The sequence below is a fragment of the Chenopodium album genome, chromosome 3, assembly GCF_948465745.1.
Source record: "Chenopodium album chromosome 3, dcCheAlbu1.1, whole genome shotgun sequence".
Classification (NCBI taxonomy): domain Eukaryota; kingdom Viridiplantae; phylum Streptophyta; class Magnoliopsida; order Caryophyllales; family Amaranthaceae; genus Chenopodium; species Chenopodium album.
This window is the reverse complement of record NC_137836.1, coordinates 84,167,669-84,220,416: the sequence shown is the minus strand read 5'-3', so window position 1 is coordinate 84,220,416 and position 52,748 is coordinate 84,167,669. Positions and strand designations below refer to the sequence as shown.

The following is a 52,748-nucleotide window of genomic DNA, read 5'->3' as shown; positions in this document are numbered from 1 at the left end:
TCTCCCACTGTTTTGTTTGTTACGTTTTGACCATTTTCACTCGAAAAAATTTCAAATTTATAAAAACAAAAAGGAACGGAAGAAGTGAGGCGTGGAGGGAATGTGAATAGTGCGTCCGCATACTGTTGTATCATCCACCACCACCAGCAGAAGCAGTATCAGCATGTCTCACACTCTGATGGCAGCATAAAATGCACACAACACAGTGCACGCACCTCCGCCTAGGTGCACATATGTTTAGGTTAATGATAGGCAGAACTGCACCACGAAGCAGCCAGGCACAAGTAATATACACCACATAACAAAGTACAGAAGATGATTGACAGTAATCAATAGATTTAGAATGTATTATCATTAACCAAATAAATTTGTACAGCAATTACAAAAGCTGGATAGCTGGAAAATAAATCCCTTGAATGTCTGAAGTGTTGCATGATATTGCTCTAATTTCCTGCCATCCCATATGATAAATACATGTTCTATCTCACGTCTTAGCATTTGCCAGGTGAGTTCATCCTCTATAGATTCTAGCAACAAGCTACAGTTAATTTATACAAACCTGCTCTAGTAATCTAATCAGACTCACTGTCACTCCCAGAATCCAGAAAACTGAACTCTCTTGGTCCATCAAGTCTAATAAGCACTGTACCGTGGTTCTCTTCCTTCCACTCAATTCCTTCGTTCTTGAGAAGGTTAACCACCTGCATTCATATCAATTTCCAATTGAAGCATTACAAAGGGAAAAATTTTGCAAACAAAAAATGATATAGTATCACTTGAAAATTCAACACCTAAAAAAGTTCACATTGCTTCTGTAAGAGAAAACAAAACATCCTACATGAGCTTGAGAGACTCCCATACATGAATTTTCACTAGCCCAAACTTCAGGCAAGAGCACATGACAGATACAATAGCTTGATCTTTCAAAACCAAGAGAACGAAAAGCAAATGATTGATGTCTGACAAGGGGGTATAACAGTTTCATAAGGACCAGCACTGGTACCAAAAGGCCACTAGATTGTCACCCCACATTCTACAAGCAGCAAGTCAAGTACCTAAACTTAATAACTAATTCCGTAACTTCAAAAAAATCCAGTGAATACAAGCATACAACTACAGCAAAATCAATAGAAAGCTCATCAATTATTCTAAGAGTGGTCAGCAATAGCTCGGGCCATATAAGCAACCAATCAGCAACAACTCACACTATCTACAACCCTTCACTTCAAAAAAAAAAAAAAAAAAAAAAAAAAAAAAAAAAAAAAAAAAAAAAAAAAAAAAAAAAAAAAAAAAAAGCTCCAGAACAGACACTGAAGAATGTAATGGAAAAGTACTTCCTAATTCTAGTCACTAATAGAGCAATATATATTTCTTTATTTATCTATCTGAGGATAATAGAGCATTATATCTTCTAATATCTTACCTATCTTTCTAACACCTACCCCTAAAGACGTAAAACTTCATTATGTAATATGTTTACAAGGAGCTGATGCATGGATTGAGCTTATAAACAATAGCTAAGAAGCTCTGAGTGCATACCGATTGTTTCAGCATTGACTTTCCAAAACCACTTGACCCACATCCTGTAATTATCCGGATATATTGCACAGCTAAAGCAGAAATTGTATAAACAAAAGTAAGAGAATTATTAAGGCAAATGTAGTAACCCCAAAAACAAAAAAAAAAAGTAAATGTTGAAAAAAACTGCTCACAAGATATGTATGTTCCAAATAGAAGATGAAGCTTTACAAGCCTCATAGCTGGCTTAACATGTTGCCCATGCAAATCAATTGTCAAAACATTTTCTATTCCCTTATTCCTGCAAAAATAACATTGCCTCAACTCTCAAAATGTGAAAAGAAGCAAACAAAAAATATCATAACTCCTATATTGCATGGCCATTAATGAAGCAACCTGGCCTTAAAAATTTGCATGCTTGCTTTTTCATCTGCTTCTCGAGCCATTTTACTGCACAATTTACCCTAACAAAAATAAAAAGTAGTGTCAAGATCGAAGGAAAAATATATATATCATAAAACGGAAATTTACTAGCTTAGACAGAGATAAGAAGCTCCACTCCTACACAAAGGTATAGTTACTAGCTTAGAATGTAATAGGGGATTGCAAAGAAGATGAAAAAAATAAATAAATAGAATAAGATGCACCCACACCCCAGGGACCTCAAAACGCAAAATGAGGAGAGAGAAGTAAACATTAAGGCAAGCAAAGCTCAGATTTCTTAGATAAAAGGGCAGTCAGTCATTCATAGAGTACAATACACAAATTCAAATAGTATTTTTTTTAAAAAGCAATTGAAAGACTTAAAACTCCAAAATTATCCCCAAGTAAAGTAACATTATATCAAGTTTATTACTTCCTCTGTTCGTTATTAGTTGCAACAGTTCAACCAAAAAGCTCAAACACTTTTGATCAAACTATTGCAACTAAATGTGAACGGAAGAAGTATTTTATTTTTTAATTAAATGGGCAGTACATGATCCCAGACCACCTGGGCAATATGACATAATCTAAAGCTTACATTTAGGAGGATTTTAGCCGCCACAGAATTATCATTTGCTCATATATCATAAACTGAGACCAAAAATAAACTTTTCTATTTTTTTTTTTTTTTTTTTTTTTTTGGGTGGGGTGGGGGGGGGGGGGGGCAATAGAGAGGGGTGGGGGCGCTGAGAGTTAAGCGGTAAGAAGGTACCTGCTCTGACATGTAAGAAGCATAGTTCTTTTCACCATTGGAATATGCTGCAGCAGCCTGCACATAATGCCTCATTATTAAGTGATTCGGTGAAAACACCTCAACAAAAGGTGGATCTAACAATATATATTTCTTTTAAAAGGGTTTCTTATAAATTAAAAGGTAAATTTGTCAAGTATAAAACGATTACAGAAAAACTACCGCAACTACTGTACCCTACTTGCAAACAACTTTTGAGAATATGTCAAGACAACCTAAAAGTATTATATTTAAAGAATGACATAGCTTGGCCCACCACTGATCATCCTATGAGTTTTATTTGCCCACAAAGGCCAGTAATCATCATTATATTTTAAGTTAAGCATATAGAAAAATGCATGAATTTTTTTACTTTGGTTGGTCCTACAAGGTTTAGGCACCAGGTTAGCAGCCCACGATAAGGCAAAGATTTGTCTCTATTTGTAAGGAGGGAAAAAAAAAAAAAAAAAAAATGATTTTCAAGTGCTTTATTTTTATCAACAATTTTCAAACAGCTATTGAATCCTCGTTGTTAACATACGAATACATGATCAACTAAAAAAATTAATCTACAAATCATTTTATCCTTCCCAAAGTCCCAATACAATAAAAGATTAAGCAAAAGAAGGATAGTTCATTAAGAATAAAAACCTTTTGGTAACAGGTTTTCATTTTATCCCATTCCTGTCGTGCTGTTTCCCTAAACACCAGATATTCAGCTCCTTTAGCTGAGCAGATAAATTAGACACAAGCCAAAAGTAAAATCAGTTAATACAAAATTCAAAGCAGTGATCAATACATTAAGGTAAAAGAATAGACAATATACTGTAAATGAATCAAGCAGCACACATCAAACTCCAGCCATTCTAGAAAAGGTAAACCAATTAACAATGATGCAAAAACTATTGGATTGATCATGCAACACACACCAACCAAAGGAAAATGTAAGTATGCAAAAACTATTAAAAAAACTGAAAATGTCACAAAATAGGGTAAATAATTGACTTTCAGGAAATAGGCAAATATACATAGATCATTATAAAATTAAGAATAATTGGATTGATCTATCACAGAAAAAATAACGTACGGAGGCTAATACAAGAGAGAGATATTTCTTAGAAAATAAATAATGAAATATGAAGACAACAGAGGGTCTAAATTACTTCACAAAGGACACAAACTAAGATGATATCCATTGCATAGAATCAAACCACTGTTTTAAGAATACAATGCTGCATTCACAAGTATACAAAAACCAAGGTTTATATGAAAGAACATTAAGAGAGAATTATAGTTACAAAATTACAATCCTATTATAAATTATAAGGGTGTCACCAAGTATTATAAAGTCATACACCAAGATGGTTGACAAACATATGTAGGTCGAGCTCCATTTACATCAAAATGTCTACCTTTCTATCTAATGAAGTTTAGGACTGATTCAAGAATCACGAGGAAACAAGATGCGAAGAAATACCAAGAAACCCTTTGCTTGAACAATACTTAGAATGAACATACTCACTCATGCCAGGCAGAGGAACAGAAGAAGATATAGCACCCAAAGAGCATAAACAATTGTAAAAAATGAACAGCAAAATCAGTAACGAGAAGATTTGACCATAAGGTCCACCACAGTCCACCACAACCGCATCGCCCCCCCCCCCCCCCCCCCCCCCAAACCAAAAGGATAACTGCTAACTTGCTAAGTATTCCAGTCTTCATAAAATGAAATGCCAGATAGGTAGCAATTTATATACCTTGGGTGTTCAATTCTCGTGCAATAAAGCTAGAAGGACCAAGTTGAACTCGCTTCTGTGCAAAAGACTCCATTTGTTTCGCAACATTCCTCCAGTTCATGGTAGATGGATCTTGCTCTGAATTCTTAGGAATATGAAACAATGATTCTAAAACTTGTCGTGGTAGCTCAGGTCCATCAGATCTCAAACTTGATGCAGCTGGATTACTAGAATGATCAGAGCAGGCAAGAGCTTCTGCATAACTCCTGAGGTCATAAAAGATCATTTTAATCAGATAACCTTGCAAATAAAGAATAGTTCAGACACGAAGACAAATAGAAAAGAATAAACCAGCATATACAGAATAATTAGGAATATAGAATGATGAAAAGTACATAAATTTAAACAAGATAGCATTCATATCAAATCACAAACTTATATACAACTTTGTCATACTGAACATTTCAATAGATAAGGAGAAAAGGGACCACCAGCCCTGCCATCTAAGTATCTAACAGAGCCAATACATCACAAAGGAGCCACTACCCCATCATTATTTGGTGGCCTTTTAGGTGGTAATCAACAAGGAGAGAAATATATACCTGCCATTAAAATCAAGGAGCCGTAAATTATCCTGGAAGTCACCTTCAGAGGAATAAGAATTTGAATCAGATCCCCGATCAGTCAGTTGCCAAAACTATTTCAGACGAGCAAACAAAACATATAAGTATTTATCAGAGTGCACTTACTGAGTTAAAGAAAAAATGAATAGCCAAATAGGGCTTATAGCTTATCACAATTCACAAACATGGAGTTTGCAAACATAAAAAATTACAAACATAGAATTCGTAAACAAGGCAACATGTATAGGTCTATAGGATATTAGTTGAACACTAAACCTGACTGGCTCATGCCAAAATACAGGTAATAAAGTACTTGGAAAAGTATGAATATCAACTCATTTATTCCAGCTTTACTTGAAAGCACACACACACAAACTATATTCAACTCTAAAGACCAATTGAGGCATTTCAATATTGCTGTCTCTATTAGTTTGTGACAGGTAAAAGAAGGCAAAGCTGCATTTATGTCTAGAACTCCCCAGATCCTGCTCAAGCAGAAAATATGATGAGCTGTTCTTACAAATTTTGACAAAAAGGAAAAAATAAGACCACCTTGTATATGGAATACCTAAAACCTTAATTGGGCTCTGCAAAGGTCAATAAAATTAATCTTTACCACTCAACACTTGCAGGATATTGTTTCCCAAAGGCGGAAAATAACATCATTTTGCAAGAGATATAGAGAAGGGAGTAAACAGCAAAAGAGACAGCACACCGTTCTTTGTAGAAAGATCCCACATGCAAGCAAATAGACGAATATCAGAATTCGTTTTGAATGTAGAGATGCTTCAGTACCCAATAATCATTCAATACAAAGAAGAAAAAAAAAAGAAGAAGAAGAAAGAAAGAAAGCAATTTATCAGACAAGCAGGCATGATGCTTCAACCACAAAATGAAGATATAAGGTAAAATCACTCACACCATCAATACAATCTAAATTTCTTGAATATTCGGCACTGCTTGAACTAGAGCTAGAATATTTATCACTGCCAGATGATTCACAAAAAGGTGCAGATAGATCAAGCAACACCTCCAGTGCCTGCAAAAGATTCAAAATTTTATTGAACAAGCTGCAAACCAACATGTTATAAAGCTAAAATGATACTCCCTCTCTTTGTCTAGAAACAAATTTCAGTTTAGATTATTGGTTGAACTTGGAGAAAAACACATAACCAGGAAATCAAATCTCAGTTGCTATCAAAATTTTGATAACAGTTAAAATAAACTTAGAATCTATTCATGTTCACATGATTCTATCTACTCTGTATAATGCTATTTCATCACAGGTCAGAAGTATATTAGATTTATTAATATTACATCAGAAAGGTATAAAATAGATATCAACAAGAGGTCAATCGATTGATGTGTGTTGGTATATATGTATTTTGCTACTATGAATAAAAGCAGTTAACAAAAAATCTGACACGATCCATGTTCTTTTCTAACTAAATAGAGATATGTTGAGTTTTTTTTTTTATTATTTCAGAACTTAGTTCTCAAGGTAGTACCAACTTGTTTCCATCATATTAGTAAAGGGTGGGAGAGGGAGGGGGGGAGAAGGGGTTGATCAACAACAAATATGGGTACATTTCTCCAGTAAATTAGATAATCAAACTGAATACGAGCAAAAACTAGATACATATGTTCAGAAGGTAGTACAAAAAGTCAGCAGGATATAGGCTGTGTTCACTGTTAGTTACATCAAATGCATTAAATCCTCAAAAGTATTGAGTTGGAACGTACCTCTATATAAAGTGTTTATTTATCCTAGAAGGTGGAAAATATAACTTCCATTAATATATGGCATAATAAATGCTAGGGAATGAAAACCTTACGAAACCCTTATAGGACCTGTTAGATTTCAAGACTTTAACTGATCAGTTGCTTCCCTCCTCAAAGTCCACACCCACCACCACAATGTGCAAGACCTTATGGGGAATTGGGGTTCCAAATTCATGAAAACCTCAGGAACAGGAAGAATATGTAAAATAAATTCGAGAGTATAGGTTACTATCAGAGTAAATTTAGGAACAATTTTAAATTCTCAGACTACAGCCTTAACACTTACTTGACCAGCTAAATCATAAAAATGGCACTATTTGGGATAAGATAGGGAATCCCCAAGTCACTCTAACATTAGGTTCTTCCTTTGAAAGTTATTGTTTAATAGGAAACCAAGGCTCAAATATAACCCAATCTAAATCATACACTTTCTGACCTCAGAAAAGAAATTAAATCAATCACTCATGTATTCAGACTTGCCTAGGCCAATTGACATCTAAAAGTTATAGACAAATCCCTACATCCACCCAAGACTTTAAATCTTGGTTTAGAATCAACCTCACCAACACCAGATCTGTCATGGGCGTTTTCCCTTGGAATGACATCTTCATGTTAACCATCTGGCATATCTGAACTCTGGAAAAGATGAAACCCCAAGACACTAACTGCCAAAAGCATCTCTTCTATAAGGATTGGTACTTTACTCCCCACCAAACCCAGTCCTAAAAACAATGTTGATGCTACATTTTCAGGTGAACCACTTTAACATGAACTGATTGCAACAACGGAAACTTTACAGTGGACAGTTCAGCAGAAGTGGACCAGCTGTTTCACATTCTCAGACTGCAAACAGGCACTGGAACTCATAAAGGGACCAGGAAATTTAGTCAATACTAGAAATATTGTTACTGCAATAGTGCAATGCAGGGAGTGTGCTGGACAAACCCCAGGACAGAGTTAGATTTGAGTAGGTCAACATGTAAAATGTGGTTTTAAATGGGGTCATAAAAAATGCCAGATTGATAGGTTTAAACTTCAAGTTTAATCAACAAAATAGCGAAGAACAAAATTTTGTTCATGTTTCTAATTGATTGAATCAACACAAACTACAAAGGCAATTATAAGGCACTCAGCATGCAAACAAATGCAATTAAAAAACAGCTGGAAAAAGAAAGCCAAAGACAACTAAAAGTATTCTAAATTCAGATGCTAAGGATACCTTCTCAACATCAAACCCACAATTACCTGCAATAACAAAATACACAACTCTTTTAGTATAAGGTGGCTACTATCCACAAGGATATTTATTTAAGATGCCCAAAAGGGGGAGGCATGAGGATAAGCAATCAAGCTTGACATCACACAAATGCCATGCCCCATATTCATAACAATTGATGAAGAGAGAATAAAGTGAAAACAAAACGGAATAGAATAGATAGTCATCAAAAAGTAAGGTTAATTTTAAAATGATGGAGGCTACCTTTCATATTTTCATTATTTAGGCATGCAATATAACAAAATATATAAATAATATATAAATCAAAATTAAAAAATTTGTTTTACAAAAAAAAAAAAAAAATCTACCCAATTTTGACCCCGTGCCCAACAATTAGTTAACTCACATCCTTTCCCAAAGAACCAAAATAAACAATACAGAACAAAGAAACGTGATCCAAAAAGACTTATTTTGAGAGCCTTGATGACCTACACGGACAAGAAAATCTGTAACATAATTACATAAGTGAATATTATGTCCCTTCAAAATCCAACTTTAGGAAAGGTAAAAGAGTGACATGATGAACAAAGCATATGTTGTTAATATTGTTGAGTGATCCCCACAATTGTTGTAAACCATCAAGCAGGGAGATGCCCTAACAAATATTTGGCAAAGAAAACCCTCTTTAATCTGCTCCTTGTGGCCTTGTTCAATTCACATGTACATACAGATTTTCTTCCATTATTTACAGATTCCCAACAAGTTCAATTAATAGTTCATAACAGGAATACACATGTATGTAACACAACATCCCAGGCAAGGAGGAAAACTGCAAAAAGCAATCATCTAAAATCCCCCCTCAATCCCTACTAGATGATCATGGTCTGTAAGTCTGTAGCTCATGATAGACAATTCACTTATAAGAGCTAATGTCCACTTTTGTAATCTAACAGTAATTTTACTCACAATCAGACCCAACAAATCCAGCAAATAGCATAGAGTAAGCATAAAAGAACGGACAATCAGACCAACAATTCCGAAAAACATGTTTTAACAGTTGAGCAAACAACATCAGCATATATAGCTTAAATTATGCACAACAAAGTACAGAAGACTCACATAGCACATCTCTAACAACACCCATGTTGAGTTCACAATCGTCTCCGAGCATAGAACAGAGAAATTGCTCTGCCTCCTCCATATTAGCCTTGGCACCACCCAATCCTTTTTCCTTGACAAGATCCTTTCTCGAGCTCGAGGATACATAATCCTTCCCGAGAACCGCCGAAACCGTTCCTGTAGTAGCCACCATCTTTTTTCCTCTACTCCCCCTAGAACTCCTAGTCCTAGAGCTATCAGAAAAACTGCTTGGTTCCGGTAGACCCTCAGACGAATTCGAATTCGAATCTAATCCAAAACTTAGAGATGAACTAGAACAACTAGCTTGAAAAGCCTCAGAACTTTCTGATAAACTACATAGAATTTCAGCAGCTTTGTTTGGATCACCATTAGCTTCCTTATAAGCTGCTTCAGCTTCTTCAACAGAAATCAATGAAAATGCTTCCATCAAACTAAATATGATCTTCTCTTCCTCACTCTCATCATTCGTTTTTTTGGTATTTCCAGAAATACTGCTACTTTGCTGCTTTGAAGGTTGCGCTCTTCTCTTCTTCCTCTTTGATTGCTTCATCTCTATTCAACACGAAGATTAATTTAACTGTACTGAACTTAGGGTTTAGGATTCGTCGACAAAATCAAAACAATTGGAAAAAAACAAAATCAAACTCGAATTCAACAACAGAATTTTAAAAAAAAATTAGGGTTCTGCCCCCGATGAAAAACTATCAATTGGGGGAAAAATCGAAAACCCAGAAAAATTGAAACAAAAATTGCAAGGCTAACGAGGAAGCAATTCAGCAGAGGAAAGCGGAATGGAAAATGAGGGAACCCTAATTGAGAAATCGATTTGGGGGAAATTAGAAAGAACAGAAAGATATTTGATGGATTCCAAAAATTGTTGGTGACGGTTGGCTGCCATTATTGAAGGGGGGTTAATATGCTTTTGGAGGAGAAGATGAGAATGTCAATTAAAAAGTAGATTTTTGATCAAAATCCTACTTTATGCTAATTGTGGCTTAAACGGTGTTATTTAAACTCAAAAATAAACACGACCAAATACATTGGATTAAGGACTCTTAACAATAATTAATCGTTTTTTTTCACCCTTATGAATAATTAGATAAAATATCTTTTTTGCCCTTATTGATTGATGTATATTAATGACCATAAACTAGTTTTTAGGCCTAGGCAATGCTCCGATTATTACTTTATGAATACAAAATAAAAGAGTGACATGATGAACAAAGCATATGTTGTTATGTTGTAAATGAATAACAAATTAATTTTTTATATGATCTTTTGAGTACAAAATATTTAATATATAACATATGACATTATGAACAAAAAATTTAATTAGAAGAAAATTAAATCATAAATTACAACATAATATGCTTTGTTCATATGACATTATGAACAAAGCTCAATTGTTTAACAATATAATTGTTTAAGCTTGAAAGAAGCCGCCAGTGAAAGCTAAAGTAGAGGTTCTATACATAGAATCTCTTATGGTATTGGCGGTTCCCAATGGTAATAGCGGTTCTATATATAGAACCTCTATTGGTATTAGCGGTTCTATATTGTCAAATTCCAAACCTAGAAACCGATCCTACATGGATGGTATTGTGGAAAATAGTTTTAAAACCGACTTATATATGAAATTAATTTGTATTTTAGCATTATTTAGGGAAATTACTCATAAAATTAGCCATAGTTATGGAAAGATTGACAAAATCCCTTTTTAATAGCAGCATCAAAAACTAATACAAGTAATTCTTATGGCACAATACCATTTTCATTTATCTTGCCTTTGAAGGTCATGATTTATTAAGATAGAATAATGGTGAAATTTGAGCATTGATTACTCACTTGATACATTAGACGGGCAATTTATCTTTGTAAGAACATGTATCTTAGATTCTTAGTAGATGTATCCTTGTAAGTTTCCGTATTTGAAGGAAAGAGTGCAATCAAAGAAATAATTGGTGAGTACAAGAGTGCTTTGATCAAATTGAACCTTGCTTTCTATAGAACTTTATTACATTAACATAACAATTAGAGAAAGCAAAATGTAGAGTATCTCCTTTATAAGACAACCCAAGTACACAATCTTGTTTGGTATCGTAGAATATACACCGCATTACGTATCGAAGGCTGTAAACTTGTAATGACTGAAACAAAGAAGAATTTAAGTACTTGATCAAAGGTTTCGTGTAGAGAGCAGAATTCATGTTGCGTTCTCTAAGCAGAGCCTTCACTTGTTCCTCCAAAAAGATGCTTCGTCTAACATTGCACATGTTATCTATGCAGCTCTAGTAAGACTTCTCCATGGAGTTCGACAACAGAAATAACCAGCATCCAGTATGAATCTCAACATCAGGAGGATTAGGTCCGATCAACTCTACCATCATCTAGTCTAGAGGACTAACCGATGAAGTCAAGCCTGTGTATCAACAGTAGTTTTGATGATCTTAACCACCACAAAATCTCTAAATATCACCAAAACCATACATGTGATATGAGATTGGGGCGTTTTGTTGATTCCTGTAAATGACGTTGTGCCTGCCTGCCTGGCAATAGCAATCATAGCGCAGATTTCCACAATATTTTGATCCTTGTTCATATACAGTATTTGCTATAATCTGTCTGCTAATTACTCAGTTTGCATTCAGTAAACATAGGAAACAGGAAATGCATCAGTGGCAAGGCATCATAACACCTCATTGAGATTAGGCATTTACAAATTACAACAAAGAAACGGGATTCCATTTCAATTACAAAATTTTCTAATTATGAACTAAAGTGACCTATTTCAGACTTTCAGTGAGTATGATCTAGTGCCCCAAATTATTCTAAACAGGATTGCTGCATTACAAAAAGATGACCAGCAAATTACCTAAAAGAGGAAAAGAAAGCATATGCTTTGGTGTCTATCATTGTGTACCTTTGAGGGGTTCAGCTGCTTCATCATATACAGGATCATGCAGGAGACTTTGCCCATTACACTGATGCTTTACACTGTGATTTACAGATGTAGTCGTAAGATTTTGCATATCTGGTAGATCCCTTCTACATTCTTGTACGGGCAAAGAAAATGTGTGTCTGATAGCATTAAGGGACTCGTGGAACTGCTCGTGACCAAGTGGTTTTGAAAACCAAAGCTCATTTACATCACCAGCTCGGTGTTGAGCACACTGCAATGATCTTCTTTGAACCTCATCTTTGACTCTCTGAGAATGAAAATAAGGAAAAAAATTGTAAATAATCATATTGCCTTTCTTTTTCTTTCTGGCAGACAAAGGAGAAAGGAACAATATGCTAAATATAGAGTATCAGCAAGTGTCCATAAGTGCTGATGCAAAGCAAAAGATGCTCCTAATGGTCCAACTTTTAAGGTGCATGCTTTATATACTAACAGAAAAGCTAATGAAGCATTAGGATACAGTAATTATAAACAAATCAAAAAGCAGTATGTATCCTATACTCATGTTGATAAGAGGCAATATACTTCTGCAGCACTTTCAATGGGTGTGACTGAACTGTGACATAGGAACACAAAACAGTTAAGAAAAATATGTGATTGGGTGATTACATTGTCAAATTGTCTACATCATTGGATCATTCAAAGAAGCACAATTTGCCACCAAGTTAAGAGGAGGTGATAAAATAATTGCCAAAAAATTCTGTGCTTTTGGTCCAAAATATATTCCTATGACAAAGTGTCTAGTTACCAACACAAGTACTTCCAGTGGAATGTATAATTCCAGAAACATAGTTTACAACAATTACATTAAGTATAAAGAATAAATAGCCAGGCTCTACAGATAGCACCAGAGCTCATTAGAACCAGCTTGATCGAAATGCCCCTAATGTACGATGACCATATGAGTTGTGAGCAATTTGATTTGATAAACAGGCATCAAAATAACACAGAGATCGGTTTCAGCAGTCAGTGTCACATAACTTATCAGGAACATAGATGCAACTATAACATATGCCATCATCTCTGAAATCCAAAACCCATCGATTATACTTGCCAACACATCTAATCATAAAACCCCTAACGGCACAACCAGCCCAAAATGACATTGTATAAGCAATTAAGCAGACTCTGAGAGAGAAATTCACCATAACTTCTTTTCTCAAACACAAATTAATCCTAAACCTCATTTTCGTAGCATTAATCAAGCTGCCATTAGTGCAAAGCCTATTCAGTATTCAACTGTTCACCTAAACACCTAGCAGAACATCTCTGGAACAAGGTAGCACTTAAAGAAATACCCTACAAACTTTTCATATTCCCCGGCTTCTCTCTCCATTCTTTTTATCACTGGCCAATTCGAAGTCTTACAAATCCCATTACACAGCTCCATTTCAATAAACATGTAAAATAACTCGGAAATGAGTCAAGGTCACTAATGGCATGCTACCATTAGTCATTCAACATATAACAACAAAACATTATATTAAACACAATACAAGAACACAAATACGAAGAAGAAGCGTACAAATATTAATGCAACAACACAAACAATTCAGAATCAAAATCACAAAGACATACTACTAAACATGTTACAGAATCAAATTACACACCTGCAACAACTTGGAATCAAACTTAGGCAACCCAATTTGAGAAACAGTCAAAGACCCAAAAAAGTTGCCTAACAAAGCAGCATCAGGAACAGCTAAACCAAGAGAAAGCCCAGCAACAAACCCACCTAACAAACTATCCCCAGCACCAGTAGGATCAATCTGAATCGTCGAAAACGGCGAAATCTCAACCTCCCCATCTTTCCAGAACACTTTACAACCCTTCTCACCATAAGTCACAACCACACAACACATCTTCCTGACCTCCTCAACATCCATAAACTCAGCTTCTTCAGCAGAAGCCTTTAAAACCCCAATTTTAGATAATAAAGGGTAAAATTTAGTCTCATTCAAATTAATCAATCTAACAGTACCATCAATTTCATCAAATTCTCTAATCAACCCTTGAACATCAACAAACACAACATCACAAATCTCAACCAAACCCTCCAAAGTTTCAGGTAAAATCTCCCCTCCCACACCAACAGCCATCCCAAAATCAAACCTTTTCCCCAATTCAGAGGTAGGCAACTCAGTGGGTCGAATCGGGTCACATGCAATGACCCGTTTAAGGGTCCGATCTGAAACGGGTTGCCCATCATTTTCAGGGCAATTAGAGTAAAAATGAGCATGAAATACGGTGGTCTTTGAAGTATTAGAAACAATTGGAGAGCAGAAAACAGAGTGATTGTAACTAAAATCAGAACCAACAATTGAAATACAATCACAAGGAATTGAGAGGAGAGAGAAAATGTTAGAGATGAAGGAAGCAGCACCACCTAAGGATTCTGCAACTACGACGTCGTCTTTGAGGAGGACATCATGGCAGTAGTTGCCTACTACCAAACTACGGCGGGAGAATCCCATTAAAATGGGTTTGATTTGGTTTGGTTTTTCTGGGAATAATTAGAGAAGATGATCCAAAGAAATTGATTTTAAAAATGGATTGGAGTATTTATATATTTGCGTCTGAGTTTCGTTATTGCCGTCTGTCGATATGTTCTGAAATTCTGCGCGTACACGGATTCTGGTAAAGTGGTAAAGAGTATCAAAATCGATTAAGGAGCATAATAAAACTTGTTTTTTAAGCACCGATTAATAATGTTTAGTTTAGTCTTAAGTTGCTAAATGAGGTGAATCCACAAAGAAAGAGACACATAAGATGATTAGTTATTCTTAGTAACAACTTATAAGATGTGTTCTCATAAAAATGGTTTTTATATAATAGAACTATATAAGACTTTTTAGTGTGACTAGTTACATCGTATGAGAAGCTAATACACATCAAAACACTGACTAGGTAACCCCTGATCAATGGATAACCCCTAACCAATCGAGTAAGTCCTAACCAACCAAGTAACCCATAATCGATCGAGTATTCCCTAACTGATTGAGTAACCTCTAAGGCCCTAACCACATAACCCCGTCCACATCATGTGGCTTTTTAAAAATTTTGCTCATTGATTTGTGCCAATTTTAATGGGGTCAAAATTATCTAATTTGTAAATTACCATCCAAAAGGGGGTGCTGTTTTGAAATTACCACCCATTAAAAAATTTATTTTAAATTACCACCCATTAAAAACAAAATTCTTTCAGATTACCACCTTTTTTTGTTTTCCGGTGGAAAATCTGTTTGAGGGCCCCACATAACGGCTATAAACGACTACTTTGACTTTCTCTCCCCGATTTCTGTTGTATATAAATTGTCAAACTTCAATTGAAAAAATTTTGCCCCAAATTTCAACTTCTACTGTTAGAATAAGGTATCTACTGAATTTCATACTCTAATTTTGCAGCTAAGGTATGATTCCAGTACTTCGTAATTTAGGGTTTTTTTTCCCTAATTTAGGAAATAGGGTTCCTGAGGTAATAAAATTTGGGGCTTTTTGCAATTAGGGTATTTGTTTGCAATTAATTGTGCGATTTAGTTTGAATTCTGCTAATTGAAGGTGATGTTGTCCAAATTCGTTCTTCAATTGTTTATTATTCTGAATAATTGTATCTTATGTGCTGTGTTTTGCGATTGAATGATTTGAATGATTCATTGATGCATGAAGTTGTCACCATTGAATTGTAAAGGGTCCCAATTACAGAAGCTTGACCAATGCGCTTTTGGTCCCAAGAAAACACACGAAGATGGCGATTTGAACAGCAAAACCAAGTACAAAAAGGGTCCCAATTTGCAGAAGAAAAAAAATAGGGTTCTGATTCAGGGCAGTTGTAATGTTGACTGAGAATTAATGGAAGAAAGAGGGGAAAGATTGATGTTTTAAGCTGAATTAATTGAAAAAATTGGTGAGGGAAGATGTTTTTTTGGAGTAATTTTGAGTCAAAAGGTTAGGTCGAAGGAAATGAAAAAAAAGGAGGGAAATTAATAAGGTGGGGCCCTCAACCGGATTTTCCACCGGAAAACAAAAAAAGGTGGTAATCTGAGTGGTAATTTACAAATTTTCCTTGTTTTTATTACCTTTTTTCCTCTCTAATTGGAATATTGGAAAATAATAATGAAAATATATAAACCAAGTGAAGTAGTTTTTCAAGAAAAAAGAAATGTTTTTCACTTCCTAGTTTAAAGTATATAAATAGCGCTAGCAAAAAGAAAATTATACCGAGGCAATGAGAGCAAGGAGCTTAGGTCTTGAATCGGGGGCATAATTTGAAATAATTCCACATAGGAAGAAACCTTTGAAGATTCCATTAGTACAACAAGGAAGAACACATAGAATTGAAAGGTGTGATTTGCTCTAATAGTTGTATCAGTTGTACATCATTAGATGAAAAATTCTCTCTCCTGCATCATACATTCAAATTTCACGTGAAACTAGAGAAATTACTTGATCATGTAAGAAAAAGGTGTAAAAATAGTAGAGTACATCCTATCATTAACTAATACGTATTATAATAACTACAAATTTTAACCATCTTTGTGTCATTTAACTATATCACCAAAGTCAAACCTCTAATTTTACCAGATTAGTTTAGCTTATCAACTTTAGACTTTGACTGATTGGCAGCATTTATTCAACGAACCAGCTATCTTTTCGATTAGTTTCGTGACTAGATTCTGTCAAACCAAGCGAGTGAGGAAACTGAGGAAAACAATGGAAGTGTTAACGAGTATACTACGTGATACAAATACAAGGACACAACTCAAAGACATAAAGGCGCAACTGCCACTTGTTAGACAGAGTCTATATGCGATGCAAACAAAAAAAAAAAAAAAGGGCAAAGTATGATACTCTGTATTCATTATTGATGGAGAATTCCTTCACGCAATTTGTTCGACATTCGATGCCCTTCACCGTTTTTCTAGATTGCATAGCATGCACCCAAAACTACCCAAAACAGTGCCCTGTTCTGGTGCACAAGCGAGGGGGTGCTTGTCCACTACATGCTGGGGCATTACTCAGTGCAAGACCAATCCCCCAGCGCAACCCCCCAAACCCCCCCCCCCCCCCCAAAAAAAAAAAAAAAAAAAAAAAAAAAAAAAAAACCCAATTAGCCCTATGCAAATCATACTCCTGGTCTTCTGGGCACCAATTTCCCCGCCTCCCCAAAAACCAATCATCCCCGTGCAAATCATACTCCTGAACACCACAGCATACTATCGCATATTTAGTATATTGTGGATTACATTCCCTTCACAAAACAACAATAGCCATTTAACACCAAAGAGGCTCTCTCAGTTTTCTCTTTGCCAAAACACCTGCATCTGATACATCCTATACAACCTTACTATTCTGGATGACATAAATAATAGGCCAACAATACAAGTCTACAACTGTCAGATCAAAGAAAAGGTTAGTTTTGCACATTAACATGATCAGGTAGAGCAATGTCAAAGGAACAGAAAGACCAAGCAAGCCAACAACAATAATGAACCTTGAGAAACTGCTACTGATGATGAATAACATAAGTTAGCATTACTTAAATTAGTTGCTATCTGGAATCAAGCCTGCCCAATTGATGATTACAGTTAACATGAAGAATAAGAGTCATTTATTACTGACATTTATAGGGCTTCACAGATTATGCAGGTAAGAAACGCTCGCCATGCAAGATAACCACCTAGTGGATTCCACCCATGAATGTTCTAGGATCCGGACAATTCCCGCTAAAGTCTGCTTGCGAGAAGTCAAAACCTGGGTTCTGCCAAAAAAAAAAAAAAACGGAATTAAGACAGCTGAGTAGTGAAATGTACCATGGACCACACCTCACAATTTTGTTTTATTGATTTGAAAGATATGGACAAAATGAACAATTGCATCAGATAGGGTTTACATGCAAAAAACATTTGAAAGTCCTACAACAAAACAAAACATTCAAGAAACTTGAAAGTCACACTATCTAACCAGATGAAAAAAATCAAGTCTTTTCATCACAGATACAAAAAATATCCTATTCTAACAAGGGGAATATAGGAGTACATGCTGCATAAGGCAAGTAATAAAAAGCCAAACAAATGACATGACACAATAACCAAACGCAATTATATCCTTACAATTCACAGAAGGGTAGAGTGCAAGGCTTTCTACTTAAAGGTAGAGAAGTAGGGAATTGAAGCAAATAGGCATAATTACATCCAATGATTCTATATAGCCCTTACATCCAATGGGGGATTGTACTGTTAATAAGAAAATATAAACATTCATGTATCACCGACCTCACCCAGCCAGGCCTCGCGTTGAGAATCATGACCAGGTACAAGAACGGTAAGACAACAAAATTAATCCCCCACCCACATCAAAGACATATTTACTTTGATAGGTCCTCAAACCAGCAAATTGATCAGGAGAGCCACTAATATAGAAAGACAAGCCAAGATCAATATATCATCAATCATAATGCCCTTTCATTCAAAAGGTCACTCTGTTCAACAGATTAAGACATGCAATGGAGCATGATAAAAAGATGTACCAATATTGAATCCAACTACTGAAAAATATTATAAGCAAATATGAGAAAATTTTCACCCCTAATGATGGACAGAACAATAAATTGATTGTCAATGATCTTAGTCATAAGTCATAAAAACAGCCTTAGGCCAATACATTATAGCTTAAGTATTTAATTTAACTTCTATATAAATTAAATCTATTAGTGATTAAAGTAATTCCATTGTAGTTTACTTTGTAATCCCTCCCCCCAACCCAAAGGGCCTAACCCCACCCCCAACCTCCCCCAAATAAAAATAAAAAAACAATTATTTCACATGTTCCGTGCCCCCCTCCCCCCCAAACAACCTCCCCCAAATAAAATAAAAAATAATTATTTAACATGATCCCTAAATAACAGTAAATTTTTTTTAAAGATTTAAACAAGCAATGAAGCAAATGGTCACCCAAATAACAGCAGAGCAAGTTAGTTTTAGAAGACTTCAACAAAAACCAAAGCACAACGAACTCTATAAGCTTAAGCTGAATAAGTGAGATTTATTGTTCTTACATTTTTTAGCCTCATATTCATTTTCAAAAAAAATAAATAATAATAAAAAAATAAAAAAATCCAAGTTCACATTATTGCAAGAATTCCACTTGATACGGCTTTACTTGATAAGCTCCATGGTGACACACAAAACTGTAGCTAGCAGATATACAAATCTACAACTTGAAAAAACTTAAAACAGGATTAAAGTAAATGACCTCTTCTTGAAATCGCTGAAGCATCAAGCGCTTTTGCTCTTGATCTGCAGCGTAAGGATCCAGCTGACCTTGACCCACAATTGGTGAAGACCATGTCTGTCCTTTGTCCCTCTTTTGCAAGGTTATATGTAGAGTATCATCCTCTAGCATTCATAAAGAAATATCAGCAACTATGTACAAAGTGCAAATCTAGCACTCAGACAATTAAACAAAATACTTGCATTAACTCAACCAAATATATTGTACACATTCCTAAAGAAAGCTAAACACAGCTGTATACACATTACTACATGTCTCCAGAGACTTATATACATATTAGATAATTCAGCAAGAAGGATCCTCTGAATATAAGCATGCTTCACAGCAGCACATATATCAACTTATGCACCTAGTAGCAAGATACCGATACAGCTGAAGTTATAAGAAAGAAGCTTTATACCAAGCTGCTAGGCTGTTATTTACTAACATAAAGCGATACACTGACCAAATGAGCATGCACCGGCCAAGCCCAAACATCATTAGGCACACATAAACTTATACACAAGTATTACAGCCTTTTCATATGTTTCATTTAACATGTCAAGTGTTTGGACTTTTCAGGGAACTTATACAATCTAGAAGGATTAACAATTCAATAGTTCGCTAAGTATAAGATAAGGATTACAAATTCACTTGGCATAATAATTCTCAATTCAATTCATATCAGCATCTCTTCAACACAACACACTACAACTAATTCTCAGTAAAGATCATATGTAATTCACTAAATTATCATAATCAAAGCAATAAAATTACTGCTCACAAATATTATATACATACCCAAAGTCCAAAAAGAGGAATCAGTCTTCACAGGATGCTGCAAATCATGCTGAAAAAAAAAAAAAACACAACAAATTCACACCATCAACAATCAAACAAGAATTTCCATTTGAAATTTTAAAAAATAATTAATCAACTAAAAATTCATCAAATTAATGCAAAAATACTAACATTAAGATAAGGAGGATTGCCTTTGATCCCAACTTCAACATGCTTAGACTGAATTTTGCTATAAAATAGCTTTGTCGGCACATTAGGAGGTAGTGCAATGTACATATTAACCTCATCTAGGGTTTGATCCCATTCAAAAACCTTCTGACCTAAAAATTTGTGATTAATTGAAAATTTGAAATTCCAGCCAGTCAAAATTAATCAATCAATTCATAAAATCAACAAGAATTGAAGAGAGTGAAAATGATTACCGTTGTGAACGAAGGCGTGGCGCTTATCGGGGGCCAATTTTTCAGCCATGATTCTGTCGGAAATTAGGGTTCCGGCGAAGAGGTGAGGTGAAAATTGGGCGTTCCCGGGAAATAATATGAAATTCTTGATTAATGACGATAGATAAGTTGGGGAACCAAGTGAGAATTATTCTCTCGAATTTTCCGTATTCTTCCTTTATGAATGGTCTTCTAATTGCCAAAGAAAAAAATAAAATTGATTTGATGTTTGGTCTAGTGGTAAGAATTGTATTTTGTACTCCGTATTTAATTAAGAACAATTTGAATTTTTGAAAGTTCAAATTCTTTTTAACTTAGAGTCAAAGTAATCTGAGAGGTTTTGATTTACTGCAAATTCTGAAAATTTGTTAATTTTATCTCTATATAATTGTAATTTATGCAATTTTCACGATTGCTCCAATTTGAATTTTTTTATAATTCGACCCAACTCATAGGCTAGGCACAACGAAAAGAGAATGTTAAAGGGTCATCATCATCAAATGTTTCTAATAAGAATTGAAAAGGTTGAAAATTTCATTCGTACCACTACGTGACTAATAGTACCAAGGCATCCTCTATGAATACAAATTTTATGCAGGCATATTGATTCCTGATTATACATATTGTCAATAATATTGCATGACATCAATGTTATAAATATTATTCCATTGTTCTATGTGCATAGACACAATTTCAATTTCAATCATACAGAAGTTACTTGTCTCTTTGTTGGTTAGTATAAGGGTGTAATTCAAAACATAAAATCAAATCTTGTCTAAATCACTTCCCTCTGTAACTCACTTTACACATTTAAAAAAAAAATCAATTTGAATGTCTATTGTTTTAGTAGGCCAACATATTACAGGTATTACCTTAAATCTTATAGAGTAACTATAGCCTACTACCAGGTATGAGCTATTGAGCTCATAGTTGTCCATACCACAATATAAAATTATGTTTTTTTTTTAATCCCTTTCCTCTTCATTTTCTTCCTCCCGTAAACCCTTTCCCCGCCTCTGGGTAGCTTACATTGCCGGCCAAACCTCCGCCCACCACACCTCCACCCACGACAGCAAGGAATCCACCCCACCGGCCACCACCTTGGTCGAAACCCAGAAACACGCAACCACCTCCATTAGAAATCACCGGAAACGAACCACCCAAAAAAACATAACCCAAAAACAGAAGATTGTGCAATGCTATGGAGTTCTGCTGATTTTCATGGTTTCAAACATAGACAAGTTCCTTGTCGACTTACGACTCTAGTCATTAAAAAGGGTGAATTCGATGCTTGAAATTGTATGAGTTCGGTCGAAATTGACGACGTTAATTGTTTGTCGGTGCTTAGTTATTATTAATTTGTATAATGTTATTATTGGTTTGTATAATGTTATTCTTGATTTATATATTGTTATTATAGTGCTGAATATTGTTATTAAGAGAAGAGAGACTACTTTTTTACAACATGGTAAGTAATACGCGAAATTACATTTTTGCCCCCGGCATGGGCCCAATAAGCCCATACCTAATAGGCTGATAGTGGTCTATCACTCCAATGTTACATCTAAAGTTTAACCGTCCGAGATCAAATCTTATCGACACCATATTAAGTTGGCGCACGGTAAGCCAGGCCCAATTCATAAGCGGGCTATTAAATTTTTTTGACTTGAGATCCCAACAATTTTTTACTCCAACAATTATCTTCACTCCCACAAAATGAAGCTTTCTGCACAGAGTCATTATCAACTTCAACTTCTTGCTACCTGAAAAATGGAAGCATACACGAGGTTCAGCATCAGCTATATTACCCCATATTTATCAGGTTTTTCATTTTCAACTGTATACTGTAAGTTGCTATCTTTTAATTTGATTATTTTGCACCATAATTTATTTTGTATTTTTGTAAATTTTGTTGCTAATTAGTATTATTTTTGCTCATAATTGCATTGTTGCCTGTACTGTATAAGATTCTTCAATTGTGATGGAAGTTTTAAGTTTGAAGTCGTAAACTATACTACTCATATGTTTTGCTGGATTTTACAGAATTTCATAATACTAACAAAAATTGAAAAGGGTTGTTATACTTTTTAATTTATTGTTTTTTTCCCAGAAAATTCTTGGAAATTTCTTATTCTATAACTGTTAGTGGTAATGTATGTGAGAAGAATACTAAGGAGTATATATTAGAAACAAGAAAGGGTTTAATAAGATAGAGATAAGCCTTTTCCCTATTTTAGGATTGAAACAGGTTAATAGTGATAGTTGTGTGTCTTTGTAATACTAGTTGTCTAATTTAAGGATGCACCACATCGTTGGCGGAACTCACTCACAACCCCTAAACATGAATCGAGGGATTGGGCAATCGTGAAAAAATGACAAATGAGCATAAAAATAGCCTTGGAAGTATAACGGGGATATGGTGAAAACTATTGTACCATGGAAGGCATGGATGTTGTAAAAAAACAATAAGTGTTGCTTTCTTAAGATCTTTTTAAGCTGATATATACTTGGTTGGACACTTGTACCACATTAATTTTTGTATGGTTATGGTTTAGGATGATTTACTAGTTGTTTGGATAAATGTAGATGCCTTTAAGCTGATAATTAAGTGCAATGTAATGTAAAGTAACTTAATTTCTCCCAAGGGGATAATCATCAGATTGTTCGAACCCAATGCTTCTGTTATGAGTATGGCCGATTATAAAATGATGTGAGAGTGTTAATCTGTTATGTTATACTCTTATTTTGGCATAACTAGTGAAACTCATTGCACATTTTTCATTAACTTAGCTAGCTTATTCATATTGTGATTAATGCTAATTTCCAAAACATAGCCAGATAATCCAAAATTGCAATAAATACATAAGTTAAACAAGCTAGTGGTTCTAGAAATTAGTAGAGGTTCATTACAATTACGGTGTAGTGTATAAGTATATTAGTATTGTTAACTAGTGAAAAAAGAGATCGATGCTACAAAATGTAAAAGAGAAGATGTTTTTGGTTCATAGTTCATTTTATATAAAGTTATATCCTATTCATTGCAGCATTGCTCTACCTGGACAGAATACATTTTGTTTGTATTTTAGACTACATAATGTAACAACAACAACAACCAAAAATAAAAAAAATAAAATAATCTGGATGAAACTTACAAGCACATATTTAGCTTTAAATCACTTAACAGTGGATTAGAGAAACATATGCCTTCAATAGCAAATTTTAGTAACTATGATATAAAGAGTTGAAATCCGATGGCAAGAAATGATTTTTAGACTGTGAAAAGCCAATTGCAATCGCCTTGAGATTTTTTACCCAAATTCATCCCAGGAAAGTTCCAGGAAACTGCAAGTTTGTCTCTACTTGTCTTCTCTTCAATCACATTAGCTTAAGCCTAGTAATTTGTAACAATTGTAACAGCCCAAGAAGTTATACTGCTTGCCTCATTGTCAAAAAAACAAAAAATACTGCTAGTCTAATATTTACGTAGCGTAAGTGTGTAGGGATAGTCAAGGATATGGACTCCAATGAGGCATGGGATGCAGAAAATGGAATCATCAGTGACTCAAGCAACGAGCCTAAAATTATCAGGACGGCACATAGTTTGTCATCTTCATTGCTTAGGAAAAAGTCTGACTTGGCCCTGGGGTTGAACATCAAGTCGTTGTTGGTTAGGAGAATTCTGAAAAATCTTCAAGATGTTATCCTTGGAACCAAGATTTGTGCTCTCTTTGTGGCCATCCCCTTCGCTATAGTGGCCAAATATCACAATTTTGGAAGAGTAAGTGCACTTTCTTTGATAAAACTATAAAAGTTTGGATGACTTATAAAAGCCAATCCGATTTTAGGGTATTAGGGATTGATTTTATTTATTGATCGATTTTGTCATTCCATAAACTTATTTTAAAATTAGTTCATTGCGATCTTGCATCTTAACAGCCCTGGGTCTTTGCTTTGAGTTTAATCGGACTTGCCCCTTTAGCGGAACGAGTTAGCTTTCTTACTGAGTATGTTACTACTTAATCGTAATGAATTTATGCTTTAATATGCTAAGAGTATAGATATTCAAAAAATTAATGTGATTGTCATTTTCTCTCCGTGTCTCCTTTTGCATGTCAAATCCAAGGCAAATTGCATATTATACTGGCTCAACAGGTACTAGCTGCTCTGAATGGCAATTGGCATTTATATCTTTCATTTTGCTATCATGAACAAATCAATTAATAAGTGCAAATTGGCAGTTGGGGGGCTGCTAAATGCAACTTGCGGCAATGCAACAGAACTCATAATAGCTATATTCGCACTCCACCAAGGGAAGATAGCTGTGCTGAAGTACTCTCTTCTGGGATCAATTCTTTCAAACCTTCTTCTAGTTCTTGGTTCTTCTCTATTTTGTGGTGGCTTGGCCAACATGAGCCAGGAGCAAAAATTTGACAGAGTAATACATTGAAATCCATTTTCGCTATTTTTTTTAAATGATTTGGCATGATGCGTGAGGCTGGCATATCATAATAACTTAAATTCATGCGCTTTCTTATCTTCTTACCCCGAAACAGCCTATGATTATCCTTTTCTCTTTCTCATGACAGAATCAAGCCGATGTAAATATACTTCTCCTCTTTCTTGGAGTTCTTTGTCATGCATTGCCTTTGTTTACTCAACATTCTGAGGATGCTGCAGGGACGGCATTCTCTGCTAGCTCCATACTCCTGCTGTCAAGAGTGAACAGCATTGTCCTGCTCGTGGCTTATATTGCATATCTGTTTTTTCAGCTGAAGACCCACCGACAATTGTTTGATTCTGAAGAGGTGACTTTATTATATGTATTTGGTATGTAGCTTTTTGTACAGAACTCCTGGTTTGTAGCTTGTGTTATCTGGACTATCTGCCCCTAAAAGAGTACAACAGACGTAAAAGGAGTCTAAGAAAACTGAATACTCAGCTGACTGATGATCGCAACAATATGCAGGAACCTGATGATAATTGTGAGGATGAGAGAGCAATAATTGGTTTTTGGAGTGCATTTAGCTGGTTGGTAGGCATGACAGTAGTGATAGCTTTGCTCTCTGAATATATTGTTGGCACAATTGAGGTACGAAACTACTCTGAAGCTTTCTCTTGCACTCATCTTCTGTACTCAAGTTTATTATGCCCAATCAAAAACTTAACCCCAATTACATTGAAACAGGCTGCTTCGATCTCCTGGGGCATTCCCATTAGCTTCCTCAGCATAATAATGCTTCCTATAGTTGGGAATGCAGCAGAACATGCAGGTGCAATCATATTTGCTTACAAGAACAAGCTGGTATGATCCTGACTGATTTATATTTCTCTTGAAATTCATGATATATATAGTACTTGCATTATAATTTTGTGTTAACTATGTGCTGTTAATTAATCTGACAGGATATATCTCTGGCAGTTGCCCTGGGCTCTGCCACCCAAATTTCAATATTTGTGGTAACACTTAAAACTTCTACATAAATAATGACCACATTCAATTCCTTTATACATCATATCTCAATTTTTAGAATGAAGTCCTAATACAAGAGCCTGCTACTATAGGTCCCCTTATGTGTGATTGTCGCATGGATCATGCATATCAAGATGGATCTCACCCTTAGCGTCCTGGAAACCGGTTCTTTTGCTGTTTCAGTACTCATTATAGCCTTCACTTTGCAGGTTTATTATCTACTTTGATTATTCATTTTTTTAGTCACATTGCATCTCTCTTTCGCTTCAAAAATTTTGGCTTAAACTCAGACACTGCTAGCTGCTACTATTAAACAGGATGGATCATCACATTACATGAAAGGGGGTGTTCTCCTCTTTTTTTACACGGTTATTGCTACAAGCCTTTTGGTCCTTCCATATAAAACCGATAACGATGGTAAGTACACTACAACATCCACAATTTTTTAAGCAAGGCAAGTGAGAAGCAAACCATATGTAAATTAGAAAATTGCAAAAAAAATCTTGGCAATGGCAGTCATCTATATAATCCTTGATTCCTCTCATTTAATTTTAGTTGCTGTTTCTAGAAAAGTTAATCATAAACCATTACTATTATAGGAAATGTAATTATCTTTCCAAACATTCAATAAAATATAGTATGCGACTCTATTAATTCTAGATGGGACGAGAAGTATATTAAGGGTTAATACTTTGTACTTCGTATGTTGTAAAGTAGTAGTCCATAAGATTTAGTACTGATATGCACTCTAAAAAATGCATGCTAGATCAAGCGAATCTGATTGGATCAGGACTTATATCGTCAGTTGGATTTGCTGGTGCCTGATAATTTGAGATGTCAACTCTGGTGTCTCAAATAAAAGATTGTCCATTGTAAATTTTTTAATTCTTGGAAAACAGATATCGAATCTGAAAATTTTCTCCTTGTAGATTTTAATGTATGCCAACTACATTGGAGTTGCAACTTGTAATCTATCTGATGATATAAATGTGATTCTGTGGGTATAGCTTGAAGATTTAGAGGGTATCAAATAAGTAATGATTCTCTTGGTATTAAACTATACTCTAGTGGCTATTGTCCCAAAAAAAAACCTCTAGTGGTACTATTCCAAAATATGCAAAGGACTTGTTTGGTAATTAGTTGTTAGCCAACTTTGGAACAATTTAAATATGAAGGGAGTGTACGGCAAAATATAGCTATGAAGGTAGATGTTAGATGTCAACAAACTGTACTTGTGAAGATAGATAATTTAGGTATGAGTGTTAGTTAAAGTAGCAGTTGCTTAGTTGTTACATATAAAATTCAATATTTTATATTTAAGGGCGTGTTCGGCGTTAGCTTTTGAGTAGCTTTTAGGTAGCTTTTAGTGGTTTGACCAAACCACTACTCAACAAAAAATGTGAGTGTTTGGCAAAGTAGTGGTTAGGGTAGCTTTTAGTGGTGGAGGTAGCTTTTGTGAAAAGTTAGAAATATTAGCTTTTGAAATTAGAGGTAGCTTTTCAAGTAGCTGTTGAAAATTTAATCTATAGTTTTAAAAATAAAATATTGATTTTTATATGTAACAGCTAGTCAACCACTACTTTACCGAACACTCATATCTAAATTATTTATCTTCACAGCTAACAGCTTGTTGACAGCTAACAGCTACCTACACAGCTAACAGCTTCAGCTACCTTCACAGCTATATTTTGCCGAACACGCCCTAAAACTATAGATTAAATTTCCAACAGCTACCTCTAAATTCAAAAGCTAATTTTTATAATTTTTCATAAAAGCTACCTCTACTACTAAAAGCTATCATAACCACTATTTTGTCAAACAGTCACTTTTTTTTTTTTTTTTTTTTGTTAAGTAGTGGTTTGACTTGGTCAAACCATGAAAAGCTACTCAAACACTAGCGCCGAACACACCCGAAAAAGTGTTTTTTTTTTCCTTTCAATTGCAATAAGTTTAAAACAAATTCCTACGGAACATCTTTGAAAATAATGAAACAAATCAAGCAAATAATTAATAATACTCTCTCCGTTCCATAATGATATTCCTATTTAGAATTTATTTTTAATTTTTTTTATTAAATTTACAAAAGTTTTATAATAAGGCAAAAGCTAATGAGCGCCCCCGGGGCGTTAGATAAGAGAATTAAAAGTGGGAATATTAGAGTAAAATTAACATTAATTATACCGAACGACGCGTGATTTTGTCATGCATTCCTAACTAAATACCATTTCAACCAATATAATTATTCCTTATCTAACGCCCCGGGACGCTCGTTAGCAAGATCCTTATAATATTGTGGATAAATAATTGAATGTTAATTATTAAATGTGTTAGCAGTCCATGGGAAAGAGTGCATGTAAGTGCAGCTCCATAACACCAACTAATCTTATATTATAAACTAATAAATCTACTCGTTTTTGACTTGATTGCCAGGAGGATTTAAGCTTGAGCTACATATATATATATATATATATATATATATATATATATATATATATATATATATATATTTTTAAATGCAAACATTATTATTTTTTGGTCATATAATTTTGTGGATGAACATTGAATAAGCCAAATCCCATCTTATAGTATTATTATTCGTGAAGTAGGAGCAGTTATTGCTCATGCAATACATTGTTGCAACTTTTATGTCTCAAAAATTAGTGTCTACCATGCATATTTCCAGCTATAACAACAATTAAATTAGTATAAACTTCAAAGTTGGGTTAAGATTAATTAAAAGAAGTTAAATTCTTGCCTCCTTATTGTCTGCCTTTCAAATGACAGTTCAAATTAAAAGGTCATCAAAGAGTAACAAAGGTACTAAACTACTCGTTAATTAGTAGGTAGACCTTGGTCAACATACTCAACGAGTGTTGCTCCATTAAAACTACGTAAGTTAACTGATACAACGGATAGCTTAGTTGTCTTAAAACCTCTATAAAATGTCACCTCATATGGCTATATTTTATAGAGCGTCATCCTTTTTACTAAAGATCTCTAAGAAAATTTACCTTAATAGCATATTTAAAGTCGCCCCGTTTGTAAATAATACACTTGTTTTATTCAATTAAGACATGCTCCTAGGGCAAAGAACATTGCATGTGTTGTATTTATTAATGTATTAATCAAATATGATGTACAATCTAAATGGTCACAATTCACAAAGATTTTGATTGTTTAGTTTTAGGTCTATATACTAGATGAAGCCCGTGCGATGCATGGTTCGTTTGAATTTTTAAAAATATTATATATATATATATATATATATATATATATATATATATATATATATATATATATATATATTTTATACTTAATTAATTTAAAATGGGAAATTTCATTCGCCAATTTTGCTTACGTGTCATTTAAATTATTTAATTTAAAAAGAAATTAATAATCTCGTTTTTATTTTTTTTATTTTTTTTTATTTTTATTTTTTATGAGGCAATAATAATCTCGTATTTAATTGCTACTACTAAAATTTATTGTCCTATATGAAGCGCTGAAAAAATCAAAATCCTACGTGCATGGCTCTCTAAAAACCCGGGAAAAAAACTTCCCTTTATATATACATGGCGCGCTGACAAAAATTAAATTTTACGTGGCTCTCTAAAAACCTGGAAAATTCCCTTTATATATATATATATATATATAATATATTAGATTTTTATAATAGAGGGTTTTTTTTTTTTTTTTTTGTGAGAAAATAATAGAGGCTTCTTGAACTTGCATTATTGATTTGTAAATATAAAAAATGATTCATTTATTGTCATTTGATCACGTTAATAGTAGTAAAGAGCGCATTCAAGGGCCTCATAGTTAGGTACAACCGTCAACCGCACAAGCAAATACATAATAATGGCAATTTTGTAAATAATGACATTTTAAGAGTATTACTGAGAGACAATATTGTACTACTAAACATTCTCATTAATACAATATATGATTTCAATAGTACCAAAAACACTATGAGTAGTACAGAAAAAAAATCTCAGTAGTACTAAATACTAAAAGGACTTTCAGAGTTTCAGTAATACAAAAGACTGTTATGCAATTTTGTTTGTGTCTAATAGTGATGTATTAGGACTTCCTCAGTGTGATTTATCGATTTTCACTGTTGCTTACTTCACTGTGTTCATTTGTTGGGACTATTTTTATAATTAATTAATATATGATCCCTATTTTATTTTTTGAAATATGTTAAACAATCTTTATAAAATCTCACCCTTATGATCCTATACTATAGATTATAAAACGTTGTCCCGCCCCACACGGGAACACTTAAATATCGCTTTTATAACTTATTAAAGTCATCTTGTTAATAAATACACTCGTTTTATACAAGATAGACTCTTAATAAAGGCTTCTTCACATTTACGTAATTTTAGTTTAGTTTAACTCCAATCAGTCCATTTCAGTGTACTTCAACTCCTAATTTCCCTCTCTTATAAAATATTCATTTCAGCTCAGTTCATTTCAGTTCAGCTTCAATCAGTTCAGTTCAGCTCAGTTCAGCAAATGTGAAGATGCCCTAAGTAATTGTGAGGGTTGAACTTAGTGTCTATGTGAATCCAATATGCGTGTTAGAGTGTATAATTTGTATAGACATAATTCACAAAGATTTCATGAAGATTTTGATCATTCAATTTCTAGGTGTATATTAGAAGAGTCTTCTCGACCATGAATTATTATTGATTTTGTAAATATAATAATGCAATAATTATTGTCATTTGATGATCACATTAATACCAAAGTACTGTATAATTTATTGATTTTTACTATATATTGACTTACTTCACTGTGTTCATGTGTTGATGACTATTTTGATTAATTAATTAACTAATATGACCAATAATTTACATCTTAATAAAACGGCATGATCCACTTTTTGTCTGGTGTGGAAGCTTCACAAGAGTTTCATGTTCAAAATCACCAGTTAATTACAACGTATTTAGAAGTCAACTTAGTCCAAATTGCCAAATTGTGCAACTAGATTAAGATAATTAAACATGCATGCTGCTCATGTTAAAAACAACGACAAATGAGCTAGTAGAAGCTGTACAACAGTGCGAAACCATCAAGTTCCCTAAAGTACAGATTAAGCTGTCCTGTAAAGTGTAAAGTTTTGTAAACCTCACCTAAAGTTTCATTAAGAGTAGTGTACTACGGACAAACTTACTCTTGTACTGTTTTACGTGTGGCCGTGGCCGATTTTGTGCCAACACTTTTTAAAAGTCGGGTTTAATTGAGAAAATATAAGGTTATCATCATGATAAACAAAAGTCGTTTATTTATTGGCATTTACAATTTGTTAATCATGATGATGAAATGGGGCTTCCTTGTTCGTTTTAATCGGGACATACTATTAATGGTATGTATGACACTGTAACACGAGTAAAAATAAATTATAGTCCGTAAAAATAAGTTATTGTTCATAATACCTTCATTATTGGACTTGAAATAATAGCAAGATTTGACGTGCTCAACTTGCTAGAATGGTCTGTATACACCCTAATTGTGGGGCAAATTGCCCATCTTCACATCCTGTATTATGGGCTTTTGCTCCTCACAACTCAGACTTGCTAATAATTTTGAATGGCTTGTAATCAGCCACAAAGAGGAGGAGAATAAAAAAATGCTGAATTTATTGTTTTGCCAAGTTGAATTTAGATTACCGGAAAACAAAATTAGGATCACTGATTAGTATAGAATGACACATGTTACTTCTAAATTTCAACCATTTAGTTGGACTAATAGACTTTACATCAAGACTTGTTATGTTACACTACTAGTTTAAATTATTATATTATAATAGCGGTGATTTTTTAGAATAAAGGACATAAGGTTGCCAATCTCGAGTCCAACCAAGTCAATTTTGTGGAAAATTAACCAATTCTTGTTCTTTACTGGTTTGCTAATCAAACACAAAATGTTTCAACTTCACCGAAAGAGTCAAAGCTGATTAAGTGTTCCAGCTTGCTTAATACTTCAGTAAGCTAAAAATATGGTTAAAAATTGAGTTATGCTGTAAAAATGATCGACATTTTTAATTACTTAAAGGAGTAAAATATTAACACCGTCCATGTTCACATGAACACTTCAACGTAAATTACAAGGTTGCATAAATCTCCAGAATAACTCATTCCTCAAAAATAGGAGAACCATTAATAATAAGATGATGATTAGGTACTTAAATATTTTATATTTTTATAAACAAAAACTTTATAATATTATAATGATTAAATAATGATCAAGTGTAATGTTTATTGCCTACAAATAGAGATCCTACTCATACAACAAGTCCTACAAATCAGAAAAACAACTCATTCTTACACAACTTCAAAAACCATACATAAACCTCTTCCATTCACCCACCTTTTCTAATCTTCTGAAAACAAATCAAAATGGCCCTGAAAAAATCCAAGCAAGATCATGGAGGAGCTTCTAAGAAGCGAGTAGCCGCGATTTTTGGTGTCACGGGGCTAGTAGGGAGAGAGCTTGCTCGAAGGCTAAGCTCGAAGTACTCGTGGAAAGTATATGGCATAGCGCGAAGAGAAGAGCAAATAAGCTCTTTAAAAAAGGGCAGTAATGATTACAACTTCATTTCCTGTGATCTTCTGTGTCCTTTGGATACACAAAAGAAGCTGTCTTGTTTAGAAGATGTGACTCACATTTTCTGGGTTACTTGGGCTAATCAGTTCCCCCTTGATAGCCCAGAATGCTGTGACCAAAACAAAGAGATGTTGTCGAATGCGTTGGATGCAATGCTACCGAAAGCCAAGTCCTTAAAACACGTTTCTCTTCAGACAGGTATGAAGCATTATGTTTCATTGAGAGGTCCAAATAGTTTAAGAGATGTTGATATCACGGTATATGATGAGGATTGTCCTAGAGCTTCTATAGGGAATAACTTCTATTATGTCCTAGAAGATTTGCTTGAGGAGAGGCTTGCTGTTAATAAGGTAGCATGGTCGGTCCAAAGGCCTGGTTTGATTACAGGGTATTCAAGCAGGACATTTTATAATTTTATGGGTTGTCTTGCTGTTTATGGAAGTATTTGTAAGCAATTGAATCTTCCTTTTGTGTTTGGAGGATCAAGGGAGTGTTGGGAAGAGGCATGTATTGATATCTCGGATGCTCGGCTAGTTGCTGAGCAACACATTTGGGCTTCTACTGATGATCAAGTATCCTCAAGCAGTGGCCAAGCCTTCAATGCCATTAACGGGGTTTGTTTCACATGGAAAGAGATATGGCCGGTGATAGGGAAAAAGTTCGGCCTAGAAGTTCCTGAAAATATGTTTTCCAACGATTTTCTATATTCCAAGGCTATGGAAGACAAGGCTGGAGTTTGGAGAGAGATTGTGGAGAAGAAAGGTTTGGTGGAGACAGAGATGGAAGAATTGGCTAACTGGCCATTTTTGGACATCCTGTTTCGATCCCCCATGAAGTTACTAGGAACGCGAGCGAAAGCTGATCGCCTGGGTTTCAAAACGAGGTATACAGCGTCAGAATCAATTTCGTATTGGATAGATAACATGAGAGATGAAAAATTGATACCTTAAGGCAGAGCCCGAAATGTAGCCAAACTTTGCATATAGAAAAGAAACAGAATTGTACGTATTTACAGCAGTAATGTGTAATAAGTTTCCTGCAAATTCCATATCCTGCATATATATTCTAAATAAATCCTGATTTCAGCATAGCAGAATTCTCCTTTAATTGATGTTCAGATGGCTATAAATACGTGCATATATAAATCCTGATTTTTTAAGGCATAAACCTCATTTTATAAAACTGACTAGAAAGGGTTTTGTATTGGGTTAACTGGGACTACAAAGGGCAATAATGGAGACAAGATGGGTCCTAAGTCTCAAAATACCGCCTCCTTTCTCTTCCTAAAACAAATCTATTAGCTAAGCTAGTTGACTTCTGTGATTGGCATGAGATCCTAAAAATTGTCAGATGTGCCATATTGCTTCTGTAAGTTTCAAGCAGAAGCATCTGACGTGCCTATGCTAAAACTCTGCCTGAGAGATGAAACATGAAGTTGGAATTGGATCCTCAGTGATCCAAGTATAAAGTCCATCCGATAATTCCTTACAAGATTCATGTTTGTCTGTCCCCTATACTTTTCTCTTGGGCCTCCTCTTCTTTGGCGACTTGTAAAATTTTAATCTTTTCCTCACCAACAGTGGCCAACAAATGTGTTTGTTCTCATCTTTTCTGGAAATTGAGGAATCTGATAGAAGCCATAAAGGCGCCAGAAAAAAGGAGAGAAAAGCCAATAAGAACAACAGCTGATATACCAATCATTTCAGAGTTAAAGCCATAATGGAGATCCAGATAATCTTTGACCGAGCCCTTAAACCCTTCTGTAATGACGATGGTCTCAACATCAGCAAGCTGTGATGAAATAAGTCCACGTAGTGTCCATGCCACAGGGCAGATGTAATAGAACCAAATCCACCAGCCAGGGATATACTAACAAATGAGTAAAAAAAAAAAGACTTAGTACAAGATGTATGAAGTACATAAAATCAGAAGCCATGATGCCACCTAGCTTGACAGAAAAAAAAAAATTGGCAGCAGTAAAAAAGACGGAAACAGCACTTACACTCTTGGGAATAAGGAAGCCAGAAAATAGATTCCAAAGTGAGTAAGATGCAGAAGATATGACGGCTGCCATATGCTGCGTAGGTGTAAGGCTGACAGCCATCATTCCATAAAAGGTGAAGTAAGTGAAAGTAAGGAATGTAAAGACAAGGTACAGCAGAAATTTCCCTGCAAAACACACAATTGAATGTCAATAAATCTATCGGACCTCTTGAGAATATTTCAAATAAATGTTCGCTAATTGAGGTCTGCATTATGTTGTTAGTTCCAAATAAGTGTTTTTAATAAGATTGCAAGAGCAAAAAGTTGGCTCTAGCAAGCAATTAAACAGTTTCATAGGTTTAGTGCACCCAAACCCAAGTAAAATTTTCTGCAAAGCAAGGCCTCTTGAGAATGAGAATTAAAGAGGAAATGTGATAAAATAAATAATTAACTTAAAATGTGATAAAATAAATAATTAACTTACTTATTGTCCTTTCAAAACCAATCATGAAGTAAGTGATGATGCCATATGATAATGTCTGTGCAGCAATATATGGAATTTCCACAAGAGCCTGATTCAAAAAAATATGGAAGCAAAGAATTCAATCTGATACATTCCGGGAGTATAAACAGTATCTATTTGATACTCATTCATCTCATCAGCATTAAGGAAATTCATTCAGTGACAAGAGATACTTCATATAGGTTTTCAATTCAGGTTTTATAACTTAAACATTTGTGATGTATCATCCCAAAAAGTTGTTGATTCATTCTGGCATACAACCTTTGGTGCTTATATCTATGCAAGTGTTTGTAAAGCTACATCACATAGGCGATCATGTTGTTTCTCTTATAGTTCTCAGAGAGTGTCCCAAGCATCAACCATGAAAAAATGGAATTAGTCATTAAATGTACCTGAGCAGCTGCATAAGCCAGAGGAGAGTACATTCCTGCAGCCTTTTCTCTGTAGAAAACTGTTCTCTCAATGGATATAACTGGTTGTACTGAAGAAGCATTGCTGACGCCCAAGAACAAACATGAAGAATGAAGGGCTCCCATGATTGTAAACAAGTTGATGATCGAATCCCTTTATGTTATAAGTATACAAGTCAATATGCATATTGTAAGAAGCCATTGTACTGTTAAAAACTCATTTCATACAAAAAAGGAATCATGAATACTGGAAGAATATTCCATGGTTCTATGAGAAAGAAACTGTTTGTAATTAGATAATCATTAGAATTTAGGTAAACAATCACAATCAGATTATAACACTGACACACCTTAGTGTTTTAAGCTTATCTTATGAGAATGGACTTCTACATTTTTTTTTTTTTTTGAATAATAAAGTATACGGTCCTTATATTCAGTACAGGCATGTCTGTAAATTGTAAATCAGAGATTAGTTAATTAAAATAGTTAAGCTACTTCTGTACTGTAAATTTCTATAAAATTATTTTTTGAGAGACAATAATGCTAGTATATAACTCCTTCAAGTATAGTTGGTAGCCAAACATTTGTATGTGGAGATGGAACTGGATGAAAAGAACCTACCTTTTTGAACCAATATCCCAGAATATGGAGCCAAGAACCAGTCCACAGATTGTAGCAAGAAGGAATCTCACTGCATTATACTTTGGAGATCTCCAATATACAAGAAATTGCTTCTGAAGACAAAGCCGAAACTGGGATATGATATCTTGAGAGAATATTGTATTAAAATGTAATGGTTTTGATCCAGGTGGTGGTATACTCCCTTGCTCTATGAAAGCTTCTACCTCTCTAGAAATGATAGAAAAAAACATAGGGAAAAACAAAAGGTGATAATGAGAACACAAATGAGCAAGCAAAAGAAGCAAGCACCCAAAAATTACCTGAACTGATTGGAGTTTTGATAAATGTTAGCAAAATCTTGACCAAGCCTTTCTTCAACAGCAGGGGTAGTAACCTCAAGCATCCAAGTTGCAGGATTATAGCCATCAGGAATGGGAGGGATTCCATCTATTCCCTAAGAAATGAAAAATACCCCAAATTTCAATTAAATCTTATTGAACAATATATTAGTTCAGGCTAGAAATTTTGTTGATTGCATTTAGTGACTATATTTCTACCCCATTTCTCTAGTTATTGCATACTCAACCCAGTCTGTAAAAAGCATTATGCCTTTTTTCTGACTTAATATAGTTTAGTTCTATGAATAATGAAACCTTATTTTCACCCCAAAAAAAAAACAAAAAAATACCATGAAATTGTACTTATAATTCACCTTTCTGATCACTTGAACAATGAACCAATAATCTAAAGTGAACAGAGCTGAAACCCATACCTGAAAATAGTCTATCATAATGCAGGAGTGAAGTCCAAGTTTTCCTCCATATATAACTTGTCCACCACGTTTCATAAGAAGCAACTGTACAAATGGTAAAGCTAGGTGAAAATAGATTCAGATTGCAAAATCCTTGAGTGTAGATAGTGAATGAGCATAGCCGAACCTCATCAAATGCTTCAAATATGTCAATGCTTGGTTGATGTATAGTGCAGACCACAGTTCGTCCTGTGTCAACAGTATTACGGACTGTTCGCATCACTATAGCTGCTGCTCGTGCATCAAGTCCTGATGTTGGTTCATCCATAAAAATTATAGAAGGATTTGCAACGAGCTCTACTCCAATTGTTAGTCGTTTCCTTTGTTCTGTTGATAAGCCAGTAGAACCAGGCAATCCCACCAAAGCATGTTTGAGACTATCAAGCTCTACAAGCCTCATCACTTCGTCAACAAACTCCTGCAATCAAATTATAGCTTGCTATTAATAACAGGCTAAGTGCTAACTAAATTAGGATGGACACCAGGCCATGTCAATGAATAACTCTGCGAGTCAGAAATTCGGTTATAGAACTAACCTTTTTGGTTTCTTTACTAATTTCTTTTGGAAGACGAAGTGAAGAAGAGAACCAGAGAGACTCCTCCACTGTCACTTGAGGAGAATGAATATCATTCTGTTCAACATATCCTGAAATTCTGGCAAAAGTATGCTGCACTTTTGGATAGCCTGAGATCCTAATGTCTCCTTTGATGTATCCACCTGTTTTTCTTCCCGCTAGCACATCCATCAAAGTGGTTTTTCCTGCTCCGCTTGATCCAACTAATGCAGTTAGGACTCCTGGTGAAAAAACTCCACTCACATTTGCCAATAGCTGCAACTTCGTTTCTGGTACACCTTTTTCCTTCATAGCCTAAAATATATGCAGCAATAAGAATATATGCAGCAATAAATGATAAAGAAGTTTTTTGAATAAAAAAAAAAAGATTGGAATTTGGTTTTTATTACTTTTGGCATGTCAACAAAGTAATTGACATTATGAAATGTCATACTCAGTGGTTCAAATGGAAGACTCATTCCCTTATTTTTGTCTGGTTTGGGAGAAGCTCCATTTGAATTGAGAACCTCATCTTTGCCTGCATGGGAAGTAAACAAATTAAGGGACTGCAGTATTGTTTTTTTTTTTTTAAAGGTATTATATGCTTGCTATCAAATGGAAGAGTCAGTTGGATGTTTGGAAGAGAATATGCTAGACCTTTATTGGGTGCACCATCGACTGAGATGTCAACTGGGATCACAGTCTGAGCTTTCTTTAAAGCTGCAAAGAAGTACATATAATAAGCAACTCAATTGCAACCAATTTACTTGGCTTGCTAAAAGAAAGCATAATTATGCGTTCAGAGCCATAGAATTTTACAACCTTTCCCAAGGTAAAGCAAATGGAACATTTGGCACTTACGATTCAGGTAGGCCAAGGCTAGAGTAACTATGCAGTTGAAAAGAAGTGCATAACATAATAACACAAAAATTCCAATCCAGTACCAACGACCATCTGTTGGCATTCCATGCAACTCAAGGACATTCTTTCCAACTGTAGTGTTTCCTGAGGGCTGGAAACTTATATAGGTTAGTAGTCCCTCACACATATAAATACTGTGCAGAGGGATGGAAGTGTAGAGACGATATAAGAGGGTACCTGCATCCATCTTGGTGCTGTAAATTCGTTTACAGAAACTGCATTTTGAGCATAGGAAAGGGGCGATATCCAGTATGCCCATGTCCACCCAGGTTTTATCATATCTAAATGTAATGATGTCAGTAAGAAAAGCTATCCATATATATATATATATATATTATCTCATAGGGAGTCAAGGGGCTTACTTTTTGGAAGAATAAAACCACCCAAACAGAGTACAGCAAGCATTGAAGCTGAAGAACAAGTACTAGCAATGACCATATCTCTTGCTAGTGTAGCTAACATCCGAAAAAGACCCAATGCCATTTGATGGATCACAAATAGAAGCAGCATGAAACGGAAAAACCTGGAAAAATCGGAAGAAAAAATATTGCATATCTTATGTTAAGTAGTTTATAGCAATTAAGTCCTGAGAAAGTTTCATTAGCAAGATATACCTTCCAGCTTCAGGAGTAAATCCAACCAAGAAATATACAACGCATGACCATACTACAGATTCGATGATTGAATATGGAACACGTAGAGCCCAGCTTGAAAGTGACCATGCCCAAGCAGGATAGAAACAGTTGTCTCTTTGCTTGTAAAAGACTGGGAGTCTAAATATCATGAGAGACAGCTCGGAAAGGCCATTAAACAATATATGTACGGCCCCAAAGAAAAGGCAGGACATATACAGATTTCCGTAAGTCACATCTGTAGCATGTAGCCTTGTTTTGAAAAAAGTTGTTCCTGTGATTAACCCCACAAATGCGACCTACCAACAAGCATAGAGATAATGAAGGACAGAAAAGTGATCCATATCAAATATTCCACCAGAAGGGACTTCAATAGACTTATCAGGTTTTTATTGAGTGAACATCAGGTCTCTTCATCCAAAAAAGAGATTGATTATGCAAGTAAATTGGAGATTTATGCACCAAGGAAACATACTAAATAAACCATCATTTTAATACATTTGGAACAGACAGGTAAAGAGAGAACATACTGGTTGAGAAACAGACTACAAGTATAATGAAAAGAAAGCATGCAGCTTGAGACGATGTTTTATACTTTGTATGACTTCCTACACTATAGCTACAATGGATATCATAGAAACATTATACTTGAGGTTATAACTGAAGTAAAATATTCTATCATAGTAAACGACAAGATAAAACATACTTGACAAGTTCGGAAAATGTAGAGGAAACTATGCCTTCGGATCAATAGAACTTCTCTTGAGAAACAAGCCTTAAAAAGCTCCCATTTCGGTACAGCAAACATTGTTCTGGACAGAGCTAAAGGATGACTCCGCGATTTCTCATATGGAGCAGATAGAGTATCTTCAACAGTCTTCCCAAATCTAGAAGTTTTGAATGCTTCAGCAATTTGTTCAGGACGAATGAACTGGTAAGGCTTTGAAGGATCCGCCCAATATTGCTCTTGGTCCTTCTTAGAAGTAACCTAGAGTAGCAGACATATTCAAGAAGGCTACTATATTGAGCAAGAAAAACCAAAAAAAAAAAAAAAAAAAAAAAAGAAGAATGATATTGATTGGATAAATACCTCTTGTAAAAAATCTGCCACGCCCTTACGAGGGGGCAATCGAAAGCCTATTGATTCAAAAAATTCCAACACATCTGTTCGAGGACCATGATAGACCATATTCCCTTCTGATAACAAAATCAAATCATCAAAGAGTTCAAATGTTTCAGGCGCTGGCTGAAGAAGAGCCATGAGTACAGTTCCTTCCATTTGATGAACGAAGTTCCCTATGCATTTCACTATCTGGAATGTAGTTGAGCTATCTAGTCCAGTGGATATTTCATCCATGAAGAGAGTTTTCTCAGGCCCAACAATCATTTCTCCTGCATACAAATAGCATCAATCATTATTTCTTTATGTTCCTATCTTTAACTACCTTATTGATTTAAACTAAGATATCTTCACATAAAGAACACAAAATGTTAAAAGTCCAAACTATTCCATGTTCTTCCCTTGTTTCTTCTTTGGCTCAATTCCACTTTTTCACATAATGTTGGGAAAGTTTTAAATTCCAAATTAAAATCTCTCTAATATTCTTTTTCAATATTTTGCCCATAGAGTACACAACTACACATGTTGCTAAGATATCCTAACTTGTAAAAATAAAAACAAGTTGCAAAATATGAAATTTTAACTATATGAGTTTAAAATTACTCACATAACAGTTGCATAGTGCAAAATGTGAACGTTATCATAAGTTTGAGTTGCAACCTAGCTAAAGGCAAATTTGTAAAGCCATACCAAGGACAGAGATACATGGAAAAGAAAAGGTGAGTGAAAGATTTGACAACCTGAAGTAACTCTCTTTCTTTGACCACCTGAGACTCCTCGATTCATGTCATTACCAACAACTGTATCAGCACATACATCAAGGCCAAGAACTTTGAGGAGGTAATCTGTTGAAATGCTGTGCTTATTTCCACCAACTGACAGTGCCTGTAGATTTCATCATATATTCTTATTATTTACTATATAGTACATATATTGTTAACTAGCTCTATGCAGGTGGCACAGACATTGTCAATTCGAAAGCACAACTAACCTTCATAAACGCGTCAATTTCTGGGCTTGGACGTATATTTGTTTGTTTCTCCAATCGAACAAGTTCCTCCATATATCCTGCAAAGCAAATGAAAAACGAGAATGAAGTAAAAATTCAAAACTTCATGCTACATTGATAATATAAATCTTAAAGATCAAATCACTTCCCGACAATAAAATGATAGATTACAGATACATGAAATATGACAACTTTTATTTACAAAGTGAGGAAATATAAATTTAGAATTTCTATGTCTTGCACAACATGAAGCACATAAAGTAATTTCAAACATTAGATAGACCTTCATTGTAGATTAGAATTTAAATAATCAGTCTGACATAACAATTAAGTATATTGTTCATTTTATTGATACCTGCACCAAATTATACCTGAAAAGGATTCACTTGCTCCTTGGCATCTAGCAGCAAAGTCAAAAGTTTCTCTCACTGTTAGCTCGGCAATGTGATTATCTGTTTGACCTATGTAAGCTGAAGTTCTTTGCACGCAAAATTCACTCATTTCATGGCCATTGTATGTAATTGTTCCACTTTTCTGTAGATGTAAAAGTTAATCAAGAATATGTATTTATAGTCTAATTCACTTTGTATGGATACTATTAATCACAATAAACTAAGAAACATTTATTTTTATAACTAAGACACTATAGTCGTTCTGACAGTACAGTTACATGAAGGCAAGATAACCAAGAAATGTAAAGTGTAGAAAATGTTGTGGTATAGTTGACCACTCGATAATAGTTTCAAACTTGCTAATCTCACCATAATTATTCCACATAGAAGTAAAGCAAACGTTTAGAATTATATTATGCTATCTCATAGACTGTTTAGATGCATGACAAAGAAAGGGTACGGTATGCATGAAATGCTACCATAACAAGTCAACAAATAAATCAAACCAACAGAATTTGAGCTACCTATTGACAAATGATGAAAGCTAGCCTAAATATTTCCACTGATTACTAGGATAGTTATTGAAGTAAACTAGCAATAAGTATTTATATAACATGAAAATTGCCTAATAGTCGAACAGGTGGTGTTCACCTTTAAGCTACTGTCAAGCTTTCCTGCAAGAGCCAGTAGCAGGGTAGATTTGCCTGCTCCAGGAGGCCCAAGAAGCAATGTCATCCTGAAAAATAACCGAACTACTAATTAATGAACACAGCTACTACTACCAAGACCACTTAAATAATAAAAATAAGTCAGAAAATTTTACAAGCAACAATAAACCAATCTCCTGGATACGAATTTTGTGACATCTTGAAAGCATCTTGAACGTTATAAGGTTTTGACTTGAATTGATAAGATGGGTATGTCATAAACGTTATGAGGTTTTGACTTAATAATTAGATTGATTTTGGAATAAACACAATTGAGATCGAGCAATTAATTCAGATTCACAAGTTTAATGACTCCATCCCCCATCACCTTCAATTCCTCTTTTTTCAACTAATTTCATTCATGTGATTTCTTATCTATAATATATATTCCACAAGGAACCTACATAATCCTAAAAGTTAAAAATAAAGCTTACAAGTTCTCATGTTACATGGGACACTCTTGGACAACCTCCTAAGGATGTACTTATTACGCGTTTTTAAGATGTTTGACGTGTGTATGTAATTCATGTTGCACTTGTGCTCATTGACAAAGATGCAAATCCTAAAAGCAAATGTTAATACAGAGTAATAATAAAATTAAACTACTCGATCTTACTCCAAATAACAATAAAACCACATAACTTTCGCAACCATCATCTAATGCGTATGAAATCAAACAATTAGGATATGTAAACTAATTATACATTGCTAAAATAGCCTAAACATTTTAATTTTACAACTGTGCAACTTTAGCAAGAAATTGCTAAATAAAAGTAGATTACCTCCCAGGCTTGAGATATCCACTAACATTATTCAAGATAGTTAATGAATGTCTTTCTGGACGATATAGCCTCAAAATTTTCAATATCGCCTGTAATTAAAACAGATATAATCAGGAATTTAGTGCCTGAAGTTTCTATATTCTCGTTAATTACATAATTAATTACTGGAGATTAGAGAAAACCTCAATTTTATCACGGTAAAAATTAATCAAAGTAGGCAAAGCTCGTTTGCCAGTCATTACTGCCGCTGTGATATTCAAGTCCTTAAACCTCACTTCTACCTTCGGCAATTCCAATCCAACTCTGCAATTCAACATAAATTCAATGAAATTAATGCATGTCTTCGGAAAGTGCAAAATTATGAAATTTAATTCCAGATTACTAGAAATTACTCCAGAATTTAATTAATCCTTAAATTCATTTAAAATAAGTTCCAGAATTCTATAGAAATTATCTAACGTTCGAAACATTTATTCTGAATTTGATTTTCCGACAAAAAAAAGGAAAACCTAAAAGGACGAATAAATGTGATTATGAAGCATTTTTCACCGCCAAAAATATATTTGCAGAATTTTTTAAAGGAACTACAAATTTGCAAAAATTATCTTGAAGAATTATGGCAACAATTATTGACAAAATAAATTCCTTAAAAAATTTCGATTAAAAAACATGTTCTGATATTTGATTATACAAACAAATTAGGGCTAAACTATCATCAAAATACCTTTTAAAACGTTTTTTAACACCAGAAACAAGCTTATAATTATCCTGTTCAGCAGTATCAAGCGCCTTCAAAACAACCATTTCACGACGATTACGATCAAGCTTAGTAACATCAATGGTGGAAATCAATTTATCACCTCCACCGCCATTATCATCGTCGTAAATAACAGCGAGTTTCGTCCGTTTAACAGAAGGAAGCCTCTCAAACGCAGCCCAAATTAGGTCTTCTTCATCTTTAGCAACAGCTTCGGCGTTAGAAGGTCGACCAAACGACGATTCTAACTCGCTATTACTCAGTTCTATCTCGAAGAACTCGCTGCCATTAGAGGCCGCCATTGTTATCCACCTTCAAGTTTTTTTTCTCTCTCCTATCTGTATTATTTTCTCTCTCTAGAATTTTTTTTTTTTTTTGGAAATGAAATTGTGTAAAATTAGGCTTATGAAGGTTGCCTATATATAGGGAAGATATTAGAGAGTGAGGAAGTATGCAGTGACGTAATAGTGTATGCAATCTCAGTAATCTGGCTCTTTGCTGTCAATAATATTTATTTTTCCTTTTTTGGTAAAATAATTTGGGAAACCCGCGAATTTTTGAAGGAGGATTTATGTAATTACTAAAATAGCCTTGCTATGGTTTGTTACGGTTTGACCACTTTGACGGAGATAAAATTTGTTGCATACCAGCGTAAAGAGATTGGGGAACGAGTGTGAAAGCCATTATGATATAGAATCAGCATATAGAGATTGGAGTATTTCATTTGATTTTGTTTTACTCCTTTCGTTTTTACCTCTTGGTGCACCCTTTTATTTAATTTTAGTCAACTCGATACGTTAGTGATTAGTCCGATTACTATTTACTTTATGTGATCTCTAATACACGTCTTGAGTACCTTTTAATATTAGTGGAATGTAAAGAGTAAACTTTTTTTTTTTTGACAATAACAAGAGTAAACTTTTTACATAGTATGTAAGTTATATAATTATAAATAATCATACATTGACCATGTGTTTAATTAGAATTCATGTGATATTAGTATTTTTTTTACATTTCGTAAAAAAAATTAACGAATTAAAGATAGAAATTTAAGAGTTACAAAAAAAGTAAGTTTATGAAGAATTCTCATGAAAAAAGAGTGGCACAAAATATTTTTATCCAAACTTTCACGAGTTACCCCTAAATCATGTATTCAATAAGGTTATACCACGTATCTTGTATATATATTAGCACATATATATTATGGTATAAAAGTGGATGCTAAATGACTTGATTGTGTAAAGTCTTGGAAATGATACTTAAGAGTTAAGACTTGAGCATTATTGGTTTATTTATCTTGCAATTCTCTCTAAGCCAAAACAAGATATGAATTACGTTAAGCTAAAATAGAGAAACAGATAAGAATGTGAGACGAAATGAATAATATAAAGGAGTACTAAGATAAAAGGAACAAAGGAGTGAATAAGGAAATATCCTAATTTTTATTGAGAACCAATATCAAATCATTCATATATACCAAATATACATTTTCTATGATAACTCTTCAAACTTAAAACATGTGCTCAAAAGTTGGAAGTTCTAATTCTTCCAAGTTGAATGTATGTTGTATACATAAATAGACTAAAGAGTCATTTAGAACTCAATTATAGTGACGTAAGGTAATATCTCACCAACAACAAAATTTTCCATTATCTAAAAGGTTGAAACCTTCAAGCAAATGCATTTCTTGAAATGCCATCGTTTTTGTGGTGTATCCTGTATGTTAGCTATATGAGCATATTTCATGATCATCTTCCTTACTTATAGTGATACTGCCTAGTTTCGGCAACATGTAATCAACAAATTGATAACTCTTATGAATTTATAACATTCATGTAATCGACAAATTGATAATCGACAAATTGATAACTCTTGTGATTTTATAGCATTTTAAGACCGTTGAGTATCATTTTCGATACAATATACTCGTAAGTGATTGTCCGTTCAAAAATAGAGTTTACTCATGGAATAATTCCCCAAATACCATCTAGAAATAACGTATGTATTAATCCAACTCTAGAAAGGTCTTAGGGTCTTGTTCTATACACCTCGATTTTACAATTTTATTAAAATATAAGGTAGAGGATACGTATAAATCTATCATTTAAAACGAATCTTGGCAACATACAACAATTGGTCGGTGCCTACGTCCTGTACATATGATGAATGAACCACAACCCTCGAACAGAGGCAAAGTCATATCAGTAAACTAAGAGGAAGATGACACCAGGTCCAAAAGTGATACCAGCTAAAATGGCCTGAAGTAATCAAACCTGATGCAACAGTTAAGTTAAAGAAAGATGAAAAATATATACGTTATCTAATTATATTCATATATACAACAATTACAACCCACTGCATTTGCAGCTCATCTTATAAGCAAAATGATGAGGCTGATATAGCAGGCAACATAGAAAAGTTACACTAACCTAACCATTTTAGGCACATAATGTATAAGCTAGTTGCAGCTTTCTGCATTCCTATAATATTTGAAAAGCTTGTTCAATGTAACAGCAAATTGAAAATGGTTCTTCTCAGAAGAGCATACTTTCGGTCTTATATTATGCTTAGCAGCAGCAACTCTTACCCTCAGGAGTAAGGAATGAAAGTTCAACAAGACTTCAGAAACTTCACCTTTTGACTTTTTTGGAGGCAGATGACTTTGTTTTGGACATCTTACCCTTAGATTTGAGCGATTCATCATCCGATTCATCACTTTCACCACCAAATTTCTTTTTTCGTTTACTGTCGGTCTTCCCACAGAAAACAATTGTTTTCTTTTCATCGTTCTGTTGCACATCCTCAGCTTTATCCTTAGGCCTCCAGATAAATAAAGATCTGAAAGACAATACGATCACCAACTATTATGCTTTCCATACATACTAGAACTAGAAATTATCACAATGATGCTTTATGTTCATGAAGATGAAACCCACATTCTAAAGCATAATTTTTATTTCTTTAATCTACATGCTACACTATAAGAATGATAGATAAAAAGCAGAAAGATGACGGGAAAATCTGAGGGGATGGCCACCTAATACAAACCTTGAACTACCAGACGCCAGAACATCATCTCTGGGATGCAATTTATTAACAGGACTGATGGTCGTGATATTTGGGTCAATCACCTCAGCAACTAATTGCCCTGTGCTCACATCTATAAAGTCAATAGGATGCAGAGCAACACCATTATAGTTCTCACTGATGTAACGTCCAATAACAGCAAGAGATTCTGATGAATCCTGCCCAAAGGGGAAAAGGAGGAAGTATAACTAAGTCAGCAATGCCTAAAGAAAAGTGTGTAACTTAATGAAAAAAAAAAAAAAATCAACCTTGGGATCCCATTCAGCACGAAAAGCAGTCAAGTGGCGGTTGAAATCGTGGCTATGTACAATTTCACGGCTTGGTGACTCCATATTGCCATATATTGAATCCCAAACACGAATACGATTGTCCTGTGCTGTAGTGAGAATCTTACTCCCTGTATGCGGAGAAAAATAAGCAGAATTGACTACTCGCCGGTGTGCAAGGTTGCCAAGAGAAGATCCAGCTTCTAAGTGGCGGAGATCCCATAAGCGGGCCTGAAATGGTGCCAAACAAAGTAGAAAACACATTGGGATGAATATCTGAATTAACATAGATCAAAGATCACTTCTTACAGTTAAAAACATAGCGAAGGTTCCATCCACTTGAAACAAAAACTAAGGAAAAAAAAAAACCACTAATGCTGATGTCCACGAAGCAGATGAAGAAAGAAGTCGACAATTTGAAGTCTAAGAAAAAACTTACAAAGTGATCGTTTCCACAACTCAAGAGAAGATCTGGCTGGATAGGGTTACAATGCAACCCTACAACCTTGCTACCCTTTTTATGTATCAAGACAGCCTCCCTTATTTTATCCTTTGTACGCTTATCCAACCTATAAGTATGGCATGAATATTATTGGCAAAAACATTTATGAACAGATAAAAAATTCACTCATTCATAATATTCATATATCAAACAAAGTTAAAACTACAAGATTATCAGAATTACAGAGTACTACAAAAATAAAAATTCACAAAAGAATAGTCACAAATCACAATAGAAGCTGTCTTAACATTTTTTTTTATAAAAAAATACTACGATATTATATATGTACGAACTACAGAGTACCAGTACTACATAGAGTCCCCAGGTAACATGAGTGTTTTCCTATTCAAAAAGCTACATGTCACAACTACTAACAATTCAGTACTTCCCACAACTCATTCAAACGAAAGAGTAACAGATATACTTACATGTACATATAGCCGAAGTTATCAGCAACTAGAACAAGCCCCTTCTCTGAGTTGATATCTAAGCCATACAACATCCGCCAACTGCTTGGACCCTACATGTGTTCATGCATCCCATTAATCATGTATGCCTAACTATATTAGCTAAGTAAAGGCACGGTAACAAATTTGAAAAAGAGATAATGAAAAACTGCTTGGGCGTGTTGTCAATTCTCATTGACTTCTAAATGCCATCATAGCCAAATGCAAGCACATCTAATCAAAATAAAACAGCCATCAATTAAAAAAATGACTTACATGCCAGCCATTAGGATTTAGGTTCATCAATGATTCTGAGATTCCAGTTTCTAAGTCAGTGCAGCTAATGGTTCCATCAGAGGATGCACCAAATATAGTTCCATCATTGACGGAACTAAATCTGCATAGCAGAAAAAAATTGTCACAACCACAAGATAATAGATAAGTATAGCTTACTCATAATAAAGAAGGCCACTAAAACAGAGGAAGTGTCAACAATGATGCAAAAGATCCAGCTAAGACAATGAAATTAACCTCATAGTGTTGAGTAAGCAAGAGTGAATATTTGTATAAACTCTTTTCTCGTATACTTTATCATAATCCCAGACTCCAAGTTGACCTTTCTGAAGAAAAAAAAGGGATAGAAAGATAATACATTAGACATCACTAATACAGTAATGCAAATTAAGCAATAGCAATAATCTACGACTCTATGGAGTACCAATTAGAGATTTTAAAGTTTGAAACTAACCTTATCACCCGATAAAAGTATATTATTATTAGTCGGATGGAATTCCAAACATGTAACTCGTCTACTATGGTATCTGATAACTGCTCGTGTCACTTGATCTGGTATAAGAAATCCTGGCTTGATCTAGATTAAACCCAAAAAGAAAACGAAAAGGAAGAAAAATTTATAATCAATCAGTTTTGGGCTGCCAATATTTAAATGCTTAACCAACAATCATAGCATACAATGCATAGAATTTCCATTCCCACCAAATAAAACCAATAAACCATAGGATTTAAGCTACTAGAAGAGTGCATGTACTACAAACAACTTACAGCAGGTACGTGTGGCCTAAGCTGGCGTTCGAAAATATAATCCACTGAATGACGAGTACTTTTACGAGGAGCTGGTATGACACCATGCTCAGTAGCAACACGGTGAGGGCAATTCATTGTTGTATGGCCTTCATCCACGATACACAGAAAGACGCGTTAAAAACTCAAAACCATCAGCAAACTACTACTCAACTCTACCTTACCCCATCCCGACCCTCAAAGGCTCAAATGCCAAAGCAATCAAAATTCAAAGGAACATTGAAGGAAAAAAGAAAAGGACATATTACTGTAACTCTTTCATGACAAGGATAACCTAGAAAATTCATTTGGGCCTAAGTCATTGAACAAAATACCATTTGAGAAATCCTAGGAAGTGCAGGAATTCAGGGTTGTTTGTTTGGCACAATCATGGGAAGTTGGCAAGTTGCACTTTCAGAGTTCTAGGAATAAGTGAATAACCATTTTGGAGTTTCGGACAAGATTAACAAACGGCTTACTCTAATACTTTCAAAATATAAAAAATAAAATAAATAAAAAAATCTACTGAGTAGTTCAAAAGCACACCAAAAATTATCTGTTAACACTCAACAAAAGTGTTAACAAATTACTAATTCATACATTTAAATTCAAACCATTCAACATTTGAGTGTATTGCACATTACAAAGTTCCATTTTGCTTTGAGGCGGGAAAAGAGATAAGTAAATTATTGGATAACATTCAATCCGCCAACAAAATCAACACATTAATATGGTAACATCATACATTAGAAAATACATTCAAACTTTAATAAACTCCAACATAAAAACCACCAAACAAACACTTACCAGGCAATTTGCAAAGAAAACAAGGCTTCATTGGACAATCAATATAAGTAGCCCCTTGAAACCCAGCTTGATGTCCTGCCTTCTTACATACCTAATCAACCCAAAAACACAAATAAGCAAATATTAAACCCAGAAAATTTTCAACAAAATCTTAAACCCTAAAGTAGAATCCCAAATTAAAAATTGGGAAAATTTTATAATTACAAAAAAAAACTTACTTTGCAGACTTTTTTAAGAGAAATAGTAATGGGTTTTTTCTCTCTACTCTTAATATCTTCAATTGGTTCATCAACTTCATCTTCTTCACTTTCATAAACGACGCCGTTTTGTTCATCTTCTACTTCTTCATCAGAGGAGCTTTCTTCGGAATTTTCATCTCTCTCAATCACAATCTTCGGCGACGCTGCTCTCCTTGTTCTCGGGGGCATTTTCGTCAATTTCTATTACTGCTAATTTCGCTTTCAATTGGAGTTTCAGAGGAGAGAGAAAGAGGGAGGAAGAGGAAGGAGGGGGACAGAAAGAGGAACAGCAACCGCCTTAACTTGGGAAAATCAATTGCGGTTGGAATTTACTGTTTTACCCTTGGTAGTTACGGTAATGTTGGTAGGGAGAGGGGTAAAAAGGGAAGAATGTATGTTGAAATTGGCGGGAGATTACGTGGCTTGGTTGCAACCGTGCAGATTGAGACCAACGACCCTCGGCCTCATTTCATGTAACGCCCATTCATCTTTTTTTGAAAAAAAAAAAAAAAAAAAAATTGCAAATGGCGGCTGTTTAGGGTCTGTTCTCTACAATTTAATTTTAGTTCAGTTCAATTTAGTTTCTAATTTTGTTCTCTCGTAATCAGTTTAGTTCATCTCAGCTCAGTAAATCATAATAGACCCTTGAAGTTACTTTTAATCTTTTAGTAGCCATATTTTTAAAACTGTATGTGTCACAAGTTTGGCCCTCTTCTTATGGTCAGTTATGCTTTGTTGACACCTTGTGTTTCGAAGCTTAAAATAACAGGACATTATTTTTCTTTATTTTCTGATAATAAAAGTCTATCAAGTATTGTTGTTAGAGATTGATTGGAAAAAATATAAAATTGTCTTTTGAAATGAGATATTTTGTTCTTTCATTTTCGAAAGTTTCACTCAATTTACAATTTGAGCTATATTTGAAAGTTTAACTCACTTTTACAAATTTTTTATGTTAAATCTTATATCATGAATTGCTAACTTTATAAGCTCCAAATAGTTCGACTCTTTTATGTTTTGCTAGCTATATTAATTTATTGTAAACTTTTACTTGTAAAACTGTTGAATGAGTGTACGTAAAGTTTAAAAGATTGATAAAATAAGATCCGAGAGAGTGAATGGAATTAATTAAATGAATACGAAGTACAAAGTATATATTATGTTAGACACCTGAATGGTCGAATCTATGTCAAAGTTAGCATCAGAGCATTCTCTGTAAACTTTTTTGTTATAAAAGCATCGAACGACTATTACCAACATTTTCACGATCACTAAGACCAAAAAGATTGTTATAACATGCATGTGATCAATGTAATTATAACGCATTGTGATTAACTAATTAATAATACTTCATAACCATTACTTACGAGTTACGAGTTTACACTTGGAAAGAAACAATTAAAGTACTCCCTCCGTCCCTAAATTACATTCATCTTTCTCTCTATTATGTGAGATTTAAATGCTAGAAAGAGGAATGTAATTTAGGGACGGAGGGAGTACTCCATTGTTAGAAAGATAAAAAAGATTATCAAATCGAGGATCATCACCTACTCAAAAGTTTTGAAATGATAATGACATCCATGAGTAATGTACATTTTATGAAAGATAATTAACGATTAACATGCATCTGATGTGTGCCCTTCGATCTGACTCTCTTATTGAACTCACCATGTCCATTATACATCTAAAAATTGTACCAAAAAATCAATACTCCGTATAATGTAATTCTACTACATTGATGTGATTCATTATGAAGATTTAATTGGCTAGCAAATAGCAATATAAAACTTGCACTGCATTGCAACATATACCATCACGCAAACAAAAGTCAAGATGGTTACTTAATTATATACTGCCTCCGATTATAATAATCGCAACATTTAGACAAAAATAATACATAAATATAGAACTTAAATTAGTGTACAATTCTTTAAAAAAAATAACTTGTATTACACTAATTAGTTTAATTCTACTATACTAGCTAGTTCATCAATTGAAAATTAAAGGCAACAAACACTACTAAACGAACGCAGCAATAATGTTTTCTTTTCACAACCCTCTTACTACCACCACCCCATTCCCCTCACACTTGCACATTTCTCTCCGACCATCACCTCCTATGAAAGGATCATTCCACAAGCTTTTATCCACCACCTCGGACGTGGGACGGCCTCCCGCCTTGGCGAATGAGGAGGTGGAGCTGCCACCAGGGCTACAAAGAGAAGCAATGCCACGACACGTGGCCGTGATAATGGATGGGAATGTAAGGTGGGCTAAGCAGAGGGGGTTGCATGGAAGTGCAGGCCATGCTGCAGGACAA

General features: G+C 34.5%; 7 protein-coding genes across 14 annotated transcripts; 2 read left to right on the top strand and 5 right to left on the bottom strand.

Moving 5' to 3' along the window:
* Window positions 1-333: 333 nt before the first annotated feature.
* Window positions 334-10,201, bottom strand: LOC145624651 (SMR domain-containing protein At5g58720-like). Of its 2 annotated transcripts, XR_014110468.1 has the most exons (12): window positions 9,208-10,201; window positions 8,092-8,117; window positions 6,010-6,129; window positions 5,070-5,164; window positions 4,489-4,733; window positions 3,383-3,459; window positions 2,714-2,770; window positions 1,915-1,982; window positions 1,713-1,819; window positions 1,540-1,610; window positions 839-1,113; window positions 563-701 (listed from the first exon to the last, which is right to left on the bottom strand). XR_014110468.1 is itself a non-coding variant. In XM_081677737.1 (11 exons), exons 1-11 carry the CDS (start codon window positions 9,776-9,778, stop codon window positions 573-575), a joined length of 1,566 nt encoding a protein of 521 aa, XP_081533863.1. In that variant the 5' UTR covers window positions 9,779-10,200; the 3' UTR covers window positions 334-572. The 2 variants fall into 2 exon arrangements, 1 of the variants encoding a protein (XP_081533863.1); XM_081677737.1 differs by lacking the exon at window positions 839-1,113 and having other exon boundaries at window positions 334-701; window positions 9,208-10,200.
* Window positions 10,202-11,185: 984 nt separating this feature from the next.
* LOC145620818 (inositol 3-kinase-like) lies at window positions 11,186-14,815 on the bottom strand. 2 transcript variants are annotated; one of them, XM_081675538.1, is made up of 3 exons: window positions 13,798-14,815; window positions 12,149-12,434; window positions 11,186-11,774 (listed from the first exon to the last, which is right to left on the bottom strand). In XM_081675538.1, exons 1-3 carry the CDS (start codon window positions 14,659-14,661, stop codon window positions 11,701-11,703), a joined length of 1,224 nt encoding a protein of 407 aa, XP_081531664.1. In that variant the 5' UTR covers window positions 14,662-14,815; the 3' UTR covers window positions 11,186-11,700. The 2 variants fall into 2 exon arrangements, with proteins under 2 accessions (XP_081531664.1, XP_081531670.1); XM_081675544.1 differs by having other exon boundaries at window positions 11,725-11,850; window positions 13,798-14,814.
* Window positions 14,816-17,649: 2,834 nt separating this feature from the next.
* Window positions 17,650-20,853, bottom strand: LOC145620807 (uncharacterized). Its single transcript, XM_081675527.1, has 5 exons — window positions 20,680-20,853; window positions 20,429-20,577; window positions 20,258-20,306; window positions 19,439-19,581; window positions 17,650-17,945 (listed from the first exon to the last, which is right to left on the bottom strand). Exons 1-5 carry the CDS (start codon window positions 20,726-20,728, stop codon window positions 17,865-17,867), a joined length of 471 nt encoding a protein of 156 aa, XP_081531653.1. The 5' UTR covers window positions 20,729-20,853; the 3' UTR covers window positions 17,650-17,864.
* A 1,532-nt stretch (window positions 20,854-22,385) lies between these two features.
* On the top strand, window positions 22,386-27,173 carry LOC145624650 (vacuolar cation/proton exchanger 3-like). Of its 5 annotated transcripts, none has more exons than XR_014110467.1 (12): window positions 22,386-22,543; window positions 24,198-24,475; window positions 24,634-24,701; window positions 24,821-24,849; window positions 24,936-25,132; window positions 25,284-25,502; window positions 25,664-25,786; window positions 25,883-25,999; window positions 26,101-26,154; window positions 26,260-26,376; window positions 26,468-26,584; window positions 26,934-27,173. XR_014110467.1 is itself a non-coding variant. In XM_081677733.1 (12 exons), exons 1-12 carry the CDS (start codon window positions 22,468-22,470, stop codon window positions 26,990-26,992), a joined length of 1,437 nt encoding a protein of 478 aa, XP_081533859.1. In that variant the 5' UTR covers window positions 22,386-22,467; the 3' UTR covers window positions 26,993-27,173. The 5 variants fall into 5 exon arrangements, 4 of the variants coding, with proteins under 4 accessions (XP_081533859.1, XP_081533858.1, XP_081533860.1 ...); XM_081677733.1 differs by having other exon boundaries at window positions 26,485-26,584; XM_081677732.1 differs by having other exon boundaries at window positions 26,458-26,584.
* Window positions 27,174-32,382: 5,209 nt separating this feature from the next.
* LOC145624648 ((S)-8-oxocitronellyl enol synthase CYC2-like) lies at window positions 32,383-33,867 on the top strand. The gene has a single exon (XM_081677731.1). It carries the CDS (start codon window positions 32,572-32,574, stop codon window positions 33,727-33,729), a length of 1,158 nt encoding a protein of 385 aa, XP_081533857.1. The 5' UTR covers window positions 32,383-32,571; the 3' UTR covers window positions 33,730-33,867.
* Window positions 33,868-33,929: 62 nt separating this feature from the next.
* Window positions 33,930-44,374, bottom strand: LOC145624647 (ABC transporter G family member 31-like). 2 transcript variants are annotated; one of them, XM_081677729.1, is made up of 24 exons: window positions 43,969-44,374; window positions 43,427-43,547; window positions 43,245-43,333; window positions 42,407-42,491; window positions 41,735-41,897; window positions 41,346-41,422; window positions 41,095-41,239; window positions 40,325-40,626; window positions 39,941-40,222; window positions 39,217-39,533; window positions 38,965-39,125; window positions 38,780-38,883; window positions 38,543-38,693; window positions 38,339-38,401; window positions 38,092-38,219; window positions 37,664-37,996; window positions 37,255-37,545; window positions 37,089-37,172; window positions 36,637-36,770; window positions 36,317-36,544; window positions 35,678-35,849; window positions 35,247-35,334; window positions 34,782-34,948; window positions 33,930-34,648 (listed from the first exon to the last, which is right to left on the bottom strand). In XM_081677729.1, exons 1-24 carry the CDS (start codon window positions 44,301-44,303, stop codon window positions 34,382-34,384), a joined length of 4,287 nt encoding a protein of 1,428 aa, XP_081533855.1. In that variant the 5' UTR covers window positions 44,304-44,374; the 3' UTR covers window positions 33,930-34,381. The 2 variants fall into 2 exon arrangements, with proteins under 2 accessions (XP_081533855.1, XP_081533856.1); XM_081677730.1 differs by lacking the exons at window positions 38,543-38,693; window positions 38,780-38,883.
* A 1,928-nt stretch (window positions 44,375-46,302) lies between these two features.
* LOC145620797 (protein DAMAGED DNA-BINDING 2-like) lies at window positions 46,303-50,883 on the bottom strand. The gene is made up of 11 exons (XM_081675516.1): window positions 50,408-50,883; window positions 50,190-50,280; window positions 49,365-49,492; window positions 49,051-49,173; window positions 48,834-48,922; window positions 48,579-48,699; window positions 48,285-48,376; window positions 47,794-47,923; window positions 47,337-47,585; window positions 47,050-47,246; window positions 46,303-46,839 (listed from the first exon to the last, which is right to left on the bottom strand). Exons 1-11 carry the CDS (start codon window positions 50,615-50,617, stop codon window positions 46,632-46,634), a joined length of 1,638 nt encoding a protein of 545 aa, XP_081531642.1. The 5' UTR covers window positions 50,618-50,883; the 3' UTR covers window positions 46,303-46,631.
* Between the last annotated feature and the right edge of the window lie 1,865 nt (window positions 50,884-52,748).

Excerpts from the sequence above, each read along its gene's own strand:
- LOC145620807 (XM_081675527.1), bottom strand. The coding sequence starts at position 20,728 with ATGGCTGAAAAATTGGCCCCCGATAAGCGCCACGCCTTCGTTCACAAC. Across the intron at positions 20,578-20,679 it reads CCACGCCTTCGTTCACAACG|GTCAGAAGGTTTTTGAATGG; the intron begins GTAATCATTTTC and ends ACAAATTTTTAG. Across the intron at positions 20,307-20,428 it reads GCAATCCTCCTTATCTTAAT|CATGATTTGCAGCATCCTGT; the intron begins GTTAGTATTTTT and ends TTTTTTTTTCAG.
- LOC145620818 (XM_081675538.1), bottom strand. The coding sequence starts at position 14,661 with ATGGGATTCTCCCGCCGTAGTTTGGTAGTAGGCAACTACTGCCATGAT. Across the intron at positions 12,435-13,797 it reads TTGATTCCAAGTTGTTGCAG|AGAGTCAAAGATGAGGTTCA; the intron begins GTGTGTAATTTG and ends TTTCATTCTCAG. Across the intron at positions 11,775-12,148 it reads AGCAGCTGAACCCCTCAAAG|GCAGGCAGGCACAACGTCAT; the intron begins GTACACAATGAT and ends TGCTATTGCCAG.
- LOC145624647 (XM_081677729.1), bottom strand. The coding sequence starts at position 44,303 with ATGGCGGCCTCTAATGGCAGCGAGTTCTTCGAGATAGAACTGAGTAAT. Across the intron at positions 43,334-43,426 it reads TTTACCGTGATAAAATTGAG|GCGATATTGAAAATTTTGAG; the intron begins GTTTTCTCTAAT and ends TTTTAATTACAG. Across the intron at positions 40,223-40,324 it reads TGGCAGATTTTTTACAAGAG|GTTACTTCTAAGAAGGACCA; the intron begins GTATTTATCCAA and ends CTGCTACTCTAG.
- LOC145624650 (XM_081677732.1), top strand. The coding sequence starts at position 22,468 with ATGGAAGCATACACGAGGTTCAGCATCAGCTATATTACCCCATATTTA. Across the intron at positions 25,133-25,283 it reads AGGAGCAAAAATTTGACAGA|AATCAAGCCGATGTAAATAT; the intron begins GTAATACATTGA and ends TTCTCATGACAG. Across the intron at positions 26,585-26,933 it reads ATATAAAACCGATAACGATG|ATCAAGCGAATCTGATTGGA; the intron begins GTAAGTACACTA and ends AATGCATGCTAG.
- LOC145624651 (XM_081677737.1), bottom strand. The coding sequence starts at position 9,778 with ATGAAGCAATCAAAGAGGAAGAAGAGAAGAGCGCAACCTTCAAAGCAG. Across the intron at positions 1,983-2,713 it reads CTTCTTACATGTCAGAGCAG|GGTAAATTGTGCAGTAAAAT; the intron begins GTACCTTCTTAC and ends TATTTTTGTTAG. Across the intron at positions 1,611-1,712 it reads ATTTGGAACATACATATCTT|CTGTGCAATATATCCGGATA; the intron begins GTGAGCAGTTTT and ends TTTCTGCTTTAG.
- LOC145620797 (XM_081675516.1), bottom strand. The coding sequence starts at position 50,617 with ATGCCCCCGAGAACAAGGAGAGCAGCGTCGCCGAAGATTGTGATTGAG. Across the intron at positions 47,586-47,793 it reads GTTGTGGAAACGATCACTTT|GCCCGCTTATGGGATCTCCG; the intron begins GTAAGTTTTTTC and ends GCACCATTTCAG. Across the intron at positions 47,247-47,336 it reads GTGCTGAATGGGATCCCAAG|GATTCATCAGAATCTCTTGC; the intron begins GTTGATTTTTTT and ends CCCTTTGGGCAG.
- LOC145624648 (XM_081677731.1), top strand. The coding sequence starts at position 32,572 with ATGGCCCTGAAAAAATCCAAGCAAGATCATGGAGGAGCTTCTAAGAAG.